We start from the raw sequence: 72,089 nt of genomic DNA, 5'->3' as shown, positions 1-72,089 counted from the left end.
GATCCTAGTGTGCTTTACAGCACCGTGTTCGCCTATCTAGAGCTCCTGTAGTCCTCAAAACAGTCCGTTTCCCTTGGGGGGAAGGGGCAAAAGCCTATTTGCTTGTGGAGGAAAGGGTGAGGGCTTTATCCCACATACTCACTTTACTCCTTGGGGAGTGGGCTACATATAGGGCACAACTTCCCATAAGCTCTCACTTGAGAGAAAGCTATGGAGGCTCACTCTCCTATGTATATATATCAAAAGACCGAGACCGAGACCGAGGCCGGGGTCGGGGTCAATTGGGGGTTTTTTCTTTTCAATTTTTTTTTCCAATTGAAAAATCTTTCCTCCACATGTTTGGTTTCTTCTTTAGAAATAAAATTTAATTTTTGATTTTTAATTTTTTTTTAATTTTTATTTTCTGTTTTTTTTTTGAGATAGGTTTTCTAGGGTTCCTTTACGGTTCAGCCTTAGCCTTGGCCGCCACGCGGTTCAGACGCAGCACAGGTCTCTGGGGATTCAGAAATCCCCCCTCACACACAGAAAACCAGAAAACAGAATGCACGCCCACACGCGGAGCGAAAATATAACAAAAGAAACAGAAATGCAGCAGACAGATTGCAGAAACAGATTGCAAAACACAGAAACACCTTAACAACAAACACACAGTCGCTTTCCTACAGTGTAGATTAAACTTCACGCAGCAGCAGCCGAGCTGCAAACTGGAGCTTGGTGCAGGGCAACTCCCCGGCAGCGGCGCCAAAAATGTGCGCTTTTGCCGCACAGGTCGTAGCTGGGGACTTACCGAACACCGTATGCGAGCCACGAATGGCTGCAAGCATACAACCAGGAAGGCAAGCTCAAAACAGAATGCAAAAGGTGTGTCACTCACCGCTTAACTGCCGCCTTGAAGGATTCCCGCGTCGCAGCCGTGAAGGAGGAGCCGCCGTCGCCGCTCTACCGCCTCTCCGCCGCCTCGCCGTGCCGCTACACAGTGCGCTCGATCGCTCTCACTCTCTCTCTCTCTCTCTCACACACGCAGGAGAAGGAAAACAAGGAGATAAGGCAAGAGCACTCTTCTATTCACAACACATGAGAATGAGGATTTTAGGGTTACATTTGACTCTTATAGGTGACTTGGCCGTTCACACTTGGGCGCCCATACATGGCCGGCCGACCCTAACCCTTATCCTACTGATATCCAAGGTGCGCCTCTCATCGGCGATCACCCAATCCCTTCATCCTTAACATATGGTACCGACAAGCCCGGCCCATGACTCAGAATATTTAAATTAATGATGTAAAACATAGTATGTGTCCGTCATGGGTTAACAAGCACAACACAGTAGTGTATTATGAGTGCCAAAAATGAAAGATGACAAGCCCTAGAAGATAATGGGCGTATATACAATGCACGGGGGAAAAAACCTCCTAGTGAGGGAAAAAGTGCCCCGGCGGTCCTAAGTGTGTTCACACACATCACTACTATAATATGGTAACACTGGCCTCTTCCACCTGTGTATGATTGTTGTTGTGAATAATTGGACTGTTGTTGTCCAGAATTCTGATTTCCTTGTCGGCCACCACCTTGGCCTCAACCACGGTCTCTACCTCTGCCTCTACCTGAATTAGAGTAGAAGGCTTGTTCTGATGTGTTCTTGCTTTATGAAGAAAAATCCTCACCTAAAGCCTTTTCTTCTATGATCAGCATAGATATCAAGTCCGAATATTCTCCCTAACTGCAATGGAGGCCTTGAATGGGTTGTACTCACCAAATCATCATCCTCCACTGATACATTGATAGACCCAAGGGATTCAACAATACCCTTGATCTTTAAGGCATATTCATTGATGGACATGCTTTTCTTCTCCACAGTATGCAACTCTTACTTTAACTGCAACTTCCTTGCCTTTGTGTTATTCTGGAACATTTGAACCAGATTCTGCTATGCAACTGCTGGAGTGTTTGCATCCTGTATGTGTTCTATCAGAGTGTTTTGTGACACTAATTGAAAGCCAATACATGACTTTTCTTGGACCCTGATTCCAATCCTTGACTGCCTTTATATCTATAGGAGTGGCATTCTCCTCAGATAACTCTGGAGGCTCCTCATTATCTTGGACCCTGATTCCAATCCTTGATTGCCTTTATATCTATAGGAGTGGCATTCTCCTCAGATAACTTTGGAGGCTCCTCATTGTCTCCTTCTACATAATCCCAAAATCCTTTACCCATTAGGAAGTTGGTCATTCTGAACTTCTAGGCATGGAAGTTATTCTTATCCAACTTCTCACTAATAATTTGATTAATTTCGTCAAACATGTTTTCTTGTAGCAATTAAATAACCTACAAACATACAACTTCTGTATGCAACCTGTAATACAGTAGTATCTCCTGTAACTCGTGGTACTTTAGCACAACCTGTGTGTCACCGAATGTGACCAGAGTACATATACATACACCCAGTATCAACAATACATGTGCAAACCATGTCTGCACTTCCAAAATGCACTGTTGCACTGCAATAACTAGATTTTGAGCAGAAATAATTCTCTACCAAAACTTCCAAAAAACTGCCAAAAAATACCCTGTAGTGATGAAACGAGCCCGAAACGCAAATTTAACTCGAAATTTAAGGATTCTAATAAGTAGAAATGGCTCATTTAATAAAATAATTGATTTTTACATTATAAAAACTCATAAATTCATCTATTACAGGGACATTTCTTTATTAATGAAGATGGGCATGTAACATCCTTCTCCCCTTAAAGAAATTGAGATGTCCTCATCTCATCTCATGAATTGTGGGTAATCCTTTAAGAGTGTAGCTTCATCTTCCCAAGTTGCATCCTCTTCAGGGGGTAGTCTTTCCATTGTACTAGATGTTCTACAAGAGTTCTATTACGGAGTTGCCTTTCTCTAGAATCTATGATTCTACTAGGTTGTAATTCAAGGGCTCCTTGAGTGGGGATTACAACTTGTTCATCATCAAGAATATGGTCGTGAGACTGGGTACATAAGGCTTTAACAAACTTACATGAAATACATTGTGGATTTTGATATGGGCTAGGAGCTGGAGTTTATAGGCACTTTTACCTAGACACTTGATAATTGTATAGGGACCACAATACCTAGGGCTGATCTTCTTATATTTCCCAAGTGACAGAGAACTACGTTTGGGTCGCACTCGTAGAAGAACTTTGTCTCCTTCCTTGAAGATCCTTTCAGACCTCTTAGTGTCAGCATAATGCTTTTGCTGATCTTGAGCAGCTTTAATATCATTTTAGATTGCCTTGGTCTGTTCCTCCATCTCTTCAACTCTTATGGTCGGATCAGAGAAATTTAGAAGAGATAAGCATTCTTTTCCATAGAGTGCTTTGAATGGTAACATCCTGCTCTGATGATAAGATGTATTGTAAGCAAATTCTACTAGAGGAAGGTATTGAGTCCATCTTCTTGGTTCCCGTCCACAATATGCTCTGAGAATGTCTTCAATTACCTGATTGACTCTCTTAGTCTGGCCATCGGTCTCTCGATGATAAGCTATGCTAAAGCAAAGTTGAGTGCCCAAGGCCTGAAATAAGGACTGCTAGAACTTTGAAGTGAAGTTAGAATCTCGGTCACTTACTATCCTCTTTGGGAGACCATGAAGTTTGAAGACGTCCTTAATGAATAATCGAGCAACATCAGAAGCTTTAAAGGTCTTCTTTGCTGGTATAAGATGAGCTACTTTGGTAAGCAAGTCCACTACTACCAGAATGGAGTCATATCCTCCTTGTACAGTGGGAAGACCAAGGGTTGAAGTTTCCCAGGCATCTTGACCCTTTCAGCTTTGATCCTTTGGCATGAGGAGAGACATTGCTTCAAGTACCGAAGGACATCATTTTTTAGGCATGCTCCAATGAAATCTCCTCCTTAGGGCATTTAATGTTTTTGCATAGCCTGGGTTCCCTGCAATGGGACTATCATGAGCTTCATGGAGGATTAGTTTCTTTAAAGCAGGATCCTTAGGGATACATAGCCTGTGATTGAAGTAGAGGTTTCCTTCATGAGTGGAGTATCCCTTGATTAGATTCTTCTCCTTTTCTGAATTTCCCCCTTCTTCTACTAACTTCATCATCCTCTGATAATCTGGATTATGAGATGAGACTTCCTTCACCTTGACCAGTATGGGATCATTTGGCATCGAAATTGCATTTAAGAAAGATTTGCGACTAAGTGCATCTGCTCTACCACATTATCTTTCCCAGGGCGGAATTTGATGTCAAAGTCATATTCTTGTAGGATTTCAATCCATCTCCTTTGCCGCATGTTGAGGTTAGGCTGGGTGAAGATCCACTTCAGACTTTTATGTGGTGAGTTACAAGCTAGAATTTGCCCCCCAAGAGATAATGTCTCCATAATTTGAGGCAATGAACAACTGCTAAGAGCTCCAAATCATGGGTGGCATAATTTGCTTCATATTGCTTCAGCTTGCGGGAAGTATAAGCGACTGGTCTTCCTTCTTGGCCTAAGACACCACCAAGTGCTAGACTACTAGCATCAGTAATAACCACTTCAAATTCCTTGGTGAAATCAAGAAGCTTCAGGACTGGGACAGAAGTAATAATGGCCTTGAGCCGATCAAAACTGTTTTGATGGATTGGCAACCACACTATTTTGCAATCCTTTTTAAGAAGATCCATCAAGGGTGCAGCTACCAGGGTATAATCTTTGATGAAAATCCTGTACCATCTTGTGATCCCCAAAAACCCACGAACTGATTTAGGGGGTGGCCACTCTAGTATATCTTTGACCTTGGTGGGATCTACTGAGATACCATCTTCGGAGATGATGAATCCAAGATACTAAATTTGGTGAGTAAAGAAGGTACATTTGCTCTTCTTAGCATAGAGTTTATGTTTGCGTAATAATTGCAAAACCCTACGCACATGCTCCTCATGCTCTTCCATTGACTTGGAGTAGACTAAAATGTCATCAAAAAAGACAAGCACAAATTCATCCAAGTAAGGACAGAATATATCTTGCATTAGGCAGTTGAAGGTTGCAAGAGCATTGGTTAACCCGAATGACATTACAGTAAACTCATAGTGGCTATAATGGGTATTGAAGGTTGTCTTGGGTATATCTGCTTCCTTGGCTCTGATCTGATAGTAACCAGACCTCAAATCTATTTTTGAGAAAACTTTGGCTCCATGAAGCCTGTCAAGAAGCTCGTCGATATGCGAGGGATAGGCTACTTATTCTTGACAACAGCAGTGACTCGATTTAGCTCTCGATAATCTATGAAGAGGCGAAGGGTGCTCGCCAATGAGAGCTGCTAGGGCATACAAATCCTTGCTTAATGAGTTGAGAAAGTTTCTCCTTAAGTTCAATGGCTTCAGGGAGGGACATTTTATAGGGTGTTTTTGAGATGGGTTGAGCTCCAGTGATTAGCTCGATTTCATGATTGACTTCTCAAGGAGGTGGTAGCCCTGTAAGCTCATCAGGAAAGATGTCAAAGAATTCTTGGAGCCAAGAAGGTTCTGTCTCCTTACTAGGCTCAACGGCTTTGTTGAGCTTGACTAGGAAAACTTGATGTGCCTTACGTGCTCCCTTGAGGTGTTTTGCCTTGACTACCCTAGATTTAGGTTTATCTATTTTTCCCTAAATAGATATTACTTGGCCATGCTCATTTTCAAAAGTGATACTCTTCTGGTTACAGTGAATGCTAGCTTTGTTTACAATTAACGAGTCCATCCCAAGGATTCCATCATAAATTTCTAATGGCAAGACTCTAAAGTGGCCATGAGTTTTCTCATGGCCACCCAGCTCAAAATCAAGGTTTCCTATACAGAGTGGCGAGATACTACTTCTTTTCACACTAGCTAACTCTACAATCAAGGTTTCCTATACAGAGTGGCAAGATACTACTTCTTTTCACACTAGCTAACTCTACAATCATTCTTCTAGCTATTTTTTGACCCAAGTTTAATTTTTGCAAACCCCTAGGAGAAAGAAATGAATGGGTACTTCCACAATCAATCGAAATCTAGAATGGCTTACTGGATGAGTGACTGGGGTTTGGATTACACCAAATTGTTGATTCGGACCTTGATGTTCTATCGTCGCATGGATGGTGGCGCACTCTTCTTCAGCCATCTCCAAGGTTGGTTCTTCACTTATAGTACAGGCGGTTCTAGCAACTTCTCCTTCGCGGGCCTCTACCACACGTCTACCGCCTCTTGCACCTTGGTGGATAGGGTTCCACGGCCTTGATTTCCTCTGCCACCTTGGGGAAACGATGTTGCCAGCTTGGGACAGTTGGCCTTGAAGTGTTCCAGCTCAATGCATTCAAAACACAGAGGGCCTTCTCTGGAAGAAGAAGCATATACGAGCGGGGAACAAAAGAGTTACTTTGTCACCCTCCGTTGTAGTAGGGGAAACCCTATTGGGGTTTCTTGTAGGGCTGATCTTATGGTTTGCCTCAGGGGGGTGAGATCTCTTTTGAGGCTTAGCTTTGTCAGTCCTCAGTTCTTTCACAAGAGGCTTCGCTCGTATAAGAGCATCCTGTAATGTGCTTGGCCTCATTGCTTCAAGGCGGGAATCTAAGGGTTCATTTAAACCTTGGCAGAAACGAGCCACTTGCCTGGGAAATAGTCATAGCTGGGGCATACTTCCAAAGAGTTATAAATTTGGAATAGTAGTCTTTGCGCTGCCTGAGACTAAAAAACTCATTCATCTTTATGGACTCATGGGATGGGGGAAGATATCTTTCCTTCACGGCTTGCTTGATGTTTTCCCCCAGGTTTGAGAATGCTTGATGACTCCCTTGTCTCACGACACCATTGTTTCCACTAGAGTTTAGCATCTCCGGTTGGTGAAGTGAAATCGTGTAAGCATAGACCGATTTACTGCTCCAATAGTGACAGCAGAGAAATAATCGTCCGTCACTTCAATCCAGACTCTAGCATCCTTCTCAATCTTTGAACCTCCCTTAAAGGAGGGAGGTTGCATTTTCTTAAGCAGGAGCTTCTTCTCCTGGATATCGGTGTAAAGCGCATTAGGAAGTGGAGGCTGATTGTCCTATCCAGCATTGTAAGATTAAATTTTTAAGATTACAAGATTCATACTTTGCACAACGCTTAAGCTTTTTTGAAAGTAAAACATTAAAATCATTTTATTTCCCAAATATTTATAAGGACAAGTTTTATTACAAAGATTTGAGACTAATATAATTAGTCTTATTCATCTCATGAAGGGAAATTCCTAAGCTCGATTATGATATAAGGGTAGAGTGTTCCACATTGGTGAAGTATGGGGGTTCCGCTGTAGTTTCTAAGACTCAAAAACTGATGGTAAGGGTGGTAGACTCTGCATTGGGCTAGGTCCCAACACGGCTACTCTGTCGGCAGGTAAGACTTGCATCACTCACCCAGCGGTCCTGTGGTATGCGAATCCCATCTATAGTCACAGAGATGTCAGGCCTGAGAGTACCCATGAACCAAAATAAACGGATCATCTTCAACTTTTCAATCCAACGAATCTGCTTTAGGTCTACCACACTGATTGACATAAATAAAGAAGTTCCCTAATTAGGACCCTTTCACAAGGTTTGTTAAAACAACCTCTTCCCACCACAGTATAATAATGCTAAAGACAAGATTTAAAAAAAGTTTATACAAGAATCAATTCCATACAAGCCAAACCGGCTCTCTTATTATTTTCCTTTATACTGTCGGATGATCTAAAATTCGTCCTTCCAGCCTCTATAGACTAGGCAAAACCCTACGGAACCATACACCTCATCGTCAGTCGCCCCGCCTAGCGAGGACTCAAGCCAGCCTGTCGCCCCCCCTTAGGCTCCGTCGCTCGATCCTCTCGCCCCTCAGAGGGATGTCTACGCACTAGGGTGGGCTTATTCATTGCACTAGCTTGGGCCCTCAAAACTAGACATCATCACAATCACTTGCCTCAATCGGTAAACTCATTCTCCCAGTGGTATAAGGGATACCATGGGTCGATCCTGGGCTTTGCTAACGATGCCTCCCGGCTACACAAGCAGGGAAACGGAGTTAGCGTCAAAGCTAGGAGAAAAAATACATGTACTCTTTCTCTTAAAGATAGCAATTTCAATACAAACCATTGATTACAAAATATATAATTACTTCAAATAGTAACTTCATACAATTTCTAACATTTTTCAATGAAAAATTTCACATCTTCTTTCTTGATTTATTGATATTAATATTAAAAAATAATTTAAAACTCTTTTTAAAAGATAACCAAGCTAACCTAGCCATCGTTCCCTTGTGAAGCTTGCAAACAAGAGGGTCGGAGCCACATTAGGAGCATCTTCTTAATCTCATTGTTGTGTGTTTCTCCTAAGGTGATATTTTGGTATTTCTGGGATGGGGCCATCTTGATCACCGCCTTGTAGTGCTCGACACTGCGATCGCAATGCTTCAGTTGGATCTCCATTTGGCGTTATGGATATCTAACACTGGTATCAGAGCATGGTTCGATGGGGTCGTTAGAGTCCGCGCACCATTCTGTGCGGAGTGTACCTACATGTAAACTGCCTCTTGATTCCCTGCTTTCTCAGCAGGAAATTGCTCAACTCATTGAAGAAGTATTCTCCCCCACCATCTGATCTTAGGAATTTTATTTGCACGCTTTTTCCTTCTCGACCAAGGCTTTAAATCTCTGAAAGTGAGTAAACACATCACTATTCTCCTTCATGAAATAAACCCACACTTTCCTAGTGTGGTCATCAATGAATGTAACATAGTACCTGCAACCTGCAATTGTTGCAGTCTTAGTCGGTCCCCATACATATGAATGTATGACATCCAATGGGCTTGCACTGACATGCTTTTCATGTGGGAAAGCATGTTTGGCCTGCTTACCAAGTTGGCATGCTTCACAAACCTTATGCATACTGTCAACCTTAGACTTTGGCAAACCTGCAACAACAATATTTTGGGCCTGCATAGACTTCAGACGATGTACATTCACATGACCAATGCGCTTGTGCCATATGTCAATATCTGTAATGACACACCTGTTCCATGCGCAAACATGGCTACCTTTATCTCAGGCATGTTCACATCCAAAGTAAACATCCTGCCACCATTTCTGTTACTCTTTGCAACCAAGAGACACTTATTTTTGAAGTCTTCCACAAAACATCCTTGAGGATTAAACCTCACTTGTAGCCCCTGCTCAACCATCTGTCCAACAGAAACCAGGTTCTTTGTAATATTTGGAACATGAAGTATATTAGCCAAGCACTTCATTTTGCCATCATGCATAGACAATGGCACTTTACCAACATGCGCAATGGGATGCACAGTATCATCACCTGTTTCTAACATATCCTGGTTTTTTCATTTTTTGCATATCTCTAAACCACTCAGCATGACTGGTCATGTGGTTAGAGGCACCAGAATCCACATACCATATATCCTGAGATCCTAACACATCCCTTGTTATGGAACTAAGCATGTGCTGCATCACAAACAGCTGTTCACTCCTGTAATCACCTCCATGTTTGCTAGATGATACATAGTTGCGTTGTTGCAACTTCCCACTTTTAATGTCGTTTTGCTTTTTGTAGCAGTCCTTTACCATGTGTCCTGGTTTGCCACAGTAATAGAACTCTATGCTATTTGCATTTTGATTTCTTTGCCAACTAGCTCAGACTCTTTGGCTCCCCCTACCTCTAGACTAGCCTCTTCCACCTCAGCCTCTTTGGCTCCCCCTCCCTCTAGCATACGGAACCATCATCCTTGATATCTTCATGACTTTAGCTTCCATGGTGTTGTAGACATAGTCACCAGCACAGCATGGTATATCATCCATGACACGACATCCATCATCATAAGAAATCCCATCATACATCACATTTATTTTGATAGCTCCTCTTAAGGAGATAAGGGTTAAGATCCTTAGGGTTCTTATCATTAGGAAAATTTTGGACTCAAAAGAGGGTTGTTTCAATAATAATATAATAATAGACACATAGATTGAGTGACATGAAATCTAGCAACGATATTCACCGGTGGTGGGACCTTTGTACAAACCCACCTAAAATGTGGAGAAACTCTTATCTTCATGAAATATTAAAAAAACCATCACCTTGTCTTAAAATATTTTCAACCGTTTTTTTGTCAGCACACCTAACACAATAAAAGAATGTTTTCCACATTCCTGTGTTAGACGTGGAGCACTAAAAAATTCTTTCCACCACCCCTAGAACTAATGATTTTGAATGCTTGGAATAGATAGATACTCAATCTCCTGGTTATTCCCTCAACTTGGTTCTACTTTTGGAACTCGAAACATCTTTGGTGCCCAAAAGGACACACCGTCCCTCTCATTTCTTCTTCCCTCCTTGATCCACAAAAGTGGTTAGCTCATTCATCCACTTTCTGCTACTTCTTCTTTCTCATACGTCTATTAATCTCTCATGGCAACCGAAAGTGGACTGAAACGAGCAAGGAGCAGTATCTCATCTGTTGTGTTGTATAACATAAAAGACGAGAATGAAGAATGGATTCCCCAAGTATACAGGAAGCACTCTTGGGTCACTATGTAGCCAGGAAAACGTGGCCACTACCGAGTGAAGGGAAAGGCATCTGAAGACTTGGCCAAACATTGGAAAAGAAGCATCCTTGACTTCAAGATGGCACTAGGAGGGAAAACTGTCAAAGAAGTGTTGATCCAGCATGTATTCATGCAAAAAGAGATCAACGTGGGACCATTGGAAGGACTTCCAAGACACAGACCATTGGAAGGACTTCCAAGATACAGACCATTGGAAGGACTTCCAAGACACAGACCACATTGTAAGTGCTTGTGTTTTGTATTCCAATGTTGCAAATAAGGTGATTGATATACATTTTTCTGCCTTGCACAGATTTGTACCCATCCAATCTCCAGGAGTGGGAGCCTACACAATGCTTGACGGGATTCTTGAATGTCGTACATGGTGAGGTGGGGGAACTTCAATATGAAGGTCGTGCACCAAGTGATCTCACAAGAAGTAGAACATATTTCTATGACTCATTTTATACCTTCAATATGAAGGTCATGCACCAAGTGATCTCGCAAGAAGTAGAACATATTTTTATGACTCATTTTATACCTTGTCCACTCAATCGAGTCGACATGGAAAGTTGGAACGTATTCCTTTGCCTGCACTTGATAGTCCTGAGTGGCCATTGCTTGATACAGAAGTGATAGAGTCATACAAGACCAAAATGTTTAATGATATTAAATGTGCTATGAAGCTTAGCATTGGTGCAAGAAATGTCCACTTAAGTTTGTTTGTTCCAATTGCATGCTTTGTTGATTTATTTTCTAATTGTAAACAATTGAGAAAAACTAGAACAACTTTTATGTGCAAAGATATAGATGAAGCTTGGCTTGATCATTTGTTTGACAAAGGTTGGAGAGTGAAATCATCAAAGGGAGATGATTTGATCGAATGTCGATTGAACACCTCCGACATTGCATTTCGGTGAGTGTTATAACATTCAAATGTCTTTTTGTGAAACAGTTACAAAGCTTATTTGATTATACTCGAAAAATTATCCTAATGATATTTTGGAATCAGATACTATATTGCCAGGCAACATCTGTGCATGTCATTTACTTATAGAAGGTGGCGATAGATCAACAACAACTGGGAAAGCATGGACCAAGATACAAGAGATGGCAGCCACTCTTGCTTGATAGATATAGTTATGATTCGACAGGGTCACCCATCATTGACATTGGAAGTGGAAGAGAATTGGACTCTCGAATACGTTAGGAAGGAATTAGGAAGGAATTGGACTCTCGAATACGTTAGGAAGGAATTAGAAGTAGCTATTCAGAATCCTCCAGATCAATTTTGCTTCAAGCTCGATGGTCGAAAGGTAAGTAGAAGAAGAGAGCATCAGATCATTTGTAAAGATGTTGCAGCTCCACATGAATTGGAGGCACTAGAAGATATATGATGTGACCATGTATATGTATACGGTGACAATGTATTTTTCATATGCAATAAACTTATCTATTCAGAACATTGCTTTTGTAATGCTTTATTGTTTAAAACAATGTATTGAAGGTAAAAATTCCCCAATTGAATTTTTATGTACACAAAAAGACCTAAAGTAAGAAAACAAGAAGTGAAGGAACACAGTAGCAAATTTGATCCTCTGATTTTCAAATTAAAAGTGCATTTACAATTGATGTTCTCTCTCCAATAACACTAAATATGTGTGAAAAAATATAAATGTACATATGTACTTACATATTTACAAGTAGCATGTTACAGAGTGGAGTACATTTGCTGGAAGAAGCATGTTACAGAGTGGAGTACATTTGTTGGAAGAAGCAATCCAACAACACATTGATAAGGAAAAAACTATATATCACTGGAACCCATAGGCCTGGGCTTCAAGATGGAGCCATGGCTCTTCTCCCAAGTACGGAGCCCATCTAAGAGGCTCAGGGGGGCCTATCCCCCCTCGTGGATTGGGCGGGATGAAGTCCATTGGGCCGTCTGGAGGCATTGCTTCTACGACCTCGATCATTTTTGCAATCGTTTCCTCCCTAAACCTTTGGACATCTAGGTCCACGTAACGAGACATGGATGGAAACTACCATCACAATTCATCAAGGCATAAGATCAACATGACAATATACAAGAAGATAAACAAGAGTACGCATGCGTATGCGAGCTGAAAAATGCTTACATCCTCTAAAGGGACCTGAAAAATGCTCCATAGCAGCAACAATGCATTGAGAGCAACCCTCCACCCACAGCTATAACCATCATCTTGTTTGGGCACACTAACCCTTCGAATGATCGCTCGCTCCTCCCAGGGTGTCGGTGTCCATGCTCAGGCTCTCATAAGCGGCCCATTAGTTTCCTGACACCATTGCAAACAAAGACCAATCAATATCCTGATCAATCGGGACTTCTAACTTAAATAATAATATGTATCGTAATGATTTTAACTCAGCAAAACATTGCCATGGACACCAAATGTCGAATTTGCAAGGTAAATAACATTATCTTGCACATCGACTAGAACAAGACTTCAATGGGCACTGCATCACATCCAAATAGATTTCTATTAGTTTCAAGCCAGATGAAAAACAAAATGCCTCCTCGCATTGTGGTGAATCGATTCACTGTGAAGCGAGAGCACATGCCAAAGGAAGCACTATATAACTCGTGTATGGTGATTCATATAAACATTATGCAAGAGAGATATAGAGACAAACTCACTTTTCATGATTCACCACAATGCCTCCTCGCATTGTGGTGAATCGATTCACTGTGAAGCGAGAGCACATGCCAAAGGAAGCACTATATAACTCGTGTATGGTGATTCATATAAACATTATGCAAGAGAGATATAGAGACAAACTCACTTTTCATGATATGCCAAAAAAATTACTCGAGCATCGTCCAGCTGGACCTCCCGAAACCAGTTCCAGCACATCAAGGTAGGGAACTGACTCTACTAGCAAAAGTGTTGACACTAGCGAATCAATTTGGAACACCCGATGCTGTACATCCTCAGGCAATTACGAAATAACAAAACTTCACAAGAAAACATATCAAGAGTTAGGCATAAACTTTTAAGAGCCAAGAATGAAAAATTGTGGGAGGATAGAGAAAAGAGTATACCTTAAAACACATCTGAGCACTTTGTCGTTGACTTCAGTTCTAGGATCAAACAAAATGTTTATCTCCTCAGCATGAATCAGGAAAACATATCGAGTTAGGCATAAACTTTTAAGAGCCAAGAATGAAAAATTGTGGGAGGATAGAAAAAAGAGTATACCTTAAAACACATCTGAGCACTTTGTCGTTGACTTCAGTTCTAGGATCAAACAAAATGTTTATCTCCTCAGCATGAATCGGGAAATAACATCTTTGCCCTCTAATATGATAGGGTACATAGAACTCCGGCAACAAAAATTGAAGCACCTCCAACCACGCTTTGGCCTTTGCCACCCTTGCTTGTCCTAAAGAGCCTCGATCAGGTACAGCTGCATGAAGCTTTCTCCACACCTCAAAATCTGTACCCAGGTGACCTCTCTAGGTATGATTAGATAAGAACTTTTTGGCTTTTGCACCTCCAAAACATGGTTTGCTAGGAACATTTCCTGTCTTCCCTGATCTTTTCAAGTCCTTCTCAATCTTCACTTGACCACAATGTAAACCTGCATCTGAAAGCACTTGCTCTATTTTTTTAATAGTTCTTTCGCTCTCTAATGTTGGTTTCATAATCCATGCAAATTCGATGTACATGTAGACTAGTTTCTCAATTATTCTAACTAGCGCATGAAAAACACAAATATGAACTCTAATCAAAGGGATAGCAAGAATTGGATCCCAATTAGGATCCACTCCTGGAGCATCACGATTTGGGGCTTGACGCCTATTACTATTTGCATTTAGGCATTTCCATTCTCTCTCTTTTCCTCCTTTGGAGACACCTCATTCAGCCATGCAATACAGGCAAGGATACTTGGCCATTGCTCCTTGGGAAATACCAAACATGCATTTCAAGGTTTTAATATCTGCAGCCAGGTGCCATTCAACCTCATATTCACCATATCCTTCTACATAGAGCTTTTCGCCATTCGACTGCTGTTGGATAGTGGAAGGAAGCTCAGTCTGGTTAAAGTACCACTTTAGAATTTCATGGGTCTCTGTTGGAACCTGTTAACAAGAGGCCAGTTAAATTGTCTACAACATGTAATGCATAGCATCATAATATACTTTTTTTAAAAATGGATAGCACCTCACCTCAAATGCAGCCAGCCACCAAATCTCATTTTCAGATTGTACACTAAAGTGCCTCTCATCAGCATTACTAATACTTGCATCCAAAGCTCTATTCATTAAAGTCAAGCTAACCCTTTTCAGCTTCTGTCCTTTGATCACCTCACTCTCATCAAGTTTTAAAACAAATTTTAGCCTTCCATTGCACTCATGAACACTGATGTCATAAAATTTCACCATAGCCATTTGTAATTTCCGAACATCCATAATGAAATTGTTGAACTCTGTAAGCTCTATGATTTTCTATTCCTCGCTCTTTTTAGTCACCACTGTCAATGTACTAGACACGTGACAAGGCTCTCCAACAAGTTCGACCATTCCCAAGTTGAGAATATTTCGAGCTTTGTTCACGTGAAATGGTTTTGGAATGGGAATTACTGTTTTTTTCCCAAGCTTAGAATTGAAACCTTCTTTAACTTTATTAAACAACATCCTGTAACACTTTGTGCTTATGCCAGCCATGTCACATATACCTTATGCATCTGCAGGAGTGAATGCTTCACTCACCTTCTGCAAGGATTGCTTTGCTATGTCTGATCGAAGTCTTGCAAACTTAGGATGATGTATTGCTGACTCCACGATGTCTTTTGTCAGAACTTTGCCAAATATATCAGAACCTTGCTCTTTTGGACCCACAACATCTGTGACCATCCTGAAGCAACAACGATAGCTATTGCAGTCCATCATCCATCTAACTATACCACCCCCACACCCAATTCCCCATCTCCAAAAAGGAACTAAAGATGAAAATGAAAAGTGAGTGCTCAAAGAAATTATAGATCCCATAATACCTGCAAACTTTTACACGACGCTTCCATTGGCCAACTCCAACATTGAGTTCTTCCAATGGTTTGAACTGTCTCTTGTGTAATCGAGCACCAAATGGCGCGTCTTTCAAATATTGTAATTTTTTGTTGAACTTTTCAAGTTATTTTCTAAGGTGTGCATTCTCACTCTCCAAAGTGAAATTATTAATTTCTCGAACTGCCAAAATATCATTCTTCTCTTTAATAGTGGCCTCCATCTTACGAATAGTCTGCTGCAAATGATCAATCTCTTTTTGTAACCCAGAACTGTTGCCATATATATAGGTAGTGATGTGTGTGAACACACTTAGGACCGCACAGGCACTTTTTCCCTCTTTAGGAGGTTTTTTCCCCCGGCTTGTATATACGCCCATTATTCTAGGGCTAACTTATCTTTGTACATTGACACAATCTAATACACTGTGTGTTGTGTGCATTCTTCTTCTCCAAGCTTTGTGTGCTTTCCTGCAACCCTAATTCCAACAATTGGTATCAGAGCAGGCATCGGCTCCCTGGGCTACACCGCTAGCACCCTCCGACTCACGTTCTCCGATTGAGGTGAGCTTTCACGAGCGCTTGCAAGTCTGTATACTCTCCAAATAGGCCCATAAGGCTCAGCATTCTCAAAAATTGCATCTGAGGTCGTTTCGGGCTCCGTTTTTGCATTACAAGTTCTGTACAGGTGTTTTCGTCATTTTGTGCAGAAATTTCAACAGTGCAGTTTTCTGCAAAATAGGCATACGTATTCTATTGTGGACCGTGCTACATAATAGCACGAGTTGTTTTCTATTCAGTCTTTGCTTCATTATTACAGGTAGCTTTCGCATCAGTTTTAGTCAGTGGCCATGGCTGATAACAACAATGATGTATTTCACTGCTTGATGACAAATAGGATGGAGACAGCAACTACCCACTTTGGGCATACATGATGCAACATGTTTTGGTTGCAAAAGGAGTGTAGAACATTGTGCAGGGTATGGATGTACGTCCAGGTTCTGTGGATGTAGGATCTGTTGAGGATGTTGCAGGTTCTAGCAGCTCTACTATTGCTGCTGTTTTACCCACTGCTGAACAAGCTCATTGGGATGGTAAAGATGCGCAGGCTCATGCCCCTTGATTGCACTTTCTATCAAACGTAACATCACTCCACATACTCGTTCAGCTAAAACAGTAAAACAGGCTTGGGATATTCTAGCTGGTTTGTATGCGGGTCGTTAATGGTCGTTAACGAGGCAAAAATCTCTCACCTGCGTAAAGAGCTAGATTCGAAGATTATGCAGGAAGATGATGACGACATGAATGTTTTTCTTGCTGAGATTAAAGATCTCAAGGAGCAGTTGATTTCTGCAGGTGAGATTATTCCTGATCATTCTCTTGTGCAGACTGTTCTTGATGCTTTATCTGAGTCATATCAGACTTTTGCTTCCACGTGGAGACTTGTTACTGAGGATAGACCTGATGTTGTCAAGTATGATACTTTAGTCAACAAGCTCTTGCAAGAAGCGCAGTTCCAGGCAAAACAGGGCTAGGGAGTGTGCAGTTAATCAGGCATTTGTTGCTGCCCACCAGCAGAGAAGAAGTGGTAAGGCAGTCCCTTCCACTGTTTCTTCTCCTATTAGTAGGTTTGCAACTTCTTCTCCTTCCACAGGTAGCAACAATAGGTCTGAGAAGGCTCTTGATAAAGGCAAGAAAAAGATCAGGTGCAACTATTGTAAGGCAACTGATCATGTCATTAAGAATTGCCCTAAGCTAAAGGCTAAAGAGGCAAAGGAGAAAGAGTCAAATGCAGCCACAATAGCGGATGCTTCTACAAATATAGATTCTGTAAATGTTGTGCAGGATACAGAATGGGCGTTTAGCGTGTATTGCCAGTATGACCCATCTGTACATGATGCATGTTTGGCAGTTTCTGTTGACTCTGATGTATGGTATTTTGACAGTGGTGCTACAAAGCACATTACCTCGCATCATGATATGTTCACTTGTCTTGAGGCTATCTCTAATGGGAATACTGTCACATGTGCCAATAATGCTTCTTACCCAGTGAAGGGCGTTGGTAAAATTATGCTTACTGCTGCAAATGGCAGCGCTTTCACACTTTCAGATGCTTTGTATGTGCCAGGGATAAAGAAGAATCTATTGTCTATCTCTGCGCTTGCTAGACTTGGACTTGTAGTCAAATTTATGGATGACAGATGTACCTTCATGATTTGACTTCTGGTGATACGATTATTGCATCTGGCACCTTGTTTCATGGGCTGTATAGGCTCAATTATTATGATAAGTGTGTGGAAGATTCAGCAAATGCAGTTTTTGATGAAAAGGTAGTTTCAGATGCAAAACTATGGCATGCTCGTTTTGGTCATCTAAACTTTGCTAGTTTTGCTGCGTTTGCAGAAATTTGATATGGTTGCTTCATTGCCCACTCTTGAGGCACCATTGAAACATGTTTGTGAAGGCTGTGTTTTGGGCAAAATGCAGTGTTCTGCGTTTCCAAAGGATGGTTCTGTGCGGGCCACTCGCAAATTGCAACTTGTACATAGTGATGTATGTGGGCCTATGCAAACTCCGTCATTTGGTAAACACTTGTACTTCGTGACTTTCATTGATGATTACTCAAGGCATGCATGGGTATATCCACTGAAGGCAGAGTCCGAAGTGTTTTTGTGCTTTAAACAGTTTTTGCTTATGGTTGAAAATGTATCCAATTGTAATGTGGGCACCCTCCGTTCTGATCAAGGGGGGGGGGAGTACATGTCTAAAGAGTTTGATGCATTTCTGGCTAGTCGTGGGATAAAACACCAATGTACAGTGTTGTATATCCCTCAGCAAAATGGTGTTGCTGCTGAGAGGAAAAACAGGTCACTTATGGAGATGGCACGATGTATGGTCAAGAGCCATGCCACATGCATTTTGGCTTGAGGCTGTCATGTGTGCTGCATATGTACTCAACAGGTGTCCCACTAAGGCCTTGTAGTCTGTTACTCCATACGAAGCTTGGCATGGCAGGAAGCCTTCTATTGGTCACTTGTGTGTCTTTGGTTGCTTGGCCTATGCTTTAGTGCCTGTGCAACAACGTAGAAAATTGGATGATAAGGCTGTCAAATGCATTTTTGTTGGTTACAGTGCTGAGAGCAAGGGTTACAGATTGTATCATCTGCAGTCAAAGCGTATCTTCATTAGTCAAGATGTTGTTTTTGTGGAAGATGCTGTGCAGCCTTTGTTATCATGTACCAAAGAGACAGGTGTGAGCTCACAGGATGTATTTGATACGTTGTTGCCTCTGTTTACAGGTGGGAATTCAAATGTAAGTCCTAATGAGGTAAATATTCAGCCTATGAAACGACATCATAGATCAGCCGATTTCTGATGCAGATTTATAGGATGTAATTTATGAGGATAGGGCTGAAAATGAGCAGGCTAGAGGTATGCCTAAATGGCTGGTGCAAACCTTGCGTGATAATAAAATTGATGCACCTATGTCTAGTCGTACCCGTTCAGGTTTTCAGCATGCCTCTTATGCATCAGATTGTTATGCTTTGGCTGTGTCTAGTATGTGTGAAGAGGAAGAACCTCTTTCATTTGATGAGGCACAAAAATCAGAAAATTGCAAATGCAAAGTGAATATGATGCTATAATGAAGAATGGTACATGGTCTTTGTGTGATTTGCCTATTGGTAAAAAGGTCATTGAATGTAAGTGGGTTTTTAAGTTGAAACGAAAGCCAGATGGCAGTGTTGATCGCTATAAGGCTAGACTTGTTGCAAAGGGTTATGCTCAAGAAAAGGGCATTGATTTTAATGAGACCTTTGCTCCCACTTGTCGTATGACTACCATTCGTAGCATTTGTGCATTGGCAGCTCATAATGGTTGGAATGTACATCAGTTGGACATAAAGACTGCGTTCTTGAATGGAGATTTGCATGAGGAGGTGTATGTATCGCAGCCTCGTGGTTTTATTCAAAGAGGGCAGGAAAACAAAGTGTGCAGGTTGAAAAAGGCTTTGTATGGTTTAAAGCAAGCTCCACGAGCTTGATGTGAAAAGATACATGCATATTTGACTGCACATGGTTTTCAAAATAGTCCAACAGAAAGCACTTTGTATGTTAAACGTGTGGATGATGTACATCTAATCATTGCTCTCTATGTCAATGACATGCTGCTCACAGGACCAAATGAGAGTCATATTGCTGATTTTAAGGCTGATTTGAATGCCTCTTTTGAGATGTCAGATTTGGGGCATTTGCATCATTATTTGGGGATGCAATTTAAGCAGTGTGATGGAGGTATTGCTTTGTGTCAGATAAAGTATATTGAGACATTGTTGCGGAGATTTGGCCTTGAAGTCTACAAGCCTATTGCTACTCCAATGGAGACAGGTTTGAAGTTGAGTCTTCATGATGCTGGAGATCACTTTGATGTCACACTCTATCAGACAGCTGTTGGTTGCCTCATTTATGTATGCATTACGAGGCCGGACATTCCGTTTGCAGTCTCACAGGTGAGCAGGTTTATGCATAGCCCAGGGTCTCAGCATTGGAAGGCAGTTAAACGCATCTTTCATGGCACCATACATCTTGGGTTGTTTTATCCCAAGGGGGGATCATTGCTGCCAGATTTACATGCTTTTTTGGACTCAGATTGGGCTGGTTGCTATGACACAAGAGTGTCCACAAGTGGTTTTTGTTTCATGCTCGGTAGCTCATGCACATCTTGGTTGAGCAAGAAGCAACCTACTGTGGCCACTTCTAGTTGTGAAGCTGAGTACAGGGTAGCTTTCACAGCTACAGTTGAGTGTGTGTGGGAGTGTGTGTGGCTCAGACGACTTATGGTGGCTGACTTGGGTGTTGGACAGGAGTCTGCCACCTCTATCTACACTGACAGTCAGAGCGCATGGGCAGTTGCGAGAAACCTAGTTTTTCATGCTCGCACAAAGCACATTGAGTGCATTATCACTATGTCAAGGAGAGACTCTCAGCAGGAGAGATTAGCTTGGCCTATGTGCCAACACAGGACAACCTCTCGCCGATCTTTTCACAAAGGCGCTTCCTTGTGAGAAGTTCGAAGCTTTCCGCAAAGCTTTGGGCTTGCTCCCCTTTGTGGACTGATCTACTTCGAGCATGGCATTTCCCTATACATGAGTGCCAGCTCTCGTTCACACCATCACTCCCAGGGGAGATTTGTTGCCATATATATAGCAGTGATGTGTGTGAACACACTTAGGACTGCCGAGACACTTTTTCCCTCTTTAGGAGGTTTTTTCCCCCAGCTTGTATATACGCCCATTAGGCAGTGGTGTGTGAACACACTTAGGACCGTCAGGGCACTTTTTCCCTCTTTAGGAGGTTTTTTTCCCCAGCTTGTATATACGCCCATTATTCTAGGGCTAACTTATCTTTGTACATTGACACAATCTAATACACTATGTGTTGTGTGCATTCTTGCTTCTTCTTCTCCAAGCTTTGTGTGCTTTCCTGCAACCCTAATTCCAACAAGAACAAACTTTTGCTTTGTCCTCATATGAAGCTTGCAAAGCTGTTGTGATCGATGCCAAGTAAAAATTCGCACCTTCAAGCATTTTTATTCTGGCATCTCTATCACTCAAATGTCTTTCAAAGTTACATTATTGAATGATACTTTGACATTGGCCAAACAATCTTTTGCAATATCCAAGCAATCCATTGTCACCCTCACACAAAAACTTGAAGAAACTTGTCAACCCAAAGAATGATGGAGATTGAGAGGAGGTTGGATCTGGTGGGTAAATACTACCATCCAACCATAGGTCCATATTTTTCTTTCCTTCATTTAGAAGCTCAATAATGTGGGCTTTGCATGCTGGCCTAGACCAATTTCTCTTACAACAGGGAGCATAATCGGCTTCTACTTGGAAGTGGATGTCCACCTTTTTTTTCTTTTGTTTCACAGGTTCCATTGCATTATTCTGTGCTTTAACAATACCAAAAAGCATCATGAACTCACACTTTAACCAAAAGAAACCAAAGATATTACACTTATCTCCCGTGAAGAAGATTGCTTCATTAAAACCAAAAGACAACATCACTAAATAATACCTCCTTGTCCATCAAACAAACTTGTTGGTATCCTGGATGCACCAAAATGTACACAATACTTGTAAGCACAACTCTCACTTGAAAAAGGTAAGAAATGGGATTGTTATTCATGCACAAGCAGGTATGGCGCATGAAGAATAAATTCTTTTCCATCCTTTTTCAAAACTTGCCGCCTCAGTCTCTCCTCAAACCTTGATGTATGATGAATCAATGTTTCATTGAATGTGCCACGAACTTGGAGGTAGGCAGGCACTCATGAGATGGAGAGGAAGATTGTGGCGTGAGAAAGACGCGGGAGGCTATGAGCTTCCAAAATGGAAGAAATGTGAATGAGAAGAAGAGAAAATCAAAAACTTCCCGGTCAAAACAATTCAGATTTGGAGTGGTTGTGGTTGTGGTTGTGGAGTCGGGAAGACAATGAGGGAGACAATGCAAGATGATGGGTTGCCAAGGACGAAGTTTGGTTCAAGTTTGGTAAGCAAAGTTGGCTTGTTTCCATTCAAAAGTGTAATGAAGAAAGAGAGTGGTGACTTTTTTCAATAAAATAAGGCACCATAGTGGGAATAAAAAACTATACTTAAGAGGCATTGTTTTGAATTAAAAAACACCCCACATGTCAGTTAATGGAATAAAGAACTCAAAATGACGCACCTACCCTCCAATATTATATGTGGGTTTATTGGCTTGCTTTGTCCACATCACCATCCCAAGGGATCTGTTACAAGGCCCCTTTTTGAGTCCAAATTTTCCCTAATGTATAACCACACAAAATAAAAAAACCTTATCATCTTCATGGAGAGAGTCAGTGGTGGTGGCACCTTGCAGACTATACCCTTTTCTGATGGGCGGCTGAACTATTGTGAATTTCTCTATGCCTCTCGTGTTGCTTGCACAAGTTCCGACTGCTTGGGTTGATGCAGTTTCACACACATAAGGTTCTCGACTTCTTCTACCGAAAGCCTTTGCTTTGTTCATTTCATTGAATAGAGATGTTGATTGGCCTACATGAGGTAGCTGCTTGCTCGCTTATTGTGAATGAAGGTCCTTCTTTCGATCCTCCCTCTCCATGGTGTCGATTTAGATGCCACGACCGTCTCTGCTCCTCTAGCCATGTTTCCTTGCTACCCATGGTGCTACATAGCTCTTGCTTTAAGGAGATTATAGGATTTACTCTACGCTCGAACTGCTGATGATGATAGAGGAGTCACCATTGTGAATAACCTCTACCATAGAATGAGGGCACGGAAGCTCTGTCTTGCTACTTTCTCTCTCTAATGTCCTGCGAGTTAGCTACTTGCTGTCTCTTATGTGTTGCTCTCCAAAGCTCAAGTCTCTTATGTGTTGCTCTCATAGAGGTCACGACTCTATGCTGATTTGTGCTAGGACCTGTTGCCGAGAAGGATGCTACAACTACTCTCTCTTATTCACACAAAGAAAAACAAAATTCTTGCTCTCAAGCTAGTCTCCTTTTTCACACAAAGCAACTAGCTCTCTATAGCTGCATGATAAAGAAGAAAACTCCAATGAGGAAAGGAATAAGTAAATCCTAATCTAATCTTCATAAGGATATTGTAATATCTTAAAATTAATTGCTAGGCCAGCCCTAGGAGGCTCTGATACCATGTTAAGAATGTGGATCTAAGGTGTAGCAAGTGATTAAGCCCATGGTGAAAGACTAAGAGAATGCTAATACAAGATTAAGATAAGGTTAATCAATGACACAATGATTAAGATAAGATTAATCAATGACACAATGATTAAGGTATAAATCCATAATCTCCTTACAAGAATCCATAATCAAGGTTCATATACCCATATTTATAGCCTTGGTAAGGGCTTCAATCCATGCTTTTTGTGCACCCTAGTGCCAACCATGTGTCCATAAATGCTCACACTACATGTGCTCCCTTGCACTTTCCATGTGCTACCATTTTGACCTTTGACTTCACCTTTTACAAATGACCAAACAAATCAACCTTTGACATTAGACCCTTAGTCTATTCCTTTTTCTAATGTGCATGCTACTTTTCTTGTTCATGTGACTCACTCCCTACCTTCCTTGTGCTCCATGGCACCACATTTCTCAACAAAGGCATCTTTAAACCCCTTTAAGATTGTAATTGTTAGTTGCACACTAAGACAATGTATTGCAATCCACACTTGGTTCGCATGTAATTACTAAATCATTTCAAAAAGTGTTTGTCTATTTAAGGGGTTGTCAAGATTTTTCACACACACACACACACACACACCTATTTTCAATACTCTCTGCATGCACTCAATATGGGGGTTTTGTTAAGAGTGAGCCTTCCCACGTACTAAACAAACATTAAAGAGACCATATGTAACTCTCAACCAAAATTCAACATCATTGTATGTAAAATGATTGAAACTTTCTACATGTCGCACATAAAGAGATTGGATAGATCTTCCTTAGTAACCTTTCAGTCCTTCCTTAGATCTAAAGATATTGAATAAATATAAAGAGATTGAATAGATATAATTTAGATCTTTCTTGGTAATATAATACTTTAGGGTTTAGGGATCATTGGAGTTAATTACCCGAGCGAAACCTCCTCTTTATGGCCTTGGTTGATTAAAAGTATTCTTCTTGCTATTTCCTCGAGACCATGTTCCAATCTTGTAATGAAGCATGTGTCATGTACCTAATGCGAGCTAGACAACTTGACCATGAACGAGGGTGATTCCATCACAGATCCCCTTACTAAGGTAATCGATTTAAAAGAACAACTACTAAATATATACGAGTGTTAGAATTAATGGTGGCTTAAGCAAGTGGCTAATTAGAAGGATTAATCATGGTGAATGAAGAAGTGGAGTGATAAGGGTTAAGCACATAAGATGATGTAAGAGCTCAGCATAATTGCAAAGTAGAGAGTGGGAGAATATTTATTAGATGGTAGCCTAGGCTCAGTACAAATCATATCCACCTAATCCAAAAGTACCTAAAAAAGGGCACCCATTTCTATAGAATGGAGTGCAACCAAAAATATCCATTCACACTAACCTATAGCTGTTGTGGAAGTGTGAACATTCCCAAACCTAGTGATAAAGAAGGCTTTAAACCATAGAACCATATGTCCAATATCAAGATATTTTGGTGTGTATTTTGACACCCCCCTTTAATAAAATATCCATGGCTACTGTGATGATAATGTTAGCTCTAGTTACTATTTACAATGATGGTTATGATGAACATCCAAGTGCCCGTAGGTCTTACTCATGGTGTTTATAATGCTAGTTATGATGATAGATGCTAGACTTCTAGTTATGATTACAATTCACTTAGGATAGAGGAGTGACCAACAGGTAGGGCTTGGCTCTCTAACTGGTCTAGAAAGCCTAGTCGCCTTGAACAAAATTGATCTCTATGCTGAAATCTCTGCTTCTTTCTCTTCTACTTCTTCTCTCCACTTGAGTTATCCTCACCTACAAGAAGTTCTCTTCATAAAGAAACAACCCTTCTCTTCATGACCTAGTTTTCCATAGCAATTGCAAGACTTCTTAGAAAAATTCTTTTTCATATATGAACCTTTGAAGGAAGCTTTTGAACTAAACTTCTTAAAGCCTCATTTGTTGTAGAAAGCCCCTTCGGTGTTGTCTTACCTTTGCTTGACTTTGTTGAAATCTTCTAGTAAGATACTTCAACATCCATGAGTGTAGGTGCTGGGCAAATTGGTAAGAGTAGTAACAATGCTGCTATACTCTTCCCAAGGGAGACTTTTCAAAAGAACTGCTATAATGATATCTTCTTCAATGTGTTTCTTGATACCTGCAAGTTGAGTTAAGATACTCTTCATGTAGTTAAGAGATAAGTTGGAAGAGACTCATATGAATTCATCTTAAGTTCCAAAAACTTTATGAGTAGGCAAATCTTTGAGTTTTTGGATTGACCTCCAAACAAAGTATCAAGAATATTCCAAGCCTCTTTAGAAGTTTCTTTTCCATCTATGTGATGGAAAAGATGTGTCACTAAGGCCTAAGACAATGATTTGCCAGTGCATATTCATCCTTGCTTACCCAAATGCTCTTCTCTTCTCTTCTCTTGTGGTAGGCATTCTCTTTTTTGCATTTGTGACACCTCATAGTCCCTTTCTCATCAGTGTAAACTTGATTTTGGTTTGCCATGTGTGGAAACCATTTCCCTCAAACTTATTAGTCTTGAATAAGTTAGACGTGATGTGGGTAGGCCTTATCACTTAGAAAATTAGTCCAAGGACAGTGTCTAAAACCCTTACAAAGAGTTTTAACATATGCTAAAAAGGACCATCGCCATACAAGTGCATTTGTTTATAAGAAATTCTGAAAATTTCTAAGTTCTTTGTATGAGAGGAATAATATGGTATGATTTTTGCCTTGGACTTCTTTACCTTCTTGAGTATCCTTCTTGTCTTGATGTGCTTGGAGTTTGATGACTCACAATCAGAAGGCATCTTTAAAACCCTTTAAGATTATAATTGTTTTAAATTGCACTAAGACAATGTATTGAAATTCACACTTGGTTTGTATGCAATTAGCAAATCATTTCAAAAAGTGTGTGTCTATTCAAGGGGTTGTCAAGCTTTTTCACACACACACACACACACACCTATTTTTAGTACTCTCTACATGCACCCAACAAACTTTAAAGAGACTAGATGTAACTCTCAACCAAAATTCAAAATCATTGTATGTAAAAAGATTGAGACTTTCTACATGTTGCATAAAGAGATTCAATAGATATAATTTAGATCTTCCTTAGTAATCTTTCAATCCAAGTAATACAATACTTTAGGGTTTGGGATCACTGCTGACTTAATTACCTAAGCGAACAAATCCAAAAATAAAAATAAGAAATCCAAACTTCCTCTTTACTGATTAAAAGTATTCTTGCTATTTCCATGCTAGGGAGGTGATTATGTTGAGGTGCAACATAATCTGTTTATGAGTAGCTTATGGATCCATACAAGAGCTCATGAATATTAGAGAATATAGAGAGAGAGAGATATCTCGATTAAGTTATTCACATTACTACATGCTTTATGGGAGTAAACTCTTTTTAAAGTGGGTGTGAGCTAACCATCAAGGCAAAATGCATATCAATAACTTAACCAGATGGTGTGGAGGCATAAGGCAGGTTTATTGCATTTTGTGTATACATGAGTGGCAAGGATCCTTTTCAACCCACCCTCAATGTTGTAAGGTTAGTAAACCAGTAGTTTCTTAACCCACTGCCCATCTCTGCAGAAGCCAATAGAAATGTAGATTAGAGATTAAACCCGACTGCCCATCTCTGCAGAAGCCAATAGATAAGAGATTACTCTTACTGTCCTCCACACATTTTGTTTGAGAGAGATGTAGAGATTTACCCTTATCTTTCCATCTTCAGATCCACAGAAGAGCACATTGTCATGAGCTAGGAATGATGTGACTTTACAGCCGATGCTCATCCCTGCAACTTTCACCAGTCTTTCCCTCAGCCAGACCTGCAGCATCCATAGTGTTTGTTTGCCTAGATGCAATGGTTTGATACTTAAAGATGACATGATAAAGGGGACTAGAAGGCACTATGCTGTAGCAAAGGAAGCTTGGAAGGTGGGAACAGACCTCTATAGAGCCCGAGTTTGAGCCGAGGTAAATAAACTCGTCATTGACAAACATGGCACGGACATCCAAGCTCGTGGCTAGTTGGCCTGCCAAAGACTTGTCTTTTAAACTCCAAACCTTCACAGCATAGTGATAAGCCTTATCAGTATAGTACAAGGCGTTGTCTCTTATGTTAACCAAGCATACAACATCAATTTATTCAGTGATCGCAGTTACCCCAAACATACATACCTACATATGTACGTACATGCATAGACACATACATGTGCATGCTCAGATGGGCAAAAGCCCATTCCATTGGAAGGAATTAGTAAGATTGGGGCAGAAAACAATAAGTAAGCATGTGATTTATTAAGTCTCACGGTTCATGATTGGAGATGTGTATGAGGAGGTGAAGGGGTTTCTTACCTTTGCAGCCATACCATCTACACATGACCCCGAGGAATAAAGCTTGTCATTATAGACCTGCAGCCCATAAATAGCCTTCTTTCCAAGCAAGGTCCTCATGCCCTGCTGAATGACAACCGGTGGTCCTCCCGCTAAATCCACCTCCTGTATACTCATGTGAACCATTGCTAATCAATCCAAGGCAAGCATTGGCAAATGTTGTTGGAACATACATCTGATTAAAGACATAGAGGGAGAGGTTTACTTGAATGCTATTATCAGTGCACCCACAGAACAGTTTTCCATCTCCCATGGTAATGCTCTGGACATGTTTATTTAACATAAGGGACTTTATGCCTGCGTCACCCTGGAGGACCTGTGCAAATGAGAGCTTAAGTGATTCAGTTGCTTGATCAAGGGAGGAGGGAGGGGGGAGCCCTTGCCATATACATACCCGGACTCCAGTGCTCTGTGGTGCACCAAAGAAAAACATTGTAGAATTTACAACAAGGCTATGTACAGGCTCCTTTGTGTCATGAGACTTCACAAAGTGTATCTCGTCTGGTCCTATTGACCACATCTGCACCATCAAAGAAGCCACACCATGTTTTTATGTGCAACTAAACTGGCAGACTTTTTGGGGTGCTGATGACAAAAAATTGAGCTCATAAGCAGAGAAACAAGTATACCCTTATAGTCTTGTCAAGAGAGCCACTGTAGAGCTTGTCCCCAGAGAGAGGAATGTACAAACATGTAACTGACTTTTGATGCTCCTTAAGGTCTTGAATCAAAATAAGGTTCTTCTTTCTGCAATCCCAGACCTTCAATGGAAGATGCAAAGAAACCACCCAAAAAGATAAGTCTTGAGTCGTTATTTGTGGATATCAACAAAAGCCACTGACTAATACAGATCCAGACCTTCAATGTTCCATCTGAATGACCACTGAAGAGTCTTCCGCGGGCTTGAGCAAGACAGCGAACCTCTCCGTTTGTACTGGCATCAGTGGGTGGTGCTATATCGTCGTGGGCCCAAAACTCAGGCTAGCAAAATAGGCTCTAATCATACACTGGGACCTCACATGAGAAGAGCATGCACCTTAATCTTCAAGAAACAGAAAACATGAATGCTGTGGAATGAGAGCTACTTACCACATTCACATGAGGACTGCTAATCAGTTTTTTGAGTATGTTGTTTGCCATCCCTAGTGATCTTTTGAGCTGCCTTAGAGGCCCACAAATGTCCTTTGCACACTGTACAAGCTCTTGCAGTCCCTCTTCATCCCTCAACCATGTGCTATGTATTAGTTAACATCATACATCATAAAAACTTACATGTCTTGTGGATGATGTTTGCTTACCTGAATCATCAATAAAGCTGTGCAGAGAAAGGACTGCCAGAGCCTTATCCTCCATGTCCTTGGAAGATTTGAGGTTACGGATAAACTCTGGCATTAAGCTTTTGCGTGCTTTTTCTTGGACACCGGTATCAGGCAGCAAGGGCAGCATGTGCATAAGCCATGTTATGGCTATAGTACAGGGCCTTGCCAGAGCCATGGTTTGGCTTTTCATCCCTCTACCCAGACCTTCAAGTATCAAGCCATTTTCGAAATTCATGAGAGCTCCCGCCACTCGCTTCTCCCACTCTCTGCAAGCCCTCTCCTCCTCTTCCTGCAGCAGTCTTCAAGTTAAGTGTCTTCACTGCAAGCATGTATACATGCGTAGGCACATGCACACGCATCTGAAGGTACTGTCATACATACATACATGTATGAATGAGAGTACCTTCCACTAGGTTCAAAACCCTACATGGTGCTTCCTCGGTGGCATCGCCTACGGGCAGATAAAAAGTGCCTACGGGCGATGAAAAGTTGGTAACTATGGGAGGATCTTGGGCCTAAAAAAAGAAAAAATAATATTTTTTTTTGCACATAACATGAGTGTGGCCTTTTTCCACACTCACCCTGTTCACAGGCAAATCCCCTTCTGGTTGTAATAGTTGTTCTTCTTCCTTCAATGCAGCCTTATAGACTTGCTCGAGGCCGACAGATTTCAGCAGCCAGAGATCTAATAGAGGTTTCCCAGAAGAAGAGAACCGCCCCCCCAAACACACCAATGTCTCAGCTCCTGCAACTTGTGAAACAAGGATATCCTTGTTAGAAAGAGCCCCTATCAGCGCCTCGATCGCCTCTTCTCGGTACATGCTTCCCTTCCTGGGTTGGACCTGCAATCCTATGCTAACGAGAATGTTAGATAGCAAGGTTTGAATCCTAGCAGTGAAGCTGGCTGCTGTTGTGAGAAGGACTAGAAAGGAAAGCATGATTTTTCCATACCAGAAGGTCAAGTTGAAGAAGTAATCCTGCAATAATGGGGCGTTGTTCATGTGAAACCCTTTGAAGATGTACCAATAAGACATGCATTGTGCTGAGAGACCCTTCTTCTTTGATAACCTGCAGAAGCTGGTTGTTGATGGACCTACTGAAAAGGGAAGAGTTTCTAGTGAAAACTCTATGTCAAGACAGCATTCTAGCTTGAGAAGACACACTAAAAGAACCCATTTAGCACCTGCTAAGACGCACAAGCTCTGATAGAAAAGAGATGGTGATGATCCTTCCTCTTTCATTACTACTGTGCAGCAACTCCAAAACTGGTGTTAATTGGGCACTGTGGGCGATGTAGTTGCGACATCTTCCCTCTGCCTGCATGCAACACAGCAGGATGAAGACTGCACTAATCCTTTCCTCCAAGCTAGTTGCCTCCAGACTATCAACTAATGGAGAAAGCCCATTCATAGAGATGATAGAATGTGCAATAGCGGACTTGGTGTTCTGATCAGCTGCAACCAGCATCTGGTCTATCATCAGGGAAGATGCTTCTTTGGGTCCCAGATACATAGGATAAGGCTCCTCACATGGGGCATACTCATTTTCGCACTTCCTCAACACACCAACCAATGATGGGAGAAGGTCAGAGAATGCTAACTGGGATGATGTTGGCCTCAACTGGTACAACAAAACTGCAGCGTTCAACATGTCCCTCTTCAGCAACCCCACCACACACTCATACTCAGGATCCTCTGCTGCAATCAACTGTGCCACAGACTCATCTCTCTCGATCAGCTCTGACAGTATAAACACAGCTGCTTCAAGAACTTCAGACACATTCGATGTAGAAAGAACTTCGACAAAGCCCTTGATCACTCCTCCTTGGACTAGATGCACCTGAATAACTTGGATCCCCTTGAACTCCTGCCAAATGTGAGCAACTGTGAGCACAGCCGATTCACACTCCTGAAGATCAGCTGAGCTGCAAATGCAGGTCACTGCAGGCTTCAACTCATTGATCAGACCCTGAAGGACATCTTGGCCGATGGAACTTATGGGTGAGGAAAGAGAACCAGCTGACCTACTATTGAATTTGGAAGTGTGTCTTCCCTTAGTGTAGCTAGTAGTGCTGTCAGAGGAGACACTGCTATCTGGTGAACCACTTGCTTCTGGCATGGCTTGATCATAGGGTATGGTGGAACCCAAGTAGTTATGTTGGGTCCGAGGGAGGCAAGGTGAGTTTTCCGACGATCCAAATTCCAATGCCAACTCAGGGTGCTGCTCTTTCCAGCTTGCAATGACCCTCTTGAGAACATAATTAGTCTTAGGAAGAGAGATGCTCCTTAACGTCTGTCGAGTAATTGGGCATGTTGTGTTGCCTCTACTCAGCCACTCTTGAATTGCCCTTCGTTCGTATGTCTGACCTGTTTCAAGTGTCACTGGGTCATTGAAGATTTGGCTTGTGATGGGGCATACAAAGTCCTTTGGGGGCCTTGTTACAGGGGTTGAAATATCAGGAAGCTTCAATTGGGAGAGACTCTGCCTTGGATCTTTTGCGTGGGATGCCAGTGATGAGCTGCATCAATAAGAACCTGATGGGTAAATGATGTAATCTTAAAAACAACATGACCAGACATGGCACAAGGACTCCCATTCAACGCTAGCAGTCATCTGTGTGTGTGTGTGTGTGTGTGTTACTACATATTGTGCTTGTGTGTGTGTGTATGTATGCATGCACATATGTACATAGGTAGCATGGATTTATGTGCGTATGTGTATTTAGAGAGACAGAAAGACCTTGTTTCTCCTTGCATCTGTGCATTCTCTTCTGCTTCCTCTTCTACCTCTTTTCTTTGTAATTCATCCGGTTCTTCATCATCATCCTCTCCAATTTCGCTGTCTTCCTTGTCTATAACTGCTTCCTCTTCCTCCCTGCTGGTGATATATGACTCCCTGGGTACCATAGTAGTCTCCTCAGAGTCTTTCTCCTTCTTTTGAAGAGCTTCCTGATCATGGTGATCAAATTGTGAACTGTCAAAATAAGAGAATAATTGCAACTCAGAAAGACAACGTGATGATAAGGGAGTTTGGACATTTTCTACTTAATGACCTTAATTTGTTACCTGCACCTTCGATCCCGACTCCAATGAGCTAGAATACTCCTGTGCAGGTGGTGATGGCTGGGGGGAAGAGATCATGACAGCATCTTGGTCTTGGAAGAGAGCCAATAAAGGCTTTGAACTCCCAGTTCTACGGTGGGACATCTCCTGATGCCTCGAGAGCTTTGAGTTCTGTTTGACAAGCTTCTGAGCTTTGGCTGGACTAGCATTCCTCACCCTAGGGGATTGTTTAAGGATATCACTTTTTTGTGACTGCTGCCTAAACAAGGATGCCCCTGAAGATTGCTTGTTGAGTGCGGTATGCTTTGCTGCCATCTGCAAGTCGATATTATAAGTACTTCCCTGGGCTCCATATTCTGGTTCTTCAGACTCATCTTCTTCTTCCCAGATTGGCTGCAAATATCAGAAGGAAAAAAAAAAAGCATTGAAAAGAGTTGTGGATTAGAAAGGCATGGAATAGTAGGTGCATGTTCCTTGCAAGATCAAAAGTGTATACAGATAGCAGAGCAAGAAGGGGGCCTATACATTTTGAGAGCCATGTGTCATGTTGTACAGGTCTTCTTGCCTGCCTTGACGTTCGCCAAACCTGCAGTAATTGAGATGAGGCACCTGTTTCTTACCAATAAAATGCTGAATTCTGAAAAAAGTTTGAGACTTACGTGGTAGCCTGGTTGCTGCTGTTGCTGTAGACCGTTGAGAAGCCGAAATTGCTGTGAGAGAATCCTGCACTGGTTGGGGGCTGAGGCCCAAACTTGACAGACTGGGGGATGTGGCTCAGCTCATGCATGGGAGTCATGGGCGGTTCCGCAATGGGCATGAGAGGCATGCTTCTCTTGGCAGTGACAGCTGGGTCGAAGTTGAGCCACTCCTTGTAGTACCGAGCATAAAGCCTGGTATTCTCATCAAGCGAGTCCTGGTAGAGCTGCTCCAGCTGCTGCAATTGAGCAGCCTGTTCGGGGCTGACGGTCGAGAGAAAGTTCTTATACTCAGAAACATTGTACGACAATTCCTCTCTGGAGAGGGAGAAGTCAGTACCGTCTGGCAGGATAGAGGAGAGGATGTGATGCCTCTGTTCTGTGTACCATGCTACTATGGAGGTGAGGTGGGGCAAGAAGAGGTGCTCCCAGAGGGAAGGGGCAAAGTCCACTCTAGAGTACAATGGCTCCACGAGGAACATCTCCAGCATGTGAGCAGCTGCATTGTGGTCATCGTTTCGGAGCTTCCACACGAAAGCAAGGTTGAGGTGAGCCCAAGCAGAGAGGTAAGAGTTGGGCACCCCTGCTGTGGTGTGGCGGATGTTCAAGAGGGCACTCACCTGCAGCATTCTCTCTGCGTGCTCCAATCGTGCCCTCTTTGTCTCTTCGTTTGATGTCAAAATGGCTTCCTCTAAAGCATCTATGCCCCAGTCAAGATTTGCCAACACAGCCTGCTCTGCATACTGCACCTCCACATTGTCCTGTGCAGCTAGCCGCTCTGCACATAGCTCCTTGTGTTGCCTTCTTTGCTCACTGTCTAGCAAAGCATCCAGTGTGTAGTTTCCCACCACAGACACCAGCACAGTCACCACGGATTCATTACTGTCTAGAGAGCCGGCAGGAGTCATTGTAGACCTGCTGAAATGCTCTACACCAGTGTATGATAAACTATGCTAAAGTGTATGATTAATATATCAAAACTTGCCGGCAGTTAATCCAAAAAAGATTAACATGGATAATTTCAAACCAGCTTGCAAACCATATCACATAGTCATATGAATTGGCATCAAAAACCTAACTGGGTGCCGACCCAATCACATTTAGGTGGCCCAATTCCAATGAACTGCTCTCAAAACTGCAAATGGACGGTGATTTAATCATAACTTTACTGCAAAAGAACCCAATAATGGGACAATCTCTGGCCGGCTTGCAAACTATGTCTTACCGATGAATATAAAGTTTTCATCTCCCCGAATGGGCGAATCATACCACTCTTATGCTTTGAAACTAATTAATTCACAAATGGGCGATCACCCAATTGCAGTCAGGCTTTGGCAAGGAGGATTAGTTCCAAACAGCCTAAAAAATCGAAATGGGCGATGACCCAAATCTAAAGCGGGCTTGACTTGCTACTTTATCACAGCAGCTTCGGAGTCCTAAACTGGGCCAAGTACAATATATTACGCCGGCCGGCTTGCAAGTAATTTCCAATAGAAAAGATGCGATAGTAGCGTAGCGGCTTTGTGATCCAAAGGGGGTACTAATTGAATTCCAATCTGGCTGCGTACAAACCCCAAATCCGGTATATGATCCAAGCATTACCCAAATTTGGCGAACAACAATCTCCACCCAATAGACAGTGTGCAGTTTTGCAGTAGAGAGAGCTGGGTTTCTTTTCTAAATGACTAGATTATATTTGAGCACATGGAATCATATGTGCAAGCAATGTATCTAATCTAATATTATTGATTTGTAGGCAAAGCTTTATAGGTTGGCGCTCTCAACAAAGCCTGGTTTATTGCCTGAGAGCAGGAGATACGTCCTTGTGCCTGGCCGCCCAGTCTCAGTTCCCCATGCTTTGCCTCTGCCAAATAAACCTCTTCTTGACTGCGCACAATTTCAATGCACAGCCCTCAAGTCTGTGGCGGAGCTCGCCACGTGGCAGAGATGCAGGCGCCGGCATGCCTAATTCCGGAAATTTTTCAAGGCACCTTTTTTCCCAACATTTTTAAAATGTCGCACCTCCTCCTCTCAACCTCAGGCTTTTGAGGAAAGCGTGGATTTTGAGGACCAGACTGCGTGCGCTTGCTCTTGTCGTGTTGTGTCAGCCCCAGATTCTCTCGGTTTCAAGTATTATGCTATTCTACACTACACCACAAATGTTCTCAAAATAAATCACCTAGGTCGTTTACATGTCTCAACAACAAACGGACGTTCAATGTTGAAGGTCCCTTATATTATACTAGTGGCTAGCCCCTAGCCATCTCTGGTGGCGGGCTGAGCTAAGCACACCATTAAAAACGACAACTTCGTGAAGAGATAACCCATCCCCATCCTTGGGACATGAGAGGTTTGGGTACCAGAGAGTAGGCCTTAAATTTGGAGACAATCATGGACCTCTCTCTCTCTCTCTCTCATGTTTATACACGCACACAAAATCTCTTTGCATATACATACACACGTACATCCATACTTTAGGAACTGGCACACATATAAACATATATAACATATATACATACACACATACATCTACAATATCTATCCATATATATTTACATACACACACATATATGCCTACATACAGATACACGTATTTATGTTTTTGTAAATATATATGTTCACATACATATATACATTATATATACGCATTCATACCTATACATCCATATGTACCCATGCATAGAAGCAATCAAGTATACATACATGCATATGCATTTTTAACTTAACCTTATGTAAATGCATATATTTGCACATATATGTGTACATAGACTACCTATACATATGAACAACATCTATCTATTTCACATAGACCACCTATACATATGAACAACATCTATCTATCTCTAGACATACATAAGTACAAACATAGCATACCTGTACCTATACACACACATACTTACTTATTTACACACTCACACACCTATACCCGTGCCTAGTGGCATGACCCATCTCCCTAATGAGCAAGAGTATTCTTGCATGCATAAAAACAAAAGGCTCGTCATGGGGCAAGGAGTTAGTAGAGATAAGCCTTATATTTGAAACCCATTTTGGGCCTCATGGTCCTCAACCTGTAGATAGCAAAGCGGAATATTCTTTAATGTTTAGTGTCTATGCACTGAAAATCTAACTTATTAGGCTTTCCATAGTCTGCAAACATTACATGTACATGAAGCTGATTCGCAATCTTTTGCAATCTCAGCTGGTAAATTCCAAGGAGCCCAAAACTGTCGTTGTTGTAAGTGTCTCGACCATACAAACCTAGCAATAATCTAGGTTCCAAAAAATAAAGATATTCCCTGTTGCAAAAAAAAATCAATAATATTTTTTATTGACATAAAACACAAAAGCTAGTTTTCATAACGTAATACACCTGTGCTCTCTATAGTTAGATTATTAGAGACGATGTTGCTTGTCTTTCCCAAAAACGGCGAGTCTACAATTGAACCATAAAAATTAAATCAATTATGCTAAACAATGATGACTATATTGCGAATGTCAAGAAGGATACCTTCAATATCTTATCCATCCATCTCATTTTCACATCCATGCTAAGCAATATACATGTGATATCAAATCAAGATTTTGAGCTCTCTCTCTCTCTCTCTCTCTCTCTCTCTCTCTCTCTCTCTCTATGGGACATTCAATATTTCAAGTAAAGCAAGAAAAATAAATAAAGCCATTGTAAATGGAAGCAAGTCAAAAGCTAAACATTTGCTTATCCAAATGTTTAAAAAAACAAACATGAACTCATCGAACCCCTATAGCCATATCAACAATTTGAACCATCCCTTGAACAATAGATGGGTCACTTCATATTGTGCATCTGTATGGTGGCTTTACCTCAATGTCAGCCATTTAAACCACACAATGTAAGTAGATTTATATATATCAATTCAATATTACCGACAAGGGTAGCGCCATCATGAGATAAATTGAAGGATATTTGCCATCCAACTCCTATTAAACTTCATGTCTTCACATCACAATAAAATAGTTATCATTCTAAAAGAAACATCAATCAACTTAAAAGTATGCACACTTACAGAAAGACAACATAAGGTAGCACATGTCACATCTCTACAAGCATTCTCCTTTCAAATGCTCACTTGATTAATACAGAGATATCTAGGAATGTAGTCGTGGCCATTTGTAGGCTGCAATATCAATAGCTCACTCTTAACCTTTTGGCTATAGATTATAGTTACATTCTTCTACATGCCATTTGCAATACCTCTTTGTACACAACATTGACTGTGTAGACTTTGTTTGAACCTTCTATGCTGCTTTCATGTTCCATAGTATCCTTTACACACACTTTCACTGCATCAGATCATATAACACGTGACATAGTAACATACAACTATCCATGTGTGAATACTTGTGTGACCAAATGAGTCCTAACACACTCAACGTTTATTCTTGGGACTTATTTATTGACATACCAAAAGCTAGCCTCACAGGAAACTGTCTCCTTCTCATGTCAAAAGGCAAGTCAAGCATAGTTGGTATGAATGTTATCCTGGAAATAAAGACCATGTGTCCAATGTTTATACCTGTAATAATTTTTGCTTCTATCACCTTTGATTGAAATCACTTGCATATCAGTCTTATACCATTGCAAAGCCCCCACCAAGGGTCCAAATTGCGGAGCAGCATGATAGGAGCATTCATCTTTAGAAGCAAGCGGCGAGGTGGATACCCACCACCTAAATTCAGACTATTCAAGTACTCAATTGGGTACATTATTCTGTCATTCTTAGATGATACAATCGTGTCTGCACTGAGGGAGAAGCATGCATAGTCCTCCACTCTTTGAACATCTTTATACACCCATTCAACCAAACTCAAAAGGGAGTTTCCATGGATTAACATTCGTAGTGGAATTACCACTTTACCTTGATTGTTTGGATGGTCTAAAGAGCCATCTCCAAGTCCATTTGACAACTTCTAGTTCTGTATAATCAAATGCACTCTGTCTGACCTGCATGTTTTGGGTGAGCTTTAAAACATTCACATATCTCCAAATATATGACCGGCATAACATTGCATATTAACAATATCCTCACGCGATACCTTAACCACAACTGGTAAGATTTGCCTGAAGTCACCACCAAAGATCATAATTTTTCCACCAAACACAATATCACTTTGCATAATGTCTTTTAATGTCCTATCCAATGCTTCATAGGCATACCGATGCATCATTGGAGCCTCATCCTTAATGATCAACCTTGTAAGCCCTCAACACCTCAGCCAATGGGCTGTTAATAACCTTTGATACCACATGTGCTAGAAGCATTGAGAACCAATGGGATTTTGAAACGTGAGTGTGCTATATGACCATTTGATAGTAAACAATGCAACAATTCCAGACGATGCACATGCCAAAGCAACTTGATTCTCTCCACGTAATCGAGATAGCAAGGTATTATAAAGATATGTTTTGTCTGATCCACCTGGTCCATCAAGGAAAACAATGCAACCATTGTTCAAAGCAACAACCTCAAGGATAGTATCAAATTCTCTTTATTACAACTATCTAGACTCCTTTCCATGGATACAGACAAATTAGCATGTTGAAGTGAATCAAACATCATATCTTCCATCAGCAAACCATTGTTGATGGTAGCAACACTTGATCTATCAAGAATAAGCAACTCTTCAAAATCATGTAGCCATTTACCATATTTTTGTAAGAGCTCTTCCATGTGCAACAGAGCTTGGTTCTTTGCTATAGAAAGACAAACACCAACATCAGCACACCCTCTCTGCAAACTATGAAAAAAATCATCTGAAAGTTTTATGCAAAATTTTCTCTAAAGTTGTCTAGGGGATATAGGCTCACAAAAAACCCTACTGAGCTACTACTTGATGCTTTCTTCTCTTGTGTGAGCTTATAGAAACCAAGATTTTTTTTTCTTACTCAAATGCTCACACTGATCCTCTATCTCGTAAAAGGATGTCAACAATGAACCACTAACTGAATGCTCCACAAAGTGCTTGAACAATGGATTAATGAAATAAGGATTAATGCAAAAAGAAGAAATGAGAATAGAAACCAAGCTAATGAGCGAGCCTAAACACTTGCTAATAATCCAAGCCTTAATGTAAGCTAGGAGAGCTAGACCTAAGCTCTGATACCATGTTGAAAATCATGGATCAAACTCTCCTAATGACAAATGAGATGCTAATCCTACTCTAATGGCAACATACTTAACATGACTAATCTAAGGTGGGTGATACTTAAGTGAACTCATCATGGAGTGAGTAGTGCTTAATGAACTCAAGTACAATTAGGTTACAAGATTGAAACTTGTACTCATAGAGAGACTTGACATTTGTGCAAGTGATATGATTCATTGCTTGAAATGGCCCCTTTTTATATGAGGAGGTACACCTTGGGGCTTGTACAACAATGTGGGATAAATCCCTTTACTCATGTGGCTACATGCTATGATTTGCACTTTCTTGGCTTACTCGACTCACTCCCTACCTTTTCCTTGTGCTCTTTGGCATCACATTTCTCAACAATATACACCTAGCTTACATATACATTGATGACATGCATTTAAATGGATCTATCATATTCCCTAAGGGATCAAATTATAAAAGGGTGGTTTTTTCCATAGGGAGACTAGGGAGTTTCTTGATCTAGGGATTGAACAAAACTGTAAATATATTGGACAATGTCCTCTACAAAAGAAACCAAAAAGACCCATTTGTTAGTGGAGCTTAATAGCATGTAGGTACACATGACATGCTTATCATCACCTTAATAATTATGAAAAGAACACAAACAAGTCCTTGGAAGGATCCAAATCGCCTAAGAAATTATCCATCGCCCTATCTAAAACCTTAGTACCGCCGTTGACAAAGGTGTACCATAAAGAATCCACAGTACATCATCTCAACAACATATGATGGGAGTGTGGTTCTCCATCCACCTACAATATCAACAAGAAGTAAAAATTGGAGAAATCAACAATACCAACGACTCACATGCCCATACTATGCAAACTCAAACACTCACATGCTAAAAACATTCATTGTTTTGGTACAAGCCTGCCAATCACTCGTGATACAGTCAATTGGCTCATTGTTTTGGTACAAACCTGCACATCACTCATGATATAGTCGATTGGCTCATTGTTCACACGAGCCTCTAGTTTAGAATGTTGAGACCTAAACTCCATGTCCCTAGAGGACTGCAATCTGAGCTCATGCATGCAAACAAAGTGATTAAATAGCATATAAGGAGACAAGACCATAAAATGCTGCCATCTACACATAATAAGATGAGACCATATGCACATGAAAATAACTGTTGTCTTTTACGCATGCTAGCTAAAATTTACAGTATAATATTAGTTACAAATTTCATTGCCTAGTTACACATTTGAGAGTGCATAGACCATAGGTACCGCATATGGTGAAGACATATAAAAAAGGATCATGCATAAAAATGAATGTTGAAATGACACTTTCTTTCATTGCATAGTGCAGACACATCAGTGTTGAAATGAGTGAAGAGAAGAACACACAAGAGAGCATCCGTGCATGTAAACTTGTATTTATGTACTGATGAAAAATACCTTCTCTCAGTAGCCCACCGTTTCTTCGCTCCTCTACCCTCCTAAAAAACTTTGAGAATGGTATTTTCTCTATCCATATCCCACAACACATGTATAGATGCTGGAATGTCATTTGATGACATCATACTCTTTTTACCCTTTCTTATCCTAAGGGGAAGCTTTTTGCAATTGGAAAACACAATAGGCTCTTCAACATGCCAAGACTCCTAGAAGGAAAGCATGAAAAGGATAAACAAAACTCAACCCTTTACGTGATTAGAAAATGGAAGTCATTAATTCTTGTTTAGTGGTTTAATCTTGAAAAGCTTGTGTTTTAGAAGTGTTGAAAATAGGGTTGCAGGAATGCACACACACATACACACATTGGAGAAGCTCAAGGAAGCACACAATGAGATGATAGATAGATAGATAATGAATGTGTGTTGTACAAAGATGATAAGTACACCCCAAGATGGGTGTATACTAGCATGGGGGAAAAAACCTCCTAAAGAGGGAAAAAGTGTCTCGACTGGTCCTAGTGTGCTCACACACATCACTACCAAATATGGCTACAAATCTCCCCTTGAGTGATGATGTGAACAATGAGTGAGCTAGCACTGGAAGTACAAAGATGTGCTAGGCTCTTTGGAGTGTGATAGGGAGCCCAGACTAGTCCCTGGAGGAAAGTAAGTTTAAAGCTTTGTGAAAATCTTCAAACTTCTCTCTTAGGAGAGCCTTCGTGAACAAATCTTTCAAATTGTCCTGTGTTGGCACATAATCCAAGATAATTTCCCTTGCAGAGAATCTCTCCCTGACATAATGATAATTAACACAATAATCCAAGATAATTTCCCTTGCAGAGAATCTCTCCCTGATAATTAACACAATAAGACGTACACTCAACTATAATTGTAAACGTTGCCCTATACTTAGCTTCATAACTAGAAGTGGCCACAGTGGGTTTCTTCTTACTGAGCCATGATATACATGAATCACCAAGGCGAAAGAAAAAACCACTTGTGGACATGCGTGTGTCATAAATCTGAGTCTGTAAATGCATGCAGCTATGAACCACCCCCTTGGGATAAAACAACCTAAAGTGCTTGGTGCCCTTAAGGTAATGGAACACTTGTTTGACAGCCTGCTAATGCTTTTTGCCTGGGCTATGCATAAATCTGCTCAATATTGAGACCACATACTGAAGGTCAAGTCTGGCGTTACACAAAAAGATAAGGCATCTAACAGCTTCTTGATATAAGCCAGCATCAAAAGGGTCACTTGCATCTTTAAGACTTAGACATAAATTTGGCTCCATATGTGTAGCTACAGGTTTATAGTCTTCAAGATTGAACCTCTTCAACAATGCATCTATGTATTTTCTCTCTGGAGGAGCAGCATAACAATGCCATCATTATGCTGCCAAAACTCAATGCCCAAATAATAGTGCAACTGTCCAAGATCTGACATCTCAAAAGACCTCTAAATCAGCTCTATAAAAACCAAAATATGATCATCATTAGGGCCTATGAGTAGTATGCCATTAACATATAACATGATGACCAATCAAACATCCTTAGTCCTCTTAATATAGAGGGTACTATCAATTAAGTTGTCGCAAAAACCCTGTCCAACTAAGTATATATGTATCTTTTCGTACCATGCTACTCTGGGAGCCTGCTTAAGACCATATAAAGTTTTCTTCAATCTGCATACTTTTGATTCCTAACCTTTCTAAAAAACCATGAGGTTAAGATGCATAGACCTCCTCATACAAATCTCCATTCAAGAAAGCAATTTTGATATCTAACTGACATACATTCTAACCTTTACGTGCTACTAATGTAATGGTATTCCACATGGTAGTCATATGACATGTGGGTGCAAAGGTTTCACCGTAGTCAATGCCTTTCTCTTACACATAACCCTTTGCAACAAGCCTAGCTTTGTATCTCTTAACATTGGCACTCTATGTTTGAGCTTGTAAACCCATTTTGTACCAAGAGGAAATGTTAACCCTCATTGGACATCTCTCCAGTATCAATGCCTTCCACTGGCAACCTGTTCACTTCATTGGGCCATTGGCATAATAAATGCTAATATCATATATTTTGTGTGCGAACGCCGCTTATCTATGAAAGGCTTGCAAAGGGATTAATTATTGAGATTGCATGTTTAGATTAAGTGTTTATACAAGCCTAGGTGGCCTTGGATAGCCATGGACCTATGTTTTAAGTATGGTTGGCCAAGGTGTGAATGCTTGGGGCCAAGATAAGGGTCAATTTGTATTCTCACCATTCATTCTCTTATGCATAATCAGTAGAGTGCTTTTCTTCTCTACTCTCTTTCTCTCTTGTGTCTTGCTTGCCTAATTCAATTAGAGCTGTTATATGCTCATTGTGTATCTATGAGTGTATGTGTGAGAGAGAGAGATTGAGTGAGAGGAGGGTCGAGTTGTGTTTGGAGTATGGAGGCAGTGGCAGAGTGGAGCTCTCGGGTAATCCTATGGTGGTGCAACCTATGAGGATCCCAAGCACAAGTATTCACGAGATGAGTGACACACCCTACCCCTGCATTTGTGAGCTAGGTCATGGAACATTGGCTTCTGTTGAGCGTTTTATGCTCCCGAGTGTGGTTGGGAAAAGCCCCACAACAAGTGGTTATTTCCTGCATCTTTTCCATGGTGTAAGGGCCTTTCATAAGTGGCACTGCTACTAGTGGGGAATAGCCCCACCGCATATAGCCATAGTGCATTTTGAATGCTTGTGTGTGATACAATTTTGTGAAAATTCTATTTTTTGTCAAGAAAGAAACATAAGAAAAATCTCAAAAATTAGTCTACTATACTACATTATTTATGTTTCTCGTTGCATTTTGTTATTATATTTGTAAACTTGTGTTTAGTTTCAGTCGATTTCTACAAAAACTGTGTGTTTTTCAATTCTGCATTTCATGTTTTAGTTGATTTCTGCATTTTTTGGTTTTTTGCATTTTTTTAATTTTGAAAATGAAAAATAATAAATTGGGCATGAAATTGAATTAATCTAGGTAAACAAACCTCAAAATCAGTTTTCAAGCAGAGGGTTTATTCCAATTTAGACTCTGCACATGAAGCAATTGGAATTGAAACAAAAATTTGGGGAGAATTTGCAAGGCAGATTAAATTATGCATTTTGTAAGTTTTTGCATTTTTGCATTGGTGTAATTAATGCATATTAAGTTAGCTTAATTTCCTTTTAATTTTGGGCCACTAGGTGTTAGAATTCATTGGCTAGCCACATTTAATGCATTATGGCTTTTAGGCCACTAGCCAAAAAATTCCAAAGTCTAAAGATATTTATACCCATTTTCAAGTAAGTTTTGAGTGGCTGGACGCATTTAATGTGTGTAGGCCCAAGGAAAAGATTCTAAGAATACTCTTTTCCAGTGGGTAAACATAAACCATAAACCAAAAAATAAAAGAAGTAAATAGGAAATACTAAATATCAAAAAATAAAAGGGAAAAGGTAAGGTCTGCGGGCAAAAAAAAAAGAAATTAATTTTTTGAAAAGTGCATGCACAAGTTTTCCTAATATATGTTTTAGGCTGTTGTGCAATCATTCTAATGCAACTTGTGTAACACCCCAGAAAATTACATTTTTCCATAGTTGAGCTTCTGTTCACCAAATCAACATGCTACCTTGCACAAGAGAGGGAGAGAAGAAGAGAAAAAGACCATGCAAGGGTTGTTTCGGGGTCTAGCACTTAGCCAATCCTAATGAGGGTTAACTCCCCCATGTGAGGCCGCTAGGGACCCACTCCGATACCACTAGCATCACTCAAGTGGAGCTTTTACAAGCTAGGTAGTGAGCAAAGAGAAAGGGAGACATGGAGAGCTCAACCTCTACCCTATGCCTTCATGTGTGCAAGAGTGATATGAACTCGATATGAGGGAGAAGACAAGAAGAGGGAGAAGAAGAAGCAAAACAAGAAGCCATCACCTACATGGACACAATGGCAATCAAGTAAGCTAGGTAGTGAGCAAAGAGAAAGGGAGCCATGAAGAGCTTAACTTCTACCCTATGCCTTCATGTGTGCAAGAGTGATATGAGGGAGAAGACAACAAGAGGGAGAAGAAGAAGAAAGACAAGAAGCCATCACCTACATGCACACAACAACAATCAAGTAAGCAAGCATAACCCTACATGAGCCTACCACCATAGCCACAAGAGGGTGAGAGAGAGAGAGAGAGAGAGAGAGAGAGAGAGAGAGAGAGAAGGAAAAATCCATTCCGATAATGGGATTATACCTTTTCATATTTCATAACGCACTTATATACATGAGCTCTCTTTTTACAACGGCTGACCGCCCATTTAACAATTGGGGGCCCAAAATTGATTTCTTAGCTCTATGTACACCTAGGCTTATTCTTATGGTTGGTATTACACAAGTCCTAAGCTCGGTCATCCCATACATCTTTTAGTGCGGTTACATAAAAATGAGTTACAGGAAGTGTAACCACGCTTAGAAATAATGTTAACCATTGTGGTTAACATGACCCCCCTCCCTAATTCAGATCTGTCCTCAGAGCTGGTTTACCCAATTTGCAAGAGTGAGAAGGCAGCTCTAATTAGGTTTTGGCAAGGTTGGTAGCTCCGTCGGGAGCTTGGATGCTTCATCGAAGGGAGCAACTGGGTAAAGGGGGGTTGGAGAAGAGAAGGGTTGAGTGGGGGTGCATTGAGGGAGTTTGATGATAAGGGCCGGTGGAGTAGCCGAGGTTGAAAAGACCATGGACGGGGGTTGTATGGTCGTGTGGCTTCATCCTGAGTCTTTACTTTCCCTTTGGCTTTTCCCTTTGGCCTACACAATAGTATTGATGGTGATAATGGAGGCTATCTTGGGCCCCCATTGGAATTTTTATAGTGTTGAGAGTACGGGAGTAGGAACGGTACCTAGATGCACCGATTACCTTCGTGTAATTGTTGAGCTTGTAGGAGAGGTTTAGGGGTGGATCCACCTAGGTAGTTGCGGTGTGTACAAATATCTTCAACATAGCAACAAAGTGCTTAAAGTACATGGAAACCTCTGATTTCTGTTTCAATGGATATACCCAGGTTGGTATGTCTAGAATAATCATCAATGAATGTAGAGGCAGTCCCCAATAGATCATGTGTCCTCATAGGACACATAATCATCAATGAATGTAGAGGCAGTCCCCAATAGATCATGTGTCCTCATAGGACCACATACATCACTTTGTATAAGTTGTAATTTCTAGATAGTTCTAGTTGAAACATCTTTGGGAAATGATGCTCATTGCATTTTTTAAGGATACAAAACATGTTTGATAGGGGCTTCAAGATGTGTAGCTCAGATACCATGTCATGCTAATGAAAACCCAACAAAAGTTTAAGTGACCAAAGCATGCATGCCACAACTAGCATCACCCATTTTCCTTTGTGGCAAAGACTATACATACAACATGCTTTTTTATTTCATATGCATCTATAAAGGCCATGAGACAAAGTACCAAAATCAACAATTGTATTGCCATCGTCGCCTGCGATCATGAACAATACATATGTCATCCACAAACTAAACCACAAAGCTAGCCTTAGTAATGGCAGAGATAGATTAAAAATCTCTTCTTCATCCCTGGTATATATAATACATCTGAGAGGGTGATTGTTCCATGATTTGCAATAGTGAGAATAATTTTACCAACTCCTTTTACATGATATGAGGAGTTGTTTGCATATATAATATTGTTTCCCTATGGAGCATATTCAAAGTGATCAGAACAAGTTGTGATGAGGAGTAATGTGCTTACTAACACCACTATCAAAATACTAGACATGTACATTTGTAGCAGCCATGCATACATCCTTATGCAAAAGGTCAAAACTACATTGCGCAATGAAACCCTAATCATCATGTGCATAGTTTGTAGACTCTTTGTTTCTTTAGATTTTGATGCATCAGCTTACAGCCGTACCCGAGTCTTTCTTTTTCTCCTTCTCCAGCCATGCATCAACTACTATAGCCATACCCGAGTCTTTCTTTTTATCCTTCTCTAGCCGCTTTCTACACTCATTAAATGTAGTGACTAGGTTTCTTACAGTAGTTGCATTTACCCTTTTTCTTTGACGTGTCGTCTTCCTTGTCTGCAAGTTTTTCCAATAACTCTAATTTCGACTTATAACTACCCGAAGGAAAGGATTTACCTTTATCTCTTTGTTGACTGGTATCAAAAGCCTAATCTCTTATACACACATGACAAATCTGTTTTGCTTGGATTTCTCTTCTTGCAAGAGCACAGAAACCAACTCCTCAAACTTCAAGGCATTTGGATTGCCTTTTTTTATGGTAAAATCAAAACTTTGATACGAGTTTAGCAACACATTCAAGAGAGTAGGTACCAATGAACTATCACAATATACTTCATCCAACACTGGCCCGCTCTTCCTTAAAATCCTTGATTTTTGTAAGGAAACTGTCCATAGAGTCTCATTCATATACTCTGACTCTAATTACTTGCATAGATAAGCATCACGTGCTTCATTACAATGACGCAAGTGCATTCCATGCATGTTTAGCATTTCTACATGACCGAATGTAAGGAATTATAATCCTCTTGACTGACAAAGAAAGCAACGCATCGTATCCCTTCCATCCCACTTTGTGAGATCCCACTGCCCCCTCTGTGCACCGGATCCCCGGATGGTAGCAACGGAAGTACCTTCCTCTTGCGCGGGGCAAGGTTTCTCACTCGGGGCCTCTCGAATGTCCGAGCATGAGACTAAGCTGGTGGTCCTTCCAAAAACTGAAACCGGGAAAATTTCCCATGCCCAGAAAGCGGGGACGATTCCACCATTTTTATTTTCTTAACGGATTTTTCTAACGAGGTCAAGATACTGAACTAACCTTCATCTGAATAAACCAGATAGAAGGGAAACTATTACGGATTTTTCTAACGAGGTCAAGATACTGAACTAACCTTCATCTGAATAAGCTAGATAGAAGGGAAACTATTACAGACTTAACTTGAAGGAATCAACGCTTTTTTTTTAATTGAATCAGGCACAGCCGTTGATTTATTCTTTAGAGAAGTCTTTAGGATTCTAATTAACTACTCGAGTTCTAAGCGTATTCCTATTAATCAATTTTATTGTTTTAAAACGCTACTGATTCCAGCCTATGGGTTAGCCCACTAGAATAGTAGAACCAGACAAGTACTCACCCACCCTTAATTGAATGCCTTTCTTAACTTCTGCTTTAGAATACAGATACGAACACACTCCTCTTTAAAAAAATGAAACTCTCATGTGTATTAATCTTGAGTGCCTTCAGATGTGGTGCTATGATAAGTATTTGATACTTTTAAACTTTTCATGGATGATAGCTTTATGGTAGAGGCTAAGGGAAGATTAAATTTTGAATTATTTTCTTGATGACACAGTCCTTTTTTTAATTTTGTATGATTTTCTTTTTATCTTTATTATACGACAAGAATAGGAGGCTCAATGACCAAAAAAAATAAAATAAAATAAATAGTTGAACCAAAATCTCTAGTATTACCAAGGGAAACTTGAAAGTTTACCCTTTCATGATTTTATTGTGATGGAAATTCTAGATTAGCATGCCCATGACCAAGGATATAGGTAAAGTTAGTCAGCTAATAATTAACTTTTGCTTCAACCTATTAGAGCAATCTAAGTAGATTATTACTCTTCCTATAATATATGAGATCATATTTTATGGAGGAGTTGATTTAAATGAATAGATTTATCAGTGGATGGAGAGTGTCCCAGTAGTTAACCATGTTAAGTGTTGTACTTATTATATCATATAGGAAATATCATGAAGTTTATATAGGTAAACTAAATAAAAACCTTTCCTTAAGAAAGAGAGTTTGAGTTTGAGATACTTCTTAGATATTTTTTAGGCAAGAGAACGTTTCTTCAATCATACAAGAAATTGTGGAGGAGCAGAAAAAGCTAAAAGTTTAGAGGAATTACATCAGTGGGGGGACATATAAAATGAATGGATAAGATATGTGTGGTAGGAAGAAATTGTGAGAAATTGGCTAGGATGTTGTGCATGTTTGTGGTGGAGTGGTCTTAAGATAGAGATTCATTATTTTTTCTTGTTAATTTTTATATTTGCATCATTGAAAGCTCCAATGTGAATGAGCAGGTTGGTGTTCTATTTTTCTTCTTTTTTAATAAATTCAAAAAAATAAAAAACATAAGGAACCATTGATTGTGCCAAGAACTTGCATTCCCTTCCTTAGGCAAGGCACAATCAATTTGGGATCAATTGGTGGATAAGTATTATGCACCCAAAATCATAACTTTCAACGTGGGAAGTTCCACATGAAACTGCAGGAAAAACATTCATGCCATGAACATTTTCTGCAACTTCACGTCGCAAATCGCTCGCAAAATCAGTGCCGTAATTAACGCCAAAAAATCACAGGATTGCCTTGCCAAAAATAGGCAACCTTATCCTGACACCTCTGATGCCACGAAGTCTGCCCAAAATTTTTGATCACGTGAAAGTTTAGCAAAACGTTCACACGATGTGAACCTTTTTCTGAAAATCTTCGCGATGTGAAACCTTTTGAAACTGTTCATGACGTGAACTTTTTCTACAAACTCACGGGTTGGCCAAATCCAATGAATAGTCAAAGGCCACAAAGGTCGATAAGGGAGGGAAGCCTACATCAAAGGGAGGGGATCTTACCCAAAAGGCAAAAATCTTTGAGCATGTGAAAGTGCAGAATAACATTCACACCATGAACCTTTTTTTGACTTTTCACGCCATGAACCATTCTCTGCAGTTTTTCATGGCTTCGAAAATAGAACGATAGAATCGGAAGCAAAATCAAATTGGGTCAACAAGTAACTTATCAAATCGTACATGCATGCACTTAAGATCTAGAAAACTCATCGGAGATGATTTTACACGTGACGATAGTGCATCGAATCACCTAGGATCTTCCTATCAAATGTTGAGATATTGAGCTCATCTAGTGAGGTGGTGGTGGACACTGATGACCCGCTGGGGGATAGGCCCCACACTTACACAACTGGCATGGTTGGTGAGATCATGAGTGATATGTGGCCAGTGGGATGACAGGCTGTGTAACAGCCATTCTAGAGACTAGCATAAATCCATTGGTAGATCTTTGTCTGAGATGCTACCTGCCCAATCTACATTTGTGTACCCATATAGCTCCAATGGCACACCTACGGCATAAAACAATGCATAATCAACAGTGGTCCTCAAGTATCAAAGTGTGCATCGCACACTGTCAAGATGTGGTTTGCATGGAACCTGCATAAATTGGCTCTCTAAGCCAATAGTGTAACTCAAATTTGGCTTGTTGATTGTGACATAGATCAATTTCCCCACAATCTTACTGTACATAGTGGGATCCTCCAACACATAACCTGCATCTGCACTAAGCTTACCATTTTGATCTAATGGCACTAAGCTTGCCATTAAAATCATCCATCCCATACTTGGACAACATGCCCAATACATACTGTCTCTGTGAGCCAAATACCCTCAGGTGTGCGAATGACCTCAACTCCTAAAAAGTAGCGCAGATCTCCCAAATTCTTCATCTTAAACTTCCTTTTGAGAAGACTTTTCACATGCTCAATCTCTTCCAGGTTGTCACCCCCAACAATAAGATCATCTACATAAATGGTGATGATCACAATACCCTTATCACTCTTGCGCACATACAAAGAGTGATCTGCATCTTCCATATGAAAACCAATAGTGACAAGATACTCAGCAATCTTGTCATGCCATGCTCGTGGAGCTTGCTTCAACCCATACAAGGCCTTACAAAACTTACATACATACTCTGGGTGACCGGTATCCTCAAAACCTAGTGGCTGATCCATATACACCTCTTCTTTTGCAAGTCACCATGCAAGAACGCAGTTTTTATATCCATCTAATGTAAAAACCAACCTTTAGTTGTGCAGCCATCGCAATCACAAATCTCACAGTTTCCATCTTTGTAACTAGGAAAAATGTCTCCTCATAATAAATCCCATGTGTTTGCGCATATCCTTTGGCTACCAATCTAGCCTTGTACCTGCTTATGCTACCATCACTGTTATGTTTCACTTTATACACCTATTTACAGCCAATAGCTTTCTTGCCTTTAGGGAATGGCACCAAATCCAATTCTCATTTCCATACAATGCATCCATCTCCTCATCCATAGCTTTCTCCCAACACACATTTCCAATAGCCTCATCAAAACATGTGGGTTCCACAACCTGCACAACTTTTGCCATATAAGCATAGTGATGTTGTTGAGAGATGTAATCACGGTGTTGTGTGTATGTGGGAAAGCACCCTAGAGGTGCAAGATATTGTGGCAAGATAAGAATGCCACATGTAATATTGAATGGTGTGTGAGTGTACCAAAAGAGTGGAAAAGGAGTTGCCACATGGATAATGATGTGTAAAGTGGGATAAAGGTAGAAAGCCTATATCATTGTATGGATCACTTGAGATATGCAATAGAATTGAGTGTTGAGTGTGCAATCTCTCTCTCTCTAGTTATGGAGTTCTTAGTGTGGTATAATCCACCCTTATGTTGCTTAATCTATGTCTTTCACCATGATCAATCCCATTTTAGGATTGTTTAACATGGTATCAGCGCTTGGGTGGGCTCTTGGTCATGGTGAATATTTATGTATAGTTTTTTTCTTAGTTATGAGTTCTTTGATTAAGCATTATTTTCAGTTATTATGAAAAAAAAATATGCACATATTATCATTTGGATTTGCATTTGTAAGGATTTGAGAGAGATTTGGAGCTGCCATTCTCAAGTTTGTGAGGAGATTTGCAACAAGGAGGTTGCATAGAAGCTTCCCAAGAGAGTTGCGAATGGGAGTTTTGTAACATGGAAAGCCTACTCATCATCAAAGAAGCTGGAAATGGAGATTTCAGCAAGTATGAAGGCTATGGAGTCTTCGATGTTAACAAGGAAGCTACCAAGAAGATTGTGGAGCTAATTTGTGAAGTTTTTGCCTCATTTCAGTTTTGATTGAGCATGGATTTGCTCAAGTTAGACGGGTTGCTTTGTGATGGGATGGTCAATCCCATGGTTCTTTGCTTGTGGATAAAGAGGGGAGAAGGTGCATGGTTTCTTTGTTATGGGCAAGCAAGTTTCAGCTCATTTGGAAGTCCATGTATGTGCATCAAGTAGAGGATGCACTCGTGAATGTTGCTCAAAGATGATGAGCATCATTGTTTGGTAAAGGCCATTGGATTCTCTCACAATTGCACCTAAGAGGTTTTCTCATTGGGAGAAACATGATGGAAGCAACCTTAATTCATGCAAATGGAAGAGCATGTGCTTTCAAAGGCCATGTAGATGGTCAAGACCTCATGCAAGAGGTCAAGGAGGCAAAGCATTGCAGCAAAGTGGAGTTGCATACATAGAGAACTTAGCACTCAGCATGGGAGCTCATGATGGCCATATTATTGGCTGGAAAATTAATTATGATGGCAAATCAATAGTAGCAATGATAAGCTACATGGTTAAAGACAAAGATAGTCATTGGCAAAGGTAGTCAATGGTAGTCTGTAATGAAAACTTGGAAGCTTCAATTTCAAGCAAGAACATAAAAAGAAAGCTCGAAGGCCACCACTGGAGGAGGCAACGCCAATGTGGAAGCAGCATAAAAGAAGTGAACTATGAGTGAGAGATGTCGAGTAGCAGCAGCAAAGATGTAGTATAGGCACCTTGGGGCGGACGGGTCTGAAAGTGAGCGTGTTGTCGTACGTGGGTGAGCTTCAGGTAGCAACTGGATTTGGAGGGTGTGAAGACGCTGATGAGAGCAAGTGAAGAGAGTATGGCATCAAATTCTTTGACAATGAATAGGTGTACGCATTTTGGCAAGGCAGAGGAACTAATGGGGCAGGCCATCAAGGAGCAAGGCTGGAAGCACTCCGATGTCGTCATCTCCATCGAGCTTGTACGCAAAGCCATAGTAGACCCTAACAAAGATGCTCTTCAACCACCAACACCATATTAGGGAATTTGGGAAAATCCATATATTTTGGAAATCACGAAATTGTGGACATGAAATTAATTATGGTAAATTCTATTTTGATAATTTCATTAAATTTGGTTATCATATATTGTAAGGAGCTTATCTTTTAGAACATGTAAAATAGTGATAATTCCTTGCAATTCCAATTTAAATACAATTCTTTGCAATACTGAAGGGCAAGGTTGATCGAATGCATATAGGTGGTGTTTATAAACATCGATGTTAATGGAACACAATTTTACTTGAGCTACTCTATTTTTCTGAATTTAAAAAAAAAACAATGAACCTAACATACACTATCAACCTTCAAAATAACTATATGCTTAATTCCATTATTGGAGACATTCCACATTGTGTCTCTAGCCTTGAAGTTCATCACATCCTTCTGATCGCTACAAACTCCCTTGAGCTTTTGGTGGAATCTTGACCCTGTGCGGGATTTTTTGATTCCTTGTGACCCATGAAAATACTACTGAGTCCACAAGTTCCCAACGAGCACGATCTTTCTTGTTGCATTCTACCTTTTACACATCGGTGTGCCCAATACTGTATTAAGACTTTCTTGTAGATCTCAGATGACCTATTCACAACAATATTGCTTTGAGCTACACCTAGCCAAATTGGATAGATTGGTTGTGCCGGCCAGACAAGAACAAAGTCCCCCTTTTTAACATCAATCATAGGTTGAAATGCTTCCTTAGGTCTCTTGCTTAGAGGACCACAGTAGTGACCGTCAAATTCTTCTAGACCTAAGAAGTGATCATCATCATTTTCATTGACATCAGTTATGTCCTCTCCATGTGTGTGGCTAGAATCTTTCATATTGACCACCATCCTGGACATTTGGTTTGCCTAGCTTCTCAATCATGTTTTTCCACTACTCAATCACCGGATTGATATACTTACTGAAAGGTGCATCTGGTCCTTGCACTTCTATCCACCTTTGCCAATATTTTATGTAATCTTTGATGCCCTTTATCACTTCCAAGTTATCTTTGATGTACTCAGACATTGAAACCATACATGGATCTCCAATTGGCAATATTGGGTTCTCCTCATTATCCTTCTTCCATAGTTCAATGCCACCTTCTTTTGGCAACCATTCAATGGATTTTGGATGTACCTTATACTGCATCACTAGTACTTTATCCTGCACATAGAATCTAAATTGAAGTGGCCTTGAGTGTCCCACTAATCCATCCTAGCCATCCAATAAGTATCCATCCTAGCCATCCAATAAGTATCCATCAATGTATCCCTTGAAGTCTGGAACTTGTGTCATCAGGAATGGTGTTGGAGCTCAAATTTGGCATTGCTTAAAAATATTCATCAAATGTGGGATTGTGAATGTTTGGTTGGTCCTCAACTTCTCAGAAAACCTACTAAACATTGCATCAATATCTTCATGTGTATGGCCGACCATTTAAAAGCCCAATTGGACCATCTTGAATACCCCTATAGCAACCAACAATGAAAGATATGCAAACAAATACGGATTCCTGTTCTCTGAGATGCACAATTATCTAACTGCAACATCAAGTTTTCTGGCAACCTCCTAAAATCATTTTTTGGTTCAACAATTCACCATTGTGATGCAGAAACCACTTCAGAATCATGTAGAGACACCACATTGCTGGAGGCTTCATGGTGATCGAGTGCCTTTCTAGAATTCAATGTATTCAATAATGTGCTATTGGACCTTGGCATTCCATCATATGCAAGGTCTCCATATTCATGCTTTTCATATCTTTCCAAATTTCTAAAACACAAGAAAGTGACCCAATTATGAAATTAGGGTCTGATGGCCATAGGCCAATAGCAAAGTGTCCATAATTTCCCTGTCCATGCCCATGAGTTATCATGCCTGTCTCAATGACACAGGTAATTGTGTTGCCTTATCTGTTTCCTTGGAGCGCACCTTCAATCTTGGGATGGCTGTCTTCTTTTGATCCATCCTGTCATGAATTATGCACAAATATTTTTGACGATTTAATTGTGAGCTCAAGTGCCATGCATAATACAAATTTCTACAACTTAGTTGTTGTAATATGTGGGTTTTTTGTTGTCGCATTAGCCTATTTTGTTCTTCTTTTGGCACTTAGTGGCACCCAATTGATCTTTGATGCCACTCCATATAGTGCATTTTGAGAACTCACTTGTCTTGAATAGGCTTACATGTTTGAGCTCTATATTCCAAATCCTATCAAATGTGGACGTGGACATCTCTTTTTGATTTAGTTGCTTCAATGTCATATTTACTTCATTCAAAATGTCCACTTGCTTATAAACATCACGTATCACAAGTTGTGTCTCCCTTGAGCCATTTGTTAATGTCATGCTCTTGTGGGGGGGCATCTGCTCAGCATTGTTTTGCACAAAATTTGGTATTATTACCTTACCTAACTTAGTATGATCCCATGCTTTTCTGATAATTCCTTTGTTTCCATGCATAGATCTACGCATGCCATTCTCAAATTGACCCCTGTGTATCGATAATATGATGTAGTTAGAATTCCATGCATCTCATACCATGCCATGCTACATATCTCGACACCATTAAATGTGAACCTGTATCGCCTTATTCCCACTTCATCCACATGGCATGCGATGTCCATGGAGTCATACACATAGTCTGTGCAAGCCTGTAAGCTACGCCCCCAATAATCTCTTCGTAGGGCCAACAATGCATCGCGGTTTGCTAATTGGCAGCATTTGTTTCCATATAACAGTCAATGGTAGACACTTGCGAGCATTGTTCTTTTAGGAGCTCCTGTAGTTGTGTACTCCTTGGCTTTCCTCTTTACCATACAACACCTTCTATTTTTAGTTAGGAACTTATCAATCATTGCATACAAATTGGATGTCCATTCCTTGCTCATCTTGCATAACAGCATGTATAAGTGGTGATCCATTTTCGAAAGTTAGTTGTTTTATAGTCCACCTCACGAGATTAAAACTAATCACTGATCAGAGCACTGCTAAATTGTTCTGGGTTGTTTGGTCAACTACCACTCCCACATCATCCTCTCTCCAAGAATTTCAAAGTTGACTGCCTCTCATATGGATAGACCAATAAAACAACTCCTTTGCCAAGACATAATGCTTTGTCCTCGGACCATAGCAGTACCATTTTTTCTCGCCAACTATCATGGGATGAAATTTCATCTCGTGGCACTAACTTCATTTGGTTATTTTCATCCACGTTTTCTTGAAGTTCATCTTGGGCATCTTGTGCCACCCCTAAGCTTTCCAAGTAATTCTTATGCCACTTGACAATACTGCCAATTGCCTCACCTACGGTGCATACATCCAATGTAGGAAATGGTAGTCTGATGCCACAACTAATGCAATTTTCTATAGAGATGCAAATATATGTTAGCATGCTTGTGGATTGGAGTCCCTTTTCTCATTTAAATGATGATTCAAACATAGGATTAGTGGCCAACGTATGTCACCGAGAAGAAGATTTGGTCATGTGACTAAAACATATATGGACATATAGATGAGCTCTCCTATTAGAGTGCACTAAGAAGAAGATTTGGTCACCTAAACAAATTTGGACATATACATGAGCTCTCCTATAAGAGAGCACTAAGAAGAAGATTTGGTCATGTGACCTAAACAAATTTGGACATATACATGAGCTCTCCTAGATTTGGTCAAATGACCAAATGTTTGAGAGCACTTATAATAAGCCCAAAATCTATGAGAGGACTATGGCTGTGACCAAATTAGTTGATGATGCTATTATGTAGAACACAAACTTTTGGTCACATGACCATATCTATGTGCTCTACAAGATTTGGTCATGTGAACTAAACATATATGGACATATACATGAGCTCTCCTATTAGAGTGCACTAAGAAGAAGATTTGGTCATGTGACCTAAACAAATTTGGACATATACATGAGCTCTCCTAATAGAGAGCACCGAGAAGAAGATTTGGTCATGTGACCTAAACAAATTTGGACATATACATGATCTCTCCTATTAGGAAGCACTAAGAAGAGGATTTGGTCATGTGACCTACACAAATTTGGACATATACATGAGTTCTCCTAGATTTGGTCAAATGACCAAATGTTTGAGAGCACTTATAATAAGCCCAAAATTTATGAGAGGACTTTCAAATGGCTGTGACTACCTGTGTAGGACCCCATACATCGCTATGAACCATCTCAAGTGGCATGCTACTCATGTTGCCTTCTCTAGGAAACGGCAACCTCGCGTGCTTTCCAAACTGACAGGCATCACAAACACGCATATGCCCATCATACTTGAATCTAGACAGTCCACTAACAATGCCTCTTGCTTGCATGTTCTTTAACCTTTGTATATTCACATGTCCAATCCTCTTATGCCACATGTCAATGTCCTCTACCACATTTCGGCTTTTAGAGAACATGGCTAATTTCAACTCAGGAATCCCAGCATCCAGCTTAAATAACCTGCCTTCTTTCTTGCCTTTGGCAATGACTCTAGATCCATTTTTAAAATCCTCAATGAAGCAACCATGCTTGTTGAAATGAACCTGCAAACCCTGTTCCACCATTTGACCAACTGAGGCCAAACTTTTTGTAATAGAAGGCACATACAAGACATCTACCATAGATTTTGTTTCACCATTGTGCATAACCAATGGTACACTTCCAACATGTGTAATGGCATGTTGGGTATCATCTCCTGTCTCCACATAGCCTTTCACATCCATAGGCTTCATATGCTCAAACCATTCGCCATGACAAGTCATATGGTTTGATGCTCCAGAGTCCATATACCAAGTGTCATCATTTTCAACATTTGTCATCATAGATCCCACAACCTGTTTCATGGCAAACAAGTGATTTGCACTGCCATCATTACTGCTTGATGCATAATTTCCACATGTTGTGCATAATGTCCACCATCACGTGCCATATGACCAAATTTCCCACAGTAATGGCATTCCACATTTTTCATAGATGTTTGTTGGCCTTGCCAACATCCTCTACCATGAGGATTACCTCTGCCTCTCTGAGGGGTATATCCACGACCACCTCTAGCACCATATATAGGCTGAAAACTCTGTTGTGGTGACCTGTCCTGCCATCCACGACCATTACCACCACGGCCACGTGATGCCCCCTGCCTCTAAAACCCCTTTGTGAATAGAAAGCCTGATTTCTGCCATTATCATCATGGCTAGTAGATGCATCATGAAAGGAGTCACTAAGTTTGATTTACTCAACAAGCAAGAGTGAAACCAACTCATCAAAATTTGGTAAACCTGTACTCTGAACCAAGATGGATGCATCAAAAGACTTATACTCCCTGCCAAGACCACGCAAGGTAATGTCTACCAAATCATCATCAGGCATGGGGGCATAGATTGTTGCCAATGCATCTGCATACTTCTTTATCTCTTGTACATAATCATGGATGCTCCTTTCTTTCCGTTTCACATTATGAATCTGTTGTCGCAACAACTGAGACTTGCGAGCACTAGTGTCTGTAGTATTAAACAGCTTTACCAATGTATCCCATGCATCCTTGGGATTCTCAGCATCATGTATATGTATGAGTATAGCATCCGAGATACATATAGACAGATAATGCAAAACTTTGTATGCTCTTTCTGACCATTGCTTATGAGCTATAACCTATTGCTGTGTAGGTTGTCGGGGTAGTTCCGCGGCTCTGGCTCCGCACCTGTCAAATTGAAATGTAGTGGTTCAATCAAGTGTGGATAACTTGCATTGACACCTAAACAAGCGCATATCAACACCAACCAAGGTGTGTACCAATTTTGTCAAACCCCCTTCTCTGTTTTGAGAAAAACAAAAAAAAACAGTAGTAAAATGGCTCTTATTTCTTCAATGCTTGTCCAAATTGAGAGACCAGACATTCATTAGCTTAGCAATGATGTCCACTAACTCCATGTAAAAGGAATTAGACCAATTGTTTAAGATGAGAGAGTAATTAGTCGATTAATCACACTCTATTTCACTAATCACAATAGACAGCCTATTTAATCAGCTCATTTCCAACTACATAATTCATAATTGCTCCAACCAATCATGTAGCAACCTCCTTGAGTTTGTGTATTACTCAATTGCTAAGCAAAGTTTGGATTTAATCAACCACACAAGTGGAATTTGGCCTCCACTTATCAAAAATTTGAGAAAAATACTCTGTTTTCCTTGTATAAGCTGCGCTGCCTGTTGTAGAGGGGATTTGAGAGCTTTGTAGTAGTAATTGAAAGCATATGTAGATGCCTAACACTCTAAGGCATGTATACAACCCATCAATTATCTGATTTTTGCAAAAACTTGCTCTAATTTCATCCACCAAGTGTCTCTATTTCTCTGTTTTGTGAGAGCTTCAAAAATAGTAATTTTTTAATCACTCAAATGCATCATACTTGCTCCAAATTCACTGTAGGGCTTGCACATGAGTTTCCAATACATTAATCCTTGTCACATACATGTTTCTTTGCCGGATTGCATCTATTTTCACCATACATCACCGCTTCCAAGCTCCAATGGAAAGCTTGCAAAAAACCAGAATTTTCTTTTGCTTTGGGCAACCCTAATTTGCCTTATTTGTACTTGAATCACCTGCAATCCGCTCAAGGGTGTTTAGTAGACCTTACCCAGTAGGCCAAGCTCTCAAATCTGATAGAAATCGGTGTGCTCCAAGCTTCACAGCATCAATGGCAAGCTTCACAGTTTCTTCTCCCTCTTCTCTCACATAAACCCTAATAGAGAGAACGTGGCTCTGATACCATGATGAAAAACAGGTAGAGGGAGAGGAGACACACACACAGGAGAAAACCCTAATGTATATTGCAAACCCTAACCATAGAGGGAAGCCATCTCCCTTCTCACATAATGCATAAAGCCATAATCCATAATACACAACTCACACTATGTGTTTTGTTCACACTCAGCTAACCCTAGCTAATGTCCACACACTATGACCAGCTAGACGCGATCATTTATGTCTCACACATGCTGCTACCTAACATGCCAGCACATAGCACAGCTGGCACACGCTGACATCGAGCTTGAATCTCAACAGCCCCTCTCAAGCTCATGATGTACTGCCATATATGAAGATGTAGATGAGCTTGGGCTATCAAAGCTCTCAACATCAACATGGGTCCTTTGCCTTGATGACTTTGAGACCATATCTAAAAACCAAGAGCACGTTATTTTGGATAATAAAATAGATGTGTAACATACTCACAAATTTGGTCACGAGAACAAAACTTAGAGAAAACATGACACAATAACTTTATAATCTATTTTAATGGCAAGCTATGTAAACAATGTTTGGAAAGTAGATTTTATGTTATGTGCACATACCCATGTTAAGTTCGTGAGGGGATTTCAGCTTCGTGCCTTGTGAATTCAATTCCATGGCCAACGATGAGTCTTTGGAACAATTGTTTTAAAAGGTCTCTTTTTGTGTGAAACGGATGGCCTTAGCAACACACATACGGGGTGACCTAAAAGAGAAAGAACCAAATGAAACTACACCAAAGATGGCTATTATCTTAGATTTGAATGGGCTATTGTTTGCAGCATTGCTTCACCAAATCAAACAAATATACAAGCTTACGTTGTGGCAATCAATGGATTGTTCTTCGTCCACAATGCATGGAATTTTTTAATAAATTGTTTATGAGGTTCCATGTTGGAACATGGTCAACTGCAATGCAAAGGAATGTTCTTACTATGGTGCAAGCTTTACAAAGCAAGAAAAGAGTTGCCATTTTTCATGGTGTGGGGCCAAGAAGAGTGCTATATATATAACTGTGAGAAGATTTATAGGATTCATAAGATGGGGGTTGAAGCAATGTTTAAACCTCTTCTAAAGGTTTGGAGCTAGTGGGGTGGTCATTGCTTCATTGAGAGAATCGTGCTCGTTGATGACGGCCCTTATAAGGGTTGCTTAAGTCCAACAGGAAATTGTATATTTCCTTCACCATTTGATGTTGATAATGGGGATAACATTTTGACAGAAGATCTATTGTAGTATTTTCTACATTTAGATGCTCCCAAAGACATGCGAGATGTCATAAACTTCAACAGGTATGGAGGACAACCGGTCCAGTATGGGCATGCACTATATTTGAGCATTTTCAACGATGGCGGCGAGTGATACAAGAATGGGATGAGATGAACAAGAACTATAGTATAGATGGAGGATATGATGTTACTTCAAGCTCTTCAAGTAGGCAGACCCCACTAAATCACTCTCGAGAACATGCAACATATAATCAACTAACAAGAACTACAATTCGTGCTCCACCTGCACTATGCTGCTACAAAACTAGGGTATAATAAAAAGTTTCACAGGAGCTGCAGGCTAAGAGTTTTATATTACAACTACAACAGTACTGCCATCATCACACAAAGAGCAACTAGGTTTATTTTTTCCTTCCCACTATGTATATTAAGGCTTTGAATTAGTATGCTTGTAACATTAATTTAAACCGACTCTATTGAAGTTTTCCCTTTGTTATTTTTCATAGGTGTGAAGATTTTACAAAAAGTAAAGCCAGTATGTGAATATAAAATCAAATGGGATGATCTGCGACAACCACCACATTTGCCTATCAAAAAGGGAGAGATCTTCTACATAAAAGATGTGGCCCACATAGTGAGAACTTCATTAAAACTAGGAGCCAGCCTAGGATTATTCATACACTCAAATGTGGAAGCTGGAAGGACATTATTACACTATGGTGGCTCAAAATGATTGGTTAGAATTATGTGCTTTGAATCTCAATTCTTGAAGACCCTAGTGTGGATCTTGAGGAGGATAGAGTATATATCATCGGTGATGTGCAAGATGGAAATGTGACTGGCTACATCAATAGTTGTAAGGATTGTAAATGGAGTCTTAATGTGTGCTATGTATTCTTGCCGACATTACCTCCATGGCACAAAAGTGAAAACATGAATATAGATGTAGCTGATTATGGTTATATTTTTGTAGAAGCAATCAGTGATCTCACTGCTGTGGAGAGGAACTATTTGCTGATTATTATTTTTTAAGCAATGCCAACTATAATTTATGGTGTTTTTAAACACCACCAATTCAGAGATATTATCAATGCTCAAATGTTTCATATTTTTAGTGGTTTAAACATTGATGCGATGCCCTTTATATTTTATCGTGTTTTTTAGCAAATTCCACTTCTACAAGTTTTTCAATGTATAAGTAATACATATTTTATAGTGGCATAAATGTTTGATTTTAATATATTGTGGTTGTAAATTGTAATGCAACATGTGAAACAAATTATGTTTTTTTGGACACTAGTGTATATCGATATTTATTTAGTATAACAAATTATTTTGACAGAAAAAGTTAACATAAAAAACTTTGCTTTTAATGCTTATTGGATACGCTCTATTAGTTATTTAGAGTTTTTGGGTATTATTTGCAATATCACAAACTTTGTATTACTTTGATAAGTAGGTACAATAATTCTTATTGTTAGTGAAGTACATGTTGCATGAGCTAGAGAGTGATCCAATTGAGTCCACGGACACTTGAGACATCTACATTTGAGTACAATTGTGAAGTGATTATGATAGAAAATATATGTTGAGTATGATTATGTTGCATTAGTATGTTGTATTGTGACTAATTTTGTCCAAATCTAGATGATTTTCACAATTCATTCTAGAATATTTTTACAAATATAGTCCAAAACTTATACACTTTTTTAAAAGTGGGAATTGGGATTTTTCCAAATTTCCTAATATGGTGTTCACCCGTCTATAGAGCAACATAAACACTGGCACCCCTGGCAATCCAACTCATAGGCAACCATTGCAAGATTTAGCGCATAGCAAAAAATTGGCACATAGAGCAGCATAAAGACTGGCACCCCTGGCAATCTAGCTCATAGGCAACCGTTGCAAGATTTGGCATGTAGCAGAAAATTTGGTGCGTATTAATGAAAGCAAATTGAATTGAATTTGTGAGTAATTTTTTTTTAAACCCTTAGTTTTGTCAAGGGTTCACTCACACACAACAAAATTTACACACACGTGGGTCCCCTACCCTATTGTGGTCAAAATGGCTTTGTAAACTTTCGCCCATATTTTATCAGGTTTGTTTTGTAATTTATTTTTCATCCAATGTATGATGATGGGTAACCGTACCCAAGCCTATGTGCTCATCAAAACAAGAATTTCTTTGTAATCACCCATTGGTATGAGGGTTGCCCTACCCGAGCTCAGTGAGAGAAGCTCGAAATGGTTGTCATGATGTGTGCATGAGTGATGCACGTGTGAGGTGCATGTGCATGGGTTGGTTCCCACCCAAACTTCTATGTTCAAATTGGACTCAGTGGTTCCGTTGTTGTGAGCGAGTTGTCTCAAAATGGACTTGGTGTCTAAGATGGTAGACACACGCACACATGTTTGGTTTGATGGACACTCCAATGTATCATTGAGCGGGAGTGTTGAGAGGTAGCGATTGCAGTTGTGCAATGCTACATTGATGGATGATGGGTGAGTTGTGGAACACCTCGATTAAGAGGGGGTGTTGCAAGATATTGTGGCAAGATGAGAATGCCACATGTTATATTGAATGGTGTGTGAGTGTTGGCCAAAAGAGTGGAAAAGGAGTTGCCACATAGATGATGATGTGTAAAGTGGGATAAGCCTAGAAAGCCTATATCATTGTATGGTTCACTTGAGATATGCAATAGAATTGAGTGTTGAGTGTGCAATCTCTCTCTCTCTAGTTATGGAGTTCTTAGTGTGGTATAATCCATCCTAATTATGCTGCTTAATCTATGTCTTTCATCATGATCAATCCCATTTTAGGATTGGTTAACAGATGTGCCACATAACCATCATAAGTCAACCTCTACACAAGGTTTTTGACATTCAAGATCTTTGTAGCTTTACATTCATGGCTTCCATAGCCTTCTTCACACCAGGTGTCCTCATTTTGCTGGAATCCCAAGCTCCTCATCAAGGCTCATCTCCAAGCCACTAGAATCTCCATCAACAAGAGAATGCCCTACTGAAATATCAGGCATACCAAAGGGGCTCAACCACTTTCTCTTTGCCTTTATGTGATAAACCAACTACATTTTCAGGACTCGTATTATGATGTAGCCTGCCACTCCATGGTCTATCAACAGAACTGCTAGATGAGGACTCTCCTAGTCCACTCAATGGTTGTGATTGCTGACTTGCATTCTATGCAACCACATTTCCCCTTACATCAGTCCTAACAACATCTTTTTCAGCAGCATACCAACTACTCATCTCATCAAATACAACATCCCTGCTTATCCTCAATTCATGTGTAGCAGGATTATAGCATCTATATCCCTTTTGCTCAAGGAGGGAATACCTAATACATTTTTCTGCGTTTGGATCCAGCTTGGTAACGCAACTTATCTAGCACATGCACATATGCAATACGTCCAAAAACTTTCAAAAGTGAGACAAATCAGGTTTCCTGCCAGTAAACTTCTCCTCTAGTGTTACAAATCAAATTTCTTGCCAGTAGGAGTCCTGTTCATGATATAAACTGCTGTAGACATAGCCTCAGCCCAATAGCTATGTGGCATATTCTTCTTTGCCACATCAATGCTCGTTGTATCTCTCCAATGTGCCTGTTTTTTTGCTCAGCAACTCCATTTTGTTGTGGAGTGTATCTACATGTAAATTGTCTCTAAATGACATTCAGAGAACTCATTGGAGAAGTATTCTCCCCCTCCATCTAACCTTAGGCACTTCACATGCTTTCCTGTCTATTTTTTAGCCATCACTCTCTGAAATTCTGAAAATGAGTGAACACTTCACTCTTCTCCTTCATGAAGTAAACCCACACTTTCCTCGTGTGGTCATCAATGAATGTTACGTGTAGTACCTGCAGCCACCCATAGACATAGTCTTTGTAAGACCCCCTAGACATAGTCTTCGCAAGACAACATACATCTGAATGCACAACATCTAGAACATTCATGCTCACATTTTTGTCATGTGGAAATACATGCTTTGTTTGCTTTCCAAATTAACATGCTTCACATACTTTCTGCATACCTTCAACTTTAAACTTAGGCTGCCCTATCACAATTTCTTTAGTATGCATAGACTTTATTGTTTGCACATTTACATGCCCAATTCTCTTATGCTAAATGCATGTATCTGCAACAACTCCTGAACTATTTACAAACATTTCAACACTCACTTCAGGCATATTTACATTCAATGTAAACATATGCCCACTCTGTTGCCTTTTGCAACCAACCAGCAGTTATCTTTAAAGTCTTCTACATATAGCAACCATCAAGGTTAAATCAGACCTGCAAACCTTGCTCAATTATCTGGCCAACAGAAACCAGATTCTTTGTAATGTTCATAACATGAAGTACATCTGCAAAAGGTACTTCACTTTACCATCCTGCATAAACAATGGTACATCTCCAACATGGGCAATTGGATGAGCAGTGTCATCCCCTGCCTCAACAAAACCTAGTTCCTCAAGACTCTTCATTTCCTTAAACCACTCACCACCCCATGACTTTTTATGTGGTTCAAAGCACCTGAATCAACATACCATACGTCATCCTTACATGCTGCTACATCATTTCCAGACACACCATTAACCACATGTTGCATAACAAACAACCTCTCATTATCCTCATTATTTCTACTAGAGGATGCATAGTTGTTTTGCTGCACTTTTCCATTTCGTATGTCACTCTGCTTCTTATAGAAATCTGCCTGCACATGCCTAGGCTTACCATAGTAAAAACAGCCTCGTGTATCATTATGTTGTCTTTGCCAATAAACACGACCTCTTTGACTCCCCCTGCCTCTAAACTGGCCTCTTCCACCTGTGTGTTGTTGCGAATATTGGGACTGTTGCTGCTACTATAATTCTGATTACCTGCTCGGCCACCACCTTGGCCACGTCCATGACCTCTACCTTGTCCTCTACCTGCACTTGTGTAGAAGGCCTGCTACTCTTAATTGTTTTTGTTTTGTGAAGACTGTTGATCTTCACCCAAGTTCTTCTCTTCAATGATCAGCATTGACACTAAATCTGTGAAGTTGGGAATGTTTTTCCGGGTCTGAATAGACATCTTGAACACCTTGTATTGTGGCTCCAGACCACCTAGATACACTTCCACCTTATCATCATCTCATTAACAGAAATACCAATCGATGCAAGGGATTCCACAATACCCTTGATCTTCAAGGCATAATCATTCACAGACATATTCTTCTTCTCCACAGTATGAAGCCCATTCTTCAACTGAATCTTTCGTGCCTTGGTGTTAGTTTTATACAGCTTCACCAAGATTTTCTACCATGACTCCTTAGTTGATTTGGCATCCTGTATATGCCCAATCATGGTGTCCTATATACTAATAGAAAGCCAATACATGACTTTCCTTGCTCCTTGAACTCTATTACATGTGCAACAGTTAGATTAATCTCCGGTATCTCCAATGCCTCCTCATGTTCACCTTCGCCAATCTAAACCTCCAAGCATGGAAGTTATTCTTGTAAAGCTTCTCTGTAACAATTTGGTTTATTTCATCATTCGACATCTTTTCTGTAACACAAATTTACCAAAAACAACACTCTTGTTTGACCTGCACAAACTGTTGTATTCTCTACGCGGTACTATATTGCACCCAAACTGTTACAACCAGTGACCTCAATTTTCATACATACACCCAATGGAAACTTTGAGACCTCTTTGCAGTACACACAGTGTCTGCACAACTAGTCGCCCTTCCTGCAGTTCCAAAAACAGAGTTCTACAGAGAATCAAAACTTACCCTATAGTACCCGTGAACACCTGCGAACTGAAAAATGGAGGTCTACACGTGCTCGAAACGCTTTTTGGCCCAAAAATTTTTGTCCAGTGTGTACAGTATAGTTTCCCTGTAGCTTTGCTGCCCCGCGAAGAAAGTTCCTCAATCAGAGTTGGCTTGCTAGTGCCTCTCGAAGAGCTCCCGACAAGGGTGTGTTGAAATATACAAGTGAATAGGGTGTGTGCGGGAACAAGCCCTTAGCAAGACGAGAGAGAAGCTATGAAAAGGTGAGAAGTATCTACTGGGAGAGAATAAAGGGTAGAATGAGAAGATTTAGGATGTGGAGATATTCTAGGAAGAGGTGGAGAGAATCAAGAAAAAGAGGTGGAGTGAATCAAGGAGAGATCAGTGGGATTAGATGCTTGGATGTAAACTCTATAAATTGAGGCATTGGCCTAATGAGAATTTGCTAGTTTTTTATTATCCATGCCTACATTAAGCTATCAGTTAATTGCTCACTAATCACGTCTTAATTATCATCTAATCTCTTTTTTAATGATGTTGATTCTAGCATTTGATCCACCATAGCTCATCACATTGCTGCAAATTTAACATGGTATCAAAGCCTAGCTTAGAATCCATCAAATTTATGAGCCCATTATCTTGCTAATCACCTAGTTAATTAAGATTAGTAGATAATCAAGTTTTTACCTCTTTTTTTAAATAGCTTCTGTACCCCTAGTTGGTGGAGGAGCTCTCTCTCCCTTCACACATAAAATTGGCCCAAAACCTCTTAGCCACATGTAGCCATACCCCTTGGGCTTCAGCCCATCTAAACAAAACGCCGAACGGCCATCGCATGTTGCCAATTTTTGCTAAAAAGCCAATGTCAAATGGAGATCTTGTCTGCACCAGATACAATGGGTCTAATTCCTCTTGGCCCCAGGGGTTTTCAAGGGTGCTCTACAAGCTAGTGAAGACAGTTTTTGATTTCATCAAGTCTACAGTGAGATCCAAGCTCTCCATCAAATCTGCAGGTGACTTTGGTAAAACAGAGATTAAGCATTCAATGTTTGGTCAAATCTTGTGTTTCTTGGCTTAATCCTCTACTATACTAACTACTATTGATGGCCTTGAAAGGGGTTGAGCTCATTTGAACTCTAAGGCCCCAGATCTAGACTCCCCGCATACTCTGTTTTTTGCACACAATATAGAGAATTATTTTGCTAATCTGATTAATCAACACTAATCACTGTATTTTGGTGCAATTGAGGATTCAAATTAACCATTGGGTATCTGATACAAATCCTTATAACTTCATATTGCAATTCAGAGATGGTTTGATACTCCAACCATTCAGTACAGATTTGTTACCCTTTGTTTTAGTGAATTTATGCTGAAGCATTCTTCACCCGAGGAGGATTCTCTCGAGGACGAGGACGAGGAAGAGGCAGAGTAGGAGGAAGGACCTTCACTTTCCACAACTGTGGGAAGCCAAGACACATGGCAAGAGACTGCTACAACAAACCCAGTGGAGAAGGAATGACATCGGCAAACTTCATGGAGGCTCCTAAGGAAGTGGAGTCAGATCATCTTTTCTGAGAGAGAGAGAGAGAGAGAGAGAGAGAGAGAGAGAGAGAGAGAGAGAGAGAGACCCCACAACCCAATGTAACCTACCCCAACAGAGTAAAACCACCTCTGAGCCACCGATGATGTAGGCCATGTGGTAGATGTATGTGTGAGCACTTTAGTCAAGGTCATGGGGCACTTGTAGTATCCTTGGACACATAGAGAGAGAGTGTGTCAAGGACTGTGAGTTTAGGGACTTGAGGCTTTGGTTGCAGACTACCAAGTAAGAGGGAAACTTGGTATAGGGTCCAAGTGTGCTAGGAGTATTCACTTGAGGGGAGGTGTTGAAATATACAAGTGAATAGGGTGTGTGCCGGAACAAGCCCTTAGCAAGAGGCTGTAAAAGAGAATCTGTAAATGAGAGAGAAGCTGTGAAAAGGTGAGAAGTATCTACTGGGAGAGAATAAAGGGTAGCATGAGAAGATTTAGGATGTGTGGAGATATTCTGGGAAGAGGTGGAGAGAATCAAGCAAAAGAGGTGGAGTGAATCAAGGAGAGATCAGTGGTATTAGATGCTTGGATGTAAACTCTATAAATTGAGGCATTAGCCTAATAAGAATTTGCTGGTTTTTTATTATCCATGCCTACATTAAGCTATCAGTTAATTACTCACTAATCACATCTTAATTATTGTCTAATCTCTTTTCTAATGATGTTGATTCTAGCATTTGATCCACCATAGCTCATCACATTGCTGTAAATTTAACAGGGTGTAGTAGCTAACACAAAGGGGGAGGAGTAGATGAAGCTCTTACCCTCGTACCGCTTCCTATGCTTCTCTCACTTGCCGCTCAGCCTTTAGCATGAACCAGGATCTGATACCATGAAAAGATGCAGGGGAGAAGAGAGCTTGAGCTCTTACAAGCGCACACACACACTCACACAAACCCTAGAAGAGAACACAAGGTGAGAGGCTGAAAATTCTTCTTCTTCTTCACACAACAAAAGAGGTCTACAAAGAAGATAAAGTGACTAACACACATAATAGAGTATATACAATCGGTTCATAATGTGAACACGCTAAGTGTTGCCATATATATAGGCAGTGATGTGTGTGAACACACTTAGGACCGCCGGGGCACTTTTTCCCTCTTTAGGAGGTTTTTTCCCCGGCTTGTATATACGCCCATCATTCTAGGGCTAACTTATCTTTTGTACATTGACACAATCTAATACACTTTGTGTTGTGTGCATTCTTGCTTCTTCTTCTCCAAGCTTTGTGTGCTTTCCTGCAACCCTAATTCCAACAATTGGTATCAGAGCAGGTATCGGCTCCCAGGGCTACGCCGCCAGCATACTCCGACTCACGTTCTCTGATTAAGGTGAGTATTTACTCTGCAAATAAGTTCGGAGGGCTTAGCGTTCTCAGAAATCGCATCTGAGGTCGTTTCGGGCTCCGTTTTTGCATTTCAAGTTCTCACAGGTGTTTTTGTCATTTTCTGCAGAAATTTCGATAGTGCAGTTTTCTGCAAAACAGGCATACGTACTCTATTATGGACCGTGCTACATAGCACGAGTTGTTTTCTGTTCAGTCTTTGCTTCATTACAGGTAGCTTTTGCATCAGTTTCAGTCAGTGGCCATGGCTGATAACAACAATGATGTATTTCGCATGTTATCTGCTGAAGACAAATTGGATGGAGACAGCAACTACCCACTTTGGGCATACATGATGCAGCATGTTTTGGTTGCAAAAGGAGTGTGGAACATTGTGCAAGGTATGGATGTACGTCCAGGTTCTGTGGATGTAGGATCTGTTGAGGATGTTGCAGGTTCTAGCAGCTCTACTGTTGCTGCTATTTTACCCACTGCTGAACAAGCTCGTTGGGATGGTAAAGATGCGCAGGCTCATGCCTTGATTGCACTTTCTGTCAAACGTAACATCACCCCACATATTCGTTCAGCTAAAACAGCAAAACAAGCTTGGGATATTCTATCTGGATTGTATGCAGGTCGTAACAAGGCAAAAATCGCTTACCTGCGTAAAGAGCTAGAATTGAAGATTATGCAAGAAGATGATGACATGAATGTTTTTCTTGCTGAGATTAAAGATCTCAAAGAACAGTTGATTTCTGCAGGTGAGATTATTCCTGATCATTCTCTTGTGCATACTATTCTTGATGCTTTACCTGAGACATATCAGACTTTTGCTTCCACGTGCAGACTTCTTAATGAGGACAGACCTGATGCTGTCAAGTATGATACTTTAATCAACAAGATCTTGCAAGAAGCGCAGTCCAGGAAAAACAGGGCCAGGCAGCGTGCAGTTGATCAAGCATTTATTGCTGCCCAGCAGCCCAGCAGAGAAGAAGCGGTAAGGCAGCCTCTTCCACTGTTTCTTCTCCTATTAGTAGGTCTGCAACTTCTTCTCCTTCCACAGGTAGCAACAATAAGTCTGAAAAGGCTCTTGATAAAGGCAAGAGCAGTCTATTACTCCATAATACGAAGCTTGGCATGGCAGGAAGCCTTCTATTGGTCACTTGCGTGTCTTTGGTTGCTTGGCCTATGCTTTAGTGCCTGTGCAACAATGCAAAAAATTGGATGATAAGGCTGTCAAATGCATTTTTGTTAGTTACAGTGCTGAAAGCAAGGGTTACAGATTGTATCATCCGCAGTCAAAGCGTATCTTGATTAGTCGAGATGTTGTTTTTGTGGAAGATGCTGTGCAGCCCTTGTTATCATGTACCAAAGAGACAGGTGTGAGCTCACGGGATGTATTTGATACGTTGTTGCCTCTCTTTACAGGTGGGAATTCAAATGTAAGTCCTAATGAGACAAATATTCAGCCTATGCAGATTTCAAACGACATCATAGATCAGCCTATTTCTGATGCAGATTTACAGGATGTAATTCATGAGGATAGGGCTGAAAATGAGCAGGCTAGAGGTATGCCTAAATGGCTGGTGCAAACCTTGCGTGATAGTAAGATTGATGCACCTATGACTAGTCGTACTCGTTCAGGTTTTGAGCATGCCTCTTATGCATCAAATTGTTATGCTTTGGCTGTGTCTAGTATGTGTGAAGAGGAAGAACCTCTTTCATTTGATGAGGCACAAAATTCAGAAAATTGGTTGGCTGCAATGCAAAGTGAATATGATGCTATAATGAAGAATGGTACATGGTCTTTGTGTGATTTGCCTATTGGAAAAAAGTCCATTGGATGTAAGTGCGTTTTTAAATTGAAACGAAAGCCAGATGGTAGTGTTGATCGCTATAAGACTAGACTTGTTGCAAAGGATTATGCTCAAGAAAAGGGCATTGATTTTGATGAGACCTTTGCTCCCACTTGTCGTATGACTACCATTCGTAGCATTTGTGCATTGGCAGCTCATAATGGTTGGAATGTACATCAGTTGGACATAAAGACTGTGTTCTTGAATGGAGATTTACATGAGGAGGTGTATGTATCGCAGCCTCGTGGTTTTGTTCAAAGAGGGCAGGAAAACAAAGTGTGCAGGTTGAAAAAGGCTTTATATGGTTTAAAGCAAGCTCCACGAGCTTGGTATGAAAAGATACATGCATATTTGACTGCACATGGTTTTCAGAATAGTCCAACAGAAAGCACTTTGTATGTTAAACATGTGGATGATGTACATCTAATCATTGCTGTCAATGACATGCTGCTCACAGGACCAAATGAGAGTCATATTGCTGATTTTAAGGCTGATTTGAATGCCTCTTTTGAGATGTCAGATTTGGGGCATTTGCATCATTATTTGGGGATACAATTTAAGCAGTGTGATGGAGGTATTGCTTTGTGTCAAACAAAGTATATTGAGACATTGTTGCGGAGATTTAGCCTTGAAGACTGCAAGCCTATTGCTACTCCAATGGAGACAGGTTTGAAGTTGAGTCTTCATGATGCTGGAGATCACTTTGATGTCACACTCTATCAGACAGCTGTTGGTTGCCTCATTTATGTATGCATTACGAGGCCGGACATTCAGTTTGCAGTCTCACAGGTGAGCAGGTTTATGCATAGCCCAGGGTCTCAGCATTGGAAGGCAGTTAAATGCATCTTTCGCTACTTGAGTGGCACCATACATCTTGGGTTGTTTTATCCCAAGGGGGGATCATTGCCGCCAGATTTACTTGCTTTTTCGAACTCAGATTGGGCTGGTTGCTATGACACAAGAGTGTCCACAAGTGGTTTTTGTTTCATGCTCGGTAGCTCATGCATATCTTGGTTGAGCAAGAAGCAAC

The 72,089-nt window shown here is 40.5% G+C and overlaps 1 protein-coding gene across 1 annotated transcript; it reads right to left on the bottom strand.

Moving 5' to 3' along the window:
• Nucleotides 1–26,546: 26,546 nt before the first annotated feature.
• Nucleotides 26,547–34,697, bottom strand: LOC147629593 (putative E3 ubiquitin-protein ligase LIN). The gene is made up of 17 exons (XM_086811083.1): nt 32,791–34,697; nt 32,657–32,717; nt 32,135–32,524; nt 31,809–32,017; nt 30,253–31,587; nt 30,021–30,165; nt 29,651–29,911; nt 29,049–29,358; nt 28,840–28,964; nt 28,609–28,731; nt 28,380–28,511; nt 28,145–28,270; nt 27,956–28,066; nt 27,712–27,855; nt 27,304–27,420; nt 27,066–27,182; nt 26,547–26,937 (listed from the first exon to the last, which is right to left on the bottom strand). The coding sequence occupies exons 1-17, from the start codon at nt 33,732–33,734 to the stop codon at nt 26,920–26,922; spliced, it is 4,668 nt and encodes a 1,555-aa protein (XP_086667209.1). The 5' UTR covers nt 33,735–34,697; the 3' UTR covers nt 26,547–26,919.
• Between the last annotated feature and the right edge of the window lie 37,392 nt (nt 34,698–72,089).

Source organism: Cibotium barometz, chromosome 17 (assembly GCF_041138505.1).
Source record: "Cibotium barometz isolate CiBa-2024 chromosome 17, ASM4113850v1, whole genome shotgun sequence".
Classification (NCBI taxonomy): domain Eukaryota; kingdom Viridiplantae; phylum Streptophyta; class Polypodiopsida; order Cyatheales; family Cibotiaceae; genus Cibotium; species Cibotium barometz.
The sequence above is the reverse complement of the archived record's forward strand: the minus strand, read 5'-3'. Positions and strand labels throughout refer to the sequence as shown.

Bases quoted from the DNA above. Each gene is read 5' to 3' on its own strand.
- LOC147629593 (XM_086811083.1), bottom strand. From the start codon at position 33,734: ATGACTCCTGCCGGCTCTCTAGACAGTAATGAATCCGTGGTGACTGTG. The intron at 29,912-30,020 runs GTATGGAAAAAT...ATAGGATTGCAG, and splicing joins TTCTTCAACTTGACCTTCTG to GTCCAACCCAGGAAGGGAAG. The intron at 28,512-28,608 runs GTCTGGATCTGT...CTTCCATTGAAG, and splicing joins ATTCAGATGGAACATTGAAG to GTCTGGGATTGCAGAAAGAA.